Consider the following 58,519-nt stretch of genomic DNA (forward strand, 5'->3'; position numbering starts at 1 on the left):
CAAACAGCAGGACTGAAATGAATATCTTTATAAATGAATGGAATGAAAATTAAAAGCCTCTTCACTTCCCACTCAAATGATGACTAAGTTTTATTAGCAGCAGTGGTGATGTAGGGGTTTCAGCAATAGATTTGCAGAAATAAAAAAACACTTTGTAGCCTGGGGAAGACTGAATGCGTAAGTGCAATAATCCTTTTTTTCCCAAACATTTCCATTACACACTTGAGCAATAAGAACAGTCAGATTTCTCTCCAGTAGAGAATATGGCAATTGCTATTTTAATGCTAATAATTTAACAGTTTTATCCAGTGTTTTGGCAAAATGTCAAGCATAAACCAAAGGCCAAAGCTCCCTGCCCCACTGAGAAAAGAGAGAAAAAACACCTGGACACTTAAGCTTGAAACAGAAACTGGGAAAATTAAAAGTAGACTACAATATAACACACACCCATAAAAGTTAGAAATAACAAACAATAACTCCCCACTCCCCATCGAACACAAATCTCACCATTCTAGCTACAAATCACCCAAGAGAACTCAATCCCTCGAGGGACAGACCCAAGCAGAGAGAAAACTAAGAATGAACATTTACTTTCCTGTAGGTAACATAACAGTGAGGTGGTGCTGGGCCTAATCAGCAGAGCAGCACAGAGCACGTCCACCTGCACCAGTGCCACAGGGAAGGGGCAAGCTCCTCCTCCTCCACTGTATTCATATCTCAATTTGTGTCATCTGCTATGAAATATTTCTTTGGTTGCTTAAATCAGGTGACCCTTTTCCCTCCTAATCTACGTAACATTATCATGGCCTACTAAAATTAAGGCCTACATCTAGGCCTGACTAAAACTAAGGCCTAAAGTACCACATCCAGGCAGATCACTGATTCTGGAACAGGTCAGTAGATACATGGGGGAATTGTAACCACTTTCTACCTACACAGAGGTAAAGCGTAAATTCTAAAACCGTGGTGCCTCATGGACTGACACACTATTGCCAGTGGGATATGGAGGAAGAGGCTGTTGGGAAAGATCAGAGTTGCATAAAATGCTGATTGAAAGTAAATGCAAAATATAAACAGAAATTGCATGGGACCTACACCAGCATGAATGATCTAGACCAAAAACATCTTCCTTAGATGGTGAGATGTTACAGTTTGGCATAACTTCCAAATGTCTGTTACGCCCAGGCCACAAGCTTGGCCACAAACTTTACCAGGAGTTTACTCAGATTCAGACTCCCAATAGTTCCTACACAAAACTTTTGCTTTGATATGCTGAATTTTCATCCAGAGAAAACAGTGCCACACTTTCCCTAAGAGAATATCTTTTAATTTAGTAAGAAAATAGGTGTTTTGGCAAAAGAGTTACAGGAGTAACATACAACTAAGGAAAAGATTCCACAAAACCATTACACCAAATATCAGGCTACTAGGAACAAAAGAACTGCCCTGCTTCCCTCCAGACAGCATTTGGAGCTCTGCCTCTACACTCCCCAAGGGTTTTACAAGCCAACAGGCATCACTGTGGAGTAGGAACCTTCTTTGCACTCAGCAAACACCAACCCTGTACAATTTCAGTGAAATACTGTTCAATGGTTTTAAGTTACCCACAAGAGGAAGAAGAAAAGGAAGAAAAGAGAGATTAAGAGAATAAAGAATAAAGAGAGAAATAGTTACAGACAAGGGATCACATGTTGGCAGGTTCCAGGAGAGGAGGCCAGACCAGACGGAGTACTTGCGCATCCTCGTTGATTGAATTTGGCTCCCACGGCCACATCCCCCAGGTGGGACATCCTGTCCACTGACCACTCAATGCCCTCCTGGCTGAGGTGACGGCTGCCGCTGCCAATCAGAGATGTGGGGGCCTGGTCTGGGCAGGCTGTCATGTGGTCGTGCAGATGGACAGCCCAGCCCGCGGCTCCGGTCGCGTGCGCTCCCTGCAGCCACCTTGGACACAGACTGTGCAGGCTTCTGGCTCTGCCGTGGGCTCTCTGAGGGCAAGCCATGTGCCTTCAGGCCTAGGCCTACCCCTTACCCCCCTGCCACACTCACACGCAGGAGGGTTGATTTGGCCCATAAATCAAACAACCCAGTGAGATACAAATCTAGTTTATCACAATGTCACGGTTTCACCAACCATGTGCCACCAGTTACCTGTTTTGTCAGGAATTCTAAGATAGGTTACATTCCTCCACGATTTCTGGGATATCTCAGCAGCACTTCTCAAACAGAACAACTATGCAATAGATCCAGCTAGATTCCTGCTTGGAACATGGACTTTTCTTACTTTTTTTTTTTTTTTCAGAAAACCTGAATTTACAGTTGCAACATGCACATAACGAAGAATGGAGACAGAGAGGCGGAGAGAACAACATCTCCTGGATAGTGATGTCTTAGGAAGGAACACACAGAGTAGATTTAAAATCCCCTCAGCAGGGGACTTAAAATCCTGTCAGCCTGTGTTCTCTCAGCAGTTTCTAAAGCTATCATTATTTCCATTTTTCAGATAGGGAAATAGACCAGAGAGGTGAAGCAACATTCACAGACCAAGTCATTAACACTATTGGCAATAAGTACTGTTACTAATATGAGGATTTTAAATTCAGTCACTACCGTAATACTTTTTCTAATTATTCGATTTTTTACAAGTGATCAATAAACTGTTTACCCCTTTATTACAGTATTTATCTTACCTATTTTCTTGATGTGGAAAAGTTACTTGCTAGCCCAAGGGGAACAAAAACAGGATTTTTTTTTTTAATATTTATTTCTACCATTTCAATACCTATTCTTCAACAGGTAGTAACAGCAATTTCATAGAACATGCAAAGCATAAAATCTTCAATGTGACATGTTAGGAAGCAACATTTCAGCAATCTCACCTTGCATTCTGATTCAGAAAATTACTTGGCTCTTGTAGGCATCACTTAGCCTTTAGCAATTTGAGTGCAAGCTTCAAACTGAAAACAAATTTCAGATTTCCCTCACTGTGATGTAGCTATATGCAAAACAGTAATGTTAGAAACAGAATTAAGAGTTTTGCTGAAGCTAAAGGAACTGTATTGTTAAAGAAGAGAATAAGGGGAGGAGGCAAGTTACGTTTCTAATGGTTTTTCGCAGCTTTGCAGGGGTGTGAGGGGTCTTGGGCATGTAGGTGGACCAGGCCAGACTGTGAGTTCCCAGGTCTTAGCCAATAGGAATGGGGGCAGGGACTTTTCTGGCTGGGAGAGGGCATAAAAAGTTCTTTTTTTTTTTGTTCTCTGTCTGCCTCCTAGGCCAGAGGGACACACCCGATTCAGCTGAATTTGTGAAATAAAAGTTTAGTTTTGCTTCAATGACTTTGTCCCCTCTAAATTTTATCAGTAAATGTGAGCATTTCTCACAGTAGCAGGCGTTTTCTGAGCATCACTTTGATTTACAATTTTAATATAAACACATAATTACTGACAAGCATTGGTCTGCATGCTGCCCTTAATCTATGGAAAACTGCTCATGACCTGTGGCAGTCTATCTGAAGACGTGGTATATGAGAGACAGAAGAGTTGAGCAGATAGAGCAACTGGTCTGTCACCACAGTGCCCTGCTGGGCAGGCTCTGTCACCGTTTGAAGTCCCACTGAGTAGGATGTGCTGGAATGGGGGAGCAGGTGAGCGCACTGCATGGGGAGACCTTTACTTTTACTGTGCCTCTAGATATGAGGTCAGGCTGCTCGATTCTGTCCACACTGACAGCCCATACCAATCTGTTTTCCATCTTTCTTTCCGGGAAGCAAAAGAAAAGCCAAGCTTCTTTGTGGTGTACAGGGACTAAGCCTTCTACAAACTGCTCAGCAACCTCCACCTTCATCTCTTTACCCTGCTTCCCAAGTGACATACCTGTCCTCATTGACACAGCTCCCTCCATCACTCAGACACCCGCAAAAACCTCCCCCAGACAGTTCAAAGGACGTTTCTCCTACACCTCTGATTTCATGAAGTCATCTTGTCACAGCCCAGAACTCTAGCACCCATTTACAGCTTTTTGTTTCAAAGCCTGTAGCTCTTTCACAGCAAAAAGCTCCTCTGCTATGCCTAACCAGTGCTCCACAAAATAATGTCTTCCAGGAAATCATCCTACAGTGCTAAATTCAACACTTAGAAAATAATGCACCATTCCCACCTCAAGCAACAATGACTCCAATGAGAAAAAGTGATTTTGAATGCAGCTTTGACTACCGTTCCAAGTAACCATGTAAGTATCAGAAAGGCTGTATCATGAAATGCTTTCATTTTAAATTTTGTCAAATTATTTGTTAAATAATTAATTTCCTTTTCTTCTTTTTTTTTCCTACCCTCAGTTCCCCATATAGTTGCATTTTCTTTAACCAACTGATCCCTTATGCTATATTTTCAGAAATTTCAATCATCTGTCTGTGAGAGAGAAGTTAGGCAGGTGAAAGCACCTCTGTACACTAAAACAAATAACAGTAAAAAAAATCCCATTATTATTTGATACATCAGGATTACCTGTATGGCAAGAAACATTTAGGAAAGAAATAACAATATCTTTAGAAAGTGTTTCCAGGTGATGATACCCCAGTAGTAAAAAGGGCAAATTAAAAAGTGTTGGTGAACACCACATTTTGAAATCTGGCATGTCCCACAACGTTGGCCTTTAACAAAGTGATATTTTTTTCTAAAAAGTTCCTAATTTCATTCACTCTAGAGAAATACTTTAAAAAAAACAACAACAAAACGCCAAAAAATCAAACAAACAAGAACCCTCAAACCACACAATGCTCATTAAAACAGCTGAACTCTTGGCTAGGATATACAATTTTTGGAAGCCAATAGCGTGGGGACACTTACGAAAAACAGGGATGTTTGAAGTTTTAGGTGATCAAGAAAATCTGGATAATCTGAAAAAGAAAAAAGGCTGTTACACTTGCATCTAGGAGACAAATGCACAGGTCTGGCAGTGGGAGGATTCAGAATGATGAAAATGTGTTTTGTTGGAACTTCACTGTAGGTGTCCTGCTTTACTGCCCTTATAATTGCCTCATCTCTTCCTTGGCAGTCCAATATTCAGGCAATGCCCTTGGCACCTTCTCTTCATTTCTGGCTGCATTTGCTGTTTTCTGGCCCTCCTAAGTAGGAAGGTGATGGCTGCTTCATTGGCAAGGAAGAAACAGGCACCTCTGAGAGGGAGTGTGGAGCCAGTGGCAGAAAAATTATGAAGGCTGGGGAGTGAGGTACTGAATTAAGCAGTTTTTAGAAGCATATTGTGGACATGTCAGCATGCCTGAATCTCTAAGGGCTAGATATCCCTGATATCCATCCCCACTTGGCTCAGTGAAGGGAAGCAGTTTTCTGGTCTCAGACAACTGCATTGTGACAGGATGCAGATACCTCACTTGGAGAAAGCATAAGAATCTGTCCCTAATCTAAGCATTGGAAATGGATATACTCCAGCCACAGTAGCTACTTCTGCATAAGATAGCATCAGCTCTAGTTATTTTCTGCCATGTTATTTTTGCACCTGAAATTCATCTATTTGGCAAAGATAACAACGTAAAGATAACTGAACAAAGTCTGCAAACTGTAAGGACAGCTAAAGGGACATGTTAAATGATACCTGTACTAGGTATGCAAAGAGATCTATGAAACCAGCTGGTTTTGGATTATACCCAAAATAAAAGTTTACCCTCAGGAGGAATCTGTTTTCTACTTCCTAATTTTATATAATATGTTCTTAATAAAGACAAAAATAAAAAAGAAAATAACATCTCCTATGTTTTGAAATCATTAAATGATTCTGTACAAAACCCTACAATTCCTCTTTGGCAACACTTCATTTTTTTGTTTGTTTGCTTGTTCTTAATTTTTTATCCTCGTGATGAATGACACTGATGGACTCAGAACTGCTTTCATAGCAAGAGAAGGACACACAGGGCAGGCAGTTCCTAAGAAAGTTTTTTCACGCTACTACTGTGCTAAACTGCAAGACGATATTGGTGTATAGATAAATGTTCCCTGGGCACAAGAGTGCAAACTCATTTTAACTTGTGACGCGTGCCAGATTTGAATTCAAGCTGCTACCTGAATACACCGGGCTGGGGGAGCTCTTCATATGCAATTCTGCCCCACTCTTATCAGAACAGTTCATTTCAGTCCTATCGGGGAGGTCTGGTCTTACAAGCCTCGATTGCGCCTGCAAATAACTCCAAACTACTCTAAAGCTTTCTGATGCATGAGCTATATGCCCTTTAACATGGCATTTTCTTCACATCCTTTCATGCAACATTCCCCAGTATAAGGAAATAGTTGAATAAACATTTCACTATGAGAATTGAGTGGGAGAGTAAATAGCCAAAGTGGTAAAAGAAAATTAACTGAGCCATCACATTCACACAGAACTTCTTGCATAAGGATTACAACATCACTAGTCTGGTCTACTACTCCTTCTCTGAATTGTCACTTACCAGGTATCAGTTATATTAAGAAGATGGTTCTCCCCTCAGAGAAGCAATTATCTGTTAATGTGAACCTGTTGAATATGCCTGTGCAGGATCAAAACATAATTAGTAATATATATATAATAGCCTGGCTCCAATGTAAACTTATAGAACTATCCAAGCAGTTTTAGAGATGTTTCAGTGCAACACTTTCACCATCACTAGATCTACTAGATTCCTTTTACTTATTTTAAACTTTTTATATTAGATCACATGCTTTATTCTAGGGCTGACAAAGACTGAAAGTCTTAATTTTCTCATTGAAACTAGTGGAACTGTTAATGTGTTTTAAACAAGCAACTAAAATAATTTCTTTGCAACTATCTCCTCCTCCTCTTTTCTTACAGGAGCGAAGACAGACATAAACCTACAGGGTGAGATAGTGACTAAGAATACACATTCAAACACAGATGTGTCTCTTCATAATTTTGTTCATATTGTCACACAATTTAAATTGTATGCATTATGCATTTTTAAGACATTTTCCCTACAAATAGCAAATTCTGCAATCCCAAGAAGCTCAACACAGCTGCACATAGCTCAAGCCAGTACACATTTCAGAGAAAGCTCTTTATACAGAATGCAGCTCCATTAAGCAAACTCACTAGAGAACAGCCTTTAAAGCTATTCATTATACATTAGGTGGTGTATAGAATGAAAATAAAACAGATTTTATTATTTAACATCTACATAGTGTTTAAAAATGCATGCTCCTTGTTTGGACAGTTTAAATGGCACTCAGCTTCCACGCACTAAGTCAGACTGAATACTTCTGGTGACTTAAAGTCAAAACACAAAAGAAATGTTATTTAGCACTTGTCTGTGTTTAGCAGAATCTTGAGAGCTTTAAGAGGGTTTATAGCTGCTGATAAACTTACTCTCTAGCTCAGTGAAGTATATTTAAGATCCTGGAAGTAATACAGCACATTAAATTTTCAGATGTTATTTATATCTCAAACATGATTAAAGTTTTTCAGCAAGTCATAGAAAAATACATTGCACTTCCTTCATGAATTTGATTGCATTTTATGTTTCCTGTTCATTCTTGTTGCTTTACATCAATGGTGATAAGCAGACCATCTTATGTCAAACCTCTTCAGTTTGAATAATCCACTATACAGGACATAATATGATCAGCTGCCAAAGTAATTCGCTGATTATCATGGAAGATCCCTGATCAGTAAGACAGGTAAGAATCTATAGCTTCAGTGGAAGGGTTGTCAGAATTGAAGAATATTATAATTTGAAACATCGCATGCACATAGAATAAACAGCAAATTCTGTCAGAAATTTCATTACACAAGGGCAGATGGTGTCAAGGTATATGCTGAATGATGAATTTATTGTCAATTGAAAGAGGAGCTGAGTCAGCATACCAACCACTCCTGCAAGTCTTGCTCTACAACAATGTGAATATTTTTAGAGCTGCTTGACACCTGTAATTTTCATGGTTTGTAGCAGTCAATGTTTTTCTTCTAGATTTTAACTTTTATTGCCTTCAAGATACTCAATCTCAAGGTTTGCCAGCTTCCACTTTGAGTTGAAATCACATATAGTGTCTGAATTGCTATCCATTAAAGGGTCTTCCTTTAATATCTTTATAGAACCTAAATTGTGCCTTGCTTTCAAAGTAAATTCTGCTGTCATCAATACATGCATTAAATGTTAACTTCAATTTGAGCTGCATTTCCAATAACATTGATATTTTTTATCTTGAAGTCATGAATGAGAACAGCAACTTGAGGGTTTTATTTTCATGAATATAATATTTCACAAGTCTGGAATCAAAATATCTATTTTACTGTAGTAATTTGCAGCCAGATATTTATGTATAGAATACGGTTTGAACTAACCTATGTAAGAGGACAATTGCTCTGTGACAGTACAGAGAGGACTCTTCTTCCAGGAAAGCAGTTTATAATAGATGTTAACACTTCCTATATTTTTATGATAATTAAAAAGTTGGAAAAATAAGGTGAATTAAAATATATTTACCAAACATCTTTAAGACTTTGAATTTTAAAATCCCAATGAAGCTGTGTGTCATTACAAAGTATGGAATACTGGATGAAATAAATTGCTAACAAGGAACACTTTGATCTCTAGAGGAAACAACTAAAATCAAATAAAATCCTGAATATTACTGAATAAAGTAGTCTAAATCTTCAGAAAAATGTACTTTACATCACAAATCTATAACCTTTAGAGTTCACCCAGTATCTGGTGGGTAGGACTGGTGCAGGTGGGAAGAACTTAAAACAGATATTGTCTGTATTTGCACAAGTCTCAGGTTACTAAGCAGCATCTTAAATTGAGGAAACTGTTCAAAATGAAAAATGTATGCAATACAAAGAAAATATCCATTACTTGAGAATGGCATTTATAGTTATAATACTCTGTGCTACTCAGATAGCCCAATTTATTAAGCTTCAGCTCCACTATAAGACACAAATCTTGAAAAGGAAACTCTAAATCTTCTGAGTTGATGCTTCACTTAGAAGCTCTGGAAGGAAAGGACAGAAACAAAGAAACCACAGAAAACAAACTAACATTCAGAGAATGATGAAGAACAGAATAGAAATTAGAGCTGTGTCCATTTTTCTATATATTATCTATATCACCTTGTATAGCTTTACTGCACCTAAACCTTCCCCTTTCACCACACACTCCCCCATCTCCTATCTCACACCCATTTCCTCTGACTACATTCTCCTTGTAATGAAAAAATACAAGGATTTAAATAACAGAAAAGCAGGACTTCTGAACTGGCTGTTGAATTTAAAGTCCTGTTGCTAAAACTTCATCCTTGTAATGTTTACTGTCCTGTTGTTATGGTATGTGCTTCAGAAACCTGATGCGCTGCAGCAAAAATAATCTTATTTACAAACAGTATAAAGCACCGAACAGCATGAGAGTCAGCAGATTGACACACAGAATCAGAGTGAATATGACAGGTCTTCAATCCAAGTTCAAATATCCTAGGGGGTAAATGAAAGGTTTTTCCATACCAAAGAATAAACCTCAGAGAACAATTTGGCTGTCATTGAGCTTAATATCAGGCTATGGAAAGGCTGAGAAGTATCTCAGACAGAAAGGTTTTGTGAAGCTTTTGTTTGTTTACTAAACACCAGGGTTTGGGTTTTAGATATTTTTCCCACCAAATCCAGATTTAGAATTTGAACTGTAGCCTTTAAGTGAGCTTTGAAAAATTACAGCAAATGCTTGTTTTCCCACCACATTTTTACATGAGCCTAAATTTGAGATATTGCTAAGAAAGGTACTTACGCATTTTTAGATTTTATTTTGGGAGTTGTTTGTGGAAGTAAAAAGAATTTAATAGCTCCTGTTTGTGTTATCCATTCTTCCAAAGCACAATTTATACTGATGAAACTTCTCATATGCCTAAATGCAGAGGTTTCCTACATTGTTCACATGTGTGCATTGTTGGGGGAAGGAAGAAGGGACAATTTTTCCACTTGCCAAGTGGTTGTTTCTTTTCTGCATCTCTCCATCTCACTTCTTTCAGGCAAACCACAACAGGATGTTGTTAACACCAGTGTTGTTATTAATTGTCTTGAAGTCACCTAAGAGTTGATTTTTCAGCCAAATAGACTTCCTGAGTCTCAGTGTGATCATATGAATGCTCAAACCGATGGCCTGGCCATGGAGACAGGACAGCAAGTGAAGAGGCCAACATGGACAAGCACTGGCACTCAGCGCCCCAGTAAGTACAGACTAAGTCAACTGGACAAGGTTCTAGGATGAAGTCTGAAGTTGGCCCTGCTTTTGACCAAGCACTGAACTGAGTTCCACACATAACTTCCAGCCACAGTTCTATTCCAGTTGCCACAGAGCAATGTGGGTTTTTTTTACATTTTCTTGCCTGGGCAGACTCAAGGCATTGCTACCCCTGAGGCCTTTTCCTTTCTCCTTTCCCCACTCATTTCTCTTTTCCCCTACTCATTCCACCCCAGCATCATTCCACTCTCTTACACAGACACCTTATAAGAGAGCCAGCAAAGCAGGCACCTCCTTTTGGACAGTTACTGAAGAAGGTATCATGGGGCACATGACACTAAGAAAATAGGCACAGTATCTGTTAACAGTTGAAATGTTTTGGAAATGTGAAGGACACCAAAGAAGGTTTAAAGCACCACTTCCATTTCTGGCTACTAGAAGTGGGTTCAAGAGAGAAAGGAAGACAGCCACAGGATACTGTTGCTGCAAGCTTCTAGTTCTGAAGTGGTTTCAGCACACTTTTAAATAGTGTAAAGAGTAAGTGAAGGCAGAAGGATTCTCCAACTAAAGACTGAAAAGATAAACATGGTTTTTAAACTTAATATAAAAAGAATATGATTCCAGAAAATTGGATGTGGGACAAAATGACCCAGAACCTTTAAGGAAAATAAATTTCCCATTCAAATGTCACTTAACTAGACATGAAGTTTCTGATGTACAGAGCAACCTACAGCACTGCAAACATATCAAAATGCCAGAGCAAAAGAGGTGAGAAGAAGGACTTGCAGAGGCTAACACTGGTTAAGACAAAAAGCTGCACAGAACATTAAATTATCTGGCAGATTCACAAACCAATAATATGCACATGACTTAAAAATAAAACAATAAAGAGACTCCATGATTTTTCAAGCAAACATTAGGAGAGTACAAACAGCATGAGCAGGGTTGGAAACAGCATTATTAACATACTGGAAGGAATGAACATTGCAGTAAAAAGTGAATGGGCTATCAATTTTAAAGAAAGCAGAACGCTAACGTCAAATTGGACACAGGTGAACAATCTGGTGTTATCAGGACATGGTAATTGTTGCTTTTCAGAGAAAAGCTGCAGAAAAACAAATGAAACTCAAATAAAGATTTTATTCCCAACCAAAGAAGTTTATGAAATAAATGAACAGAAAACTAAAGACAAGGGAAAAGGTACAATCTACACACAGTATTACCAAAGGGAGTAAAAAAAGACTCAAATAGAGTAAAAGATGTGTCATGGTCTGTGTTTCTTCACTGTGAAGCCCATAAGAGGGGCATCAAGTCCAAAACAGCTGGACTGTTCCTCAGGGAGAGAGGGCCTGAGAGAGCCCATCTACTCCGTGTTCCTCAGGCACAGAGAGCAGATGAAGCTTTTCTCATGTGTGGGACTCACCAGCTGAACCTGAACATCTGAAACAAAACCAAGGAAGAACCCTGCCTACTGGTTTCTGAACCAGTGGGCTGACCTTTTACCAATTCCCTGTTTGGTTCAGCACTGCCTGTTTTGGCCCACATACATTTTACTTCATCAGGATTGCATCCATGATAGAAATAGGGCTTATAGGGATGCCCAAATACAAACATGGTACAGAAACCTTTAACTACTCCATTTATCACAATACCATTTTACAGTCATTGGTTTTTTAAACAAGCAAGCCACATAAATTCCATTATAAGATTCTACCCAACCAGAAGCAATGATAGATATGTAACTACTCCTTGAAAGTGAAGTCCACAGGATCAGTATTATTTCTGCACACTACTCCTGTGGAATTTTCTTCAATGTCTGCTTTTTAAAAAATAGTTAATAGGAATTTTATTTAAAAATAAACGTTTTTCTGCTCTCAAAAGTATTATTTCACAATTTTTGGATGTGTTTGGAATGCCAGTACCACCTGAAGAGGACACAGTGAGAGGATAATTGACCTTGTCAGCTAGAAACAGTCTTTTCTTTTCCTTGGAACATTTAACTCATTGATGCAGTCAATTACCTTCAGGCAATGCCTGCTTCAGGGGTTTTATTGCTGTTTCTTTGAAATGGATTTAATACACAAGTTAGATATATCTTGCCTGTAGTTCCAATAGCACTTTAGCATAATTTTAGCAATATTAAAATTCTCTCTGATTCTAGTACTAGGCTTTAAAAACAAAGCCACTGACTTCTGTGTTTGAAAGCAATCAAATATTTATGAATCTTGCAAGTATTTTTGTCCATAACCCTGAATTCACTAGTATGTATATTAAAGGATATTTATAGATTCAGTAACTAATTTTTACTTGCCACATTATAAGTGTACTGGACAACTTTTAATCTAAAATTTTCTTTATACCTCATAAATGGTTGGGAGAGTCTGAGGATCTTTGTCTTACACCAGAAACCTCGGCAGGCAGAGTCAAAACAGAGCCCAGCAGTGTGCCATGGTTTATGATGCTGTCACCGAAACAGTCTCTGTCCAGGAATCTTAGGGAGTTTGTGTTCAGTGCTGAGAAATCCCAGCTGACAAGTCGTCAATAGAACATGAAAGAGAACAGTTGGAATGTAAAGCCCATGGCACACGCATGGGGCCCTTGTCTAGTATTTGCTCAGCACAATTAAAAAACTGAAATTCTTTTCTTTCCAAAAGAAGTACAGCACAAGGCAGACAGAGATTCATGAAGCGAAAACGGCTTGACCTTAGATGACAGTACTTTTGCCCCTTCTTTATTTAAAATCATAACAGGCAACATTTTCTTTTTCCTTCTTTTTTTCATTCAGTAAGAAAAAAGATATATTCTACACATAGACTAGAAGAAATTCTTGATTCCACAGAAGATTGAATGAAACAGCAACTGAATTAAGAAGGTACTGAATTTAATTGCTTACTATCCAGACATAAACAATTCATGTTAATGTAAGATTCCACTTTCATTGCAGCTAAAAAACAAAGCAAAAAAAGATTCAGAGGAAGCAAAAGAAACTTTCTACAACACTTGCAGATAATCACTGTATAGAATTGCAAGCAGTTCAATACTTTGTTCATTAACTTCTAATTAGATAGTTCTATAAAGAAGAATGAGTACTGTTGGATTATGTGTCCTACTGCAAGTCCCCAGACACTTCCTATATTATTTATTTTCACAGAAGCAATAGGATTTAATTCTGCAGTAATTACTTCCCAATTTTCCTCCAGAACAAAAGTATATTACATTTCCTACTAAACTGAAAATGGATTCTATCAAGTAGCTGCCGTCTTGCAACTTACTGATAAAAGAGGAAAGGGAAAATATTTTAAGAGTTTGTATTAATCCTTGAAAGGTGCTGAATACAACAGCAACTGTTGGATGGGAAAAGTAGATCTAATAACTGAGTGTTTGAGCCTTTGTAGGATCAATACTAATCTTGTTCAAATACTCAGTGGAGAGACTACAGCATGTATCTGCATCAACTTCTATTACATATAGAATAAATTTATTTATATTTATACCTTTTGAAAAAATCATTCATAATTTCCCAGAAGTTTGAACATTCATCTTTCAATTGGCTTCTTCAGCTTCTAACTGTAGTGTACTCAGCTGAAATCTACACCGAATATGTAACAAGGCCCTTTCTAAAAAATGCATTCAAAGTTATTCCCAACACTGGAGTATTGGTGGTGGTTGAAGATAGATTGTTGTTGAACTTTCAAGCTTGACCCAAGAGTCCTTTTCTCAACACGAGATTAGAATAACAAATCTCTAAGCCTAAACTAGTGAAGTAGTCTACAATATGGGATAAGACCTCAAAGGGGATGTGGAAGAAGCTGACGGAAAAATGAAAAGCACTCAAATGATTCAGTGAAAACACTGTATTAAAAGTACAGTCTTTAAAAATGAGGGACCAGAAACCAGAGCTTTGTTTTGTAGGGAAAAGGCCATATTTTTCTTAGAACTGTCAAAAATTTTCAACATTAGCCAGTTAACACGATCTTAAGTCACTAACAGTTTTAGCAGCACTATTTTTGAAACATGTTTTCTGAGGTTCCTTGAGAGAACTCAGCAGAAATTTTCCCAACCAACAGTACCTTTTTATAAATTTAATTCCAAAAGGTCAGTGGTTAGATCTGAAAATTTCAATCAATACTTTCACTACATTTTATCTTTGTACCTTTCATTTCAGTTTCCTGTGTCTTTACTTGTTATCACAGCCACTTCTGGAGAACAGTGCACTGAGACCAAAGTCATCTTTGGAGACAGATCCACCTCATTCTTTGTTGATGCAGCAAGTGCATTGTGTGCCATTGTACAGCACCAAAGCCTCTGCACAGGGCTGTGGAGACAGCTCCTGTGGGCTGGACAGCCTAGCCACAGAAAAGATGTGCCCACGCAGTCAGGGGGTGGGGATCTACAGGTCAGCTTTCTTAAGAAAGCATGTTAAAATCTTGACGTGTGTATAGTTTTGACACAACTCTGTGCTAGTACATCTATCCAAGCAGCTTTGGGAACAGAATGGGATCTCACCCTAGACTCAGAGCACAGCTGTGTCATGACTGCTCCTATCCATTCCACTAGATGTCTAAAGATTTTTCCGATACAACTTGTACATAAAAGTTAACTTTTGCTACTAGCTGTAAAAGATGCACTGCCAAAACAGATAGAAAATGAGTTTCAAGATGTTCTTGCTCATCACTGCATTAAACAATATATTTAGAAAAGACCTGAGATTATGGTCTTGCAGACTTAATTCCCTTCTGAGACACTGTGACATTTTGTCCCACTTCTTTGCTTGTTCTATACAGAGGATGAGCCCTTTGAGACCATACAATTCAATTCCACATGTAATGAAGATTGGCTTGCAGTAACTTTCAATGTGGACATAAAAATAAAGTACTAATTATTAGACAATACTCTTGCCAATAGTAATAATGTAAATAGATTTTTACAACACTGCATAAAGAGAAATACACAAAACATAAGACCATGAAATATAAAGAATCACAGTTTCCCACTTGCATTTCTATAAGACTGCATTTTCCCCTTGTGCATATTTCAAAGTATTTTACAGAAAATCATTTCCAATTCTGTTCACATGCTGCCCAGATGAAGACTGAATATTCTTCCATGAGTAAATAGGATGATACTGGTCTTTGCAAAGTCAAAAAGAAAGCCTTAGCAGGGCCAAGGAGGAGACCTCTTTTGCTGTTTCCCCCAAATTAACATTGTTTCTACCTGTGAACAGAGCACAGCCTCTCATGCAGATGCTGAAGTACATAAGTAAAAGCAGCTTTGGCACTGTTAAATCGATCCTTTCCTGCCATCTAGGGGACACAAACTGGTGTGCAGAGGACTATCTTCAGTTACATACAGGATAACTTTCTATATGAAATGCTCATCTCTACCCAGCAAAAGAAACATCAACTTAATTGAAGAGTAAGACACCTACCAAGAAACCACCCTATAATTCTGGCATAACCCTCAAATTTTCTACAGTAAATTTCGTTAAATGACCAGCAAAAATCTTGAGATGGTAATTTAAGCCTCACTTTTATCACATACACCCATGTCTTCTGAGATACAAAGCCACAAGAAAAGCATTTTGATTTTCCTGGACTCCTCAAGAAAACAGCATGTCACTGTCAACAGCTGACAGAGAAGGGAAAAAGGATTGAGTTTGTCTGTCCTAAGTGTGGAAGTCAGAAAAGGCCTAACTGTTTCACAGCTGGTATTATGAAAATTTAGCTTAGAAACTCAGAACTTGATTTCCAGTACATCATTACTGTGAAGCCTCAGTCTCTTACGCATGGTCGGCACATACACTGTTTAGACCGCATGCACCTTCCTAGCGCACTACCCACTAAGTAGCAAAATACTGAAACATTCAATCTCAAAAGATCAAGATAATTTTAGAGAAAGTTAAAGGCTGCTCCAAGATGCAAGTTGCTATTGCTAGTGTTGGCATTGTGGCCAGGTTTCTCAGTTGCTCTCCTCTCTGTTGCCTTCTGGACACTTTCACAAGGCAGACTCTACAAAAGAGCAAACTCAGCTAAATGCTAAGCATAATCAAATGCACAGACAAAAATCCACAGAAGTTTTTTTCCCACTCTTTTGTTTGGATTTGTTTTGTTCTTACTTTGAAAGAGAACAGTGCACTAAAACAAATTCCCTTCTCTAAAACAAACAAAGACCTATGCTTCCCATGGCTGAAACAATGTGGCAGTCTCTTTAGGATCAAGCTGGAGCTTCTCCTGAGATGAAAGGAAGCAGGTGTCCAGCCAAGATGTTTTGTGATCTGGCTACAGCTGCACATGATGCAGGGCCCAATTCTGCCCCAGTGAACAGACTGGAGATGAAATTAAAATGACAACGTTACCCTTCTGAGATATCTCTTCACCAAAGAGCACTCACAAAGAGCACAAGAAAAAATTCATCAAATTTAACAGAACAACTCAATTTTATTTTGACAACAAATATTTTGAGCAGCTGTGCCCAAGTCCTCTTCCCCTTTCTGCATTCACTGAGCGTAAACAGCTGGAAAGAATTGCTGGCTTGGGGATACTGAAGCTCTTTACCACCTACACAAGAAAGTAAAAAAACAAATAAAAAGCCATATGCCAATACGTTTACAGCAGTACAATATAAATCCGCATAAGACATCTTAATTTCTAGAACCTAAACTGTTTAACATTGTTCTTTGTGAACAGCACCTTAAATGTAGAATATTTTCAAATTGCAAAACCACTTACAATATATTTACTGAATTCAAATTACCAAACATAATGCAGTATTTGGCAGTGGCAAAGACATTTGCAGCATTCTAAGGCACACCTCTAACAGTTGTTTTAATCAAATTACTTAGTTTAACAGGCTCTGAAGTTATTTAAAACAGATGCCCTCCCAAATTCCACACCAAGCCTTTTTTAACAAAAAAAAAAAAAAATCCAAAACAAATTACAGTAACAGTGTTGTGAACAAACTGGTATTATTAAAGGAAAACTGTTGTAGAAAATTAAGTTCTTAGGTCATCAAAATCAAAGCAATTGCTAAGAATGTTTCATTCTGCAGTCAAAAGTTTTAAGTGCTATGAAATGAAAAAACCTTCCATTATTCTGATATTTTAAGGTCTAAAATCTGAAAATTTCCTCCTAATCAGGTGAGACTAGATTTAGTAATCAAACAGTACATTTACAAATGGTTTTAGCTAGAAAGCGTTAAATATAAAATCATGCACATTTTTTTTAAACAATCAAAGGGCTAACATCCAGATAGTGCCTTTTATGTAAGTATTCAGGACTACATTCTGAATCATATCAACTTGAAAAAAAATCTAAATTGCCAACTGAAATTTAGTCATCAAACAAGAAGCATCATTCATACTATCATTTTTTCATTTATAATTTCCTTCTCTAAGAAAAACAACAAAAAAATCTTATTTTCACACGTTAGAACAGTTGAACATCAGATCAAGCAGCTTAAATATCAGATTTTAACCTTGCCTCATATTCATCTTCTCTTATGCACTTTTCACTAATTTTAATTATTTTCTGAGCATTTGACTTGACATTGAACATAGACTTTCTCCCAAACGTGACTTTTGCCAACCAGCAATTATGTACAGCTTCATTCAACCAATCACTGTTTCCACATGTATTCAAAATCTTTTTAACGTTTATGACAACATATATTGCCAATACTTTTAGATTTCATCAACATTTGTTAAAATAAAAATGGAAGCAAACTGAAATTTACAAAGCTTAAAATTTTATTAAAGAAAAATCAGTGTGCTTGAATTATCAAAACAAGATTTAATAAAAAACATTTTGTATTAAAGGCCTACAGTCAATTTGCAAAATGGTTCTGGTAACCAGACTGCATGTGGCTTTCAGGCATGCAAAAGTACAGAAAGGTGTTTTGGAACGCCTGCCAAGCACTTATGTAGGTCAGGTACCTGACTGCTGCTGGGACTTGGCTACCAGTTGGGCATCCACTATTGTTTTTATCCTCACAGGGTTTTTTGGGGCAATTAGTGGTTAGGTTTTTTTGATGCCTAATGTTCTGAATTAACTCCATATCTTTAGATTATCTTTATAGATCTAACTCCATTCCCTTCAAATTGAATTAAGAGTTACTAGTCCAACTTTTCACCATCTGTTTTTCAAATTCCAGGTGAAGGAATCTAACTCAAACACTGTCAAAAGCTCTCTGTTTGTGCAAATATGACTAAAAACAAAAATTAAGGCAAAATAATTTCTCTGCAACAGAATCTGAAAACACGTGATAGTAGGTAAATAAATGACAAGATTAGCTTCACTCTGAAGTCTACAGATACAGCACCATGGTTTTGTTTATAAATCTGGTTTCCCTTTTGATTTTGCATTCAGTTAGAAAACAGCACCCTCACTAAGGTTTGAGGAAGGCTCATGTATACAGAATTTAAAACTTTATCAGAATACAGCAAGTTTACACATAACACTGGCTGCTGTGATTCCAAATTTAATTATTGAGAGATTTCCTTTTAAAAAGGTATTCAAGTTCTAAATGACTATACCAGCACTTAGTAACAAAATTTTTATCCACTGTATAGCAATGTATTTTCTAGTAAAAGAATCATATCCTAGAACAACATACCAGAGATACTGAGACTGAAACAGGTTTTTTTTAAGGCAGAAGTTCCACTGTATACAAGGTTAAAAGCCACCACAATATTAAATATAGCTAACTCAATAAGGATTTAAAAATTTGCATTCATAACTATTAATTCCCATGCTGGCTAGAACACTACTGATGTTCTGGGAAGACCAGCTGGAGATATGGTTGTCTTAGAGGTTAAAGCTATGTCAGAGTAAAGTTAATCTAACCACTACTTTTAATTATTAACTAAACTGTGCCCATTTATGTTAGCAAGTTATACAAACTATTTAGAAAGAGGAAGTATGAAATATTGACAATGACAAAACAGATTTTAAAAGGCTATCATTGAAAAAGTTAGAATACATATTCAGAGGCGTTTCAATGCCTAAAACCAGATTCACATATGTCATCCAGTTGAAGATTAGTGTATTAAAAAAAGTTAAGAAAATACTTTTGTGTTTCAGTTCAACTGCGCTTGATTCAAGCACAGCTTAGCGGTTGGCTGATATAAATTAATATCATGGTCACTGCCTTAGCAGCCAAAAGTACAGAAAAATGTACACATTCACAGGATAAATAGAAGTCTCTTCTTTTGGAGGAATGAAAAAAAAAGCTATCTCACTCCAATACGGGATGTCATCCACTCCAAGCCTTGGCATAATCTGAAAGATAAGAGATGTTATATTGGTACTAGTTCTATCTCAACATCTTGAAAGTATTTTTCAGTTGTTTTATGTATAAAAGCATCTGCTTAAAATAAATTAAATCAACTGGAAATGGGACTGAAAGTTGAACGAAGCAAGCAGTGTTTTAAACTAAGTCTATAGGCTTTAGCCACAAGAAAATGATCATGCGTTCTAATTTGCTGAAGCTTAGCAGTATTTCAGTTTTTTTCTCCTTGTAAATCTAAAAGACACTATTCCTAAATGCTTACTCAAATGCACATGGAACCAAGTAAGTTTTTATTTTTCTACAGATTGCCTATGAAGGACTGCTTACATGAAAGTTAGACCTTTACATACTAATATTAAAAGACAAAGGGCAGGTTATCCAGACTGAATTGTTTCAATAAAACTCAGTATAGCAAGAATTCCAAGATCACGTTACAAAATCAGACGTATGTTTCTATCTAATATTCAAACTGCAGGGGATCTAATCTGCTCACTCACTCAATTTGCATCTCCATTTAAAAGTTTTCCATCATAGAACACAGGCTTTCCCTTTCTAGGGATCTAGTTATCTAGTCTGTGCCCCCTGAGCTTCACCCTTTGAAAAGTAAATATTGACTTACCTATCCAAGAATGGGGTAGGGCTCATCTCCTCAAACTCCTGTCACATCTTTCCAAGACAAGTCAGCTCAGAGATCTAACTCTGGGATTTTTTTTGTAAGTTGGTCTCGCTACTGTCATAGCTTAAAGTATTCAAAATATTCACCTTTTTTCTTTAAATAAGAAAGAAGCAGCCTAGGATGGCCACTGTTTCTAAACTGAAGTTTGTGTTTATTAATTACTACTTTTCTGCGAATGTCAACTTGGTTGATGATCTTACTTAGTACATAAACTGAGTATTCAAAAGTGACTCTAGCAAAACTGATAGAGAAAAGCAGATTTAACTCTTAGAATGAAACAATACAATCCAAAGACTCAATTAAAAAACCCAGTTTGTTCTCATTAACACATCTCACCGTAAGAAGTTAATGCCACCATTATCTCTTAATGATATCTCCGTTACATTAGAAAATACTTCATGCTAGAAAGTGAAGAAGATGCTCTCACTTCCCAGATACTCAGTTGGATTCACTATTTTGATGTCACAAGACTCCATTACTGCAAAGGTTGTAAAACACAGCTAAAGAATTCCTCTACTACACATTGTAAGTGTGCTTTAGAAATCAAGATGAGAAGTTCGCACATTTCACACCATGCAAGCAAGACATTATCCAACTTGTTAAAAGGCACACAAAAATGTTCTTTGATCTTTAGACACAAAGGATCTAAGGCAAGTTCACCTTTCTATTTCAGTAATTGCTGGCATAAGGTATTCAAATTTCAAAATTAGCTATAATGCCAGATATAAATAATAGGTTTAATATTGATAACAATTTTGGTTTATGACTGATCTATGCACCTTTTCATCAAAACTATGTTTCAATGCTTATCAAAAAACCCAACCAACCAAAAAAACCCACTCCAACCCACCAACTTAAATACTTCCTTTAGATTAGAATGTAAAGGAAGAAAAGAGTAGCTTATTTCTTAAAATACAAAAAGACACACAGAATAAGAGAGTAGTGCACAGAGAGTAGACAGTTATGCCAACAGCAAACTATTTGGGTCAAGGAGTGTTGTTTGGCTTTTGTTTTGAGTTTTGAGCAGTAAACTGAAAGACTTTCATATGATTTTGGAGTTTGATCTATGAAAAAACCCACAAAGTTAAAAAAAATAATTTCAAAATGCCCTTCCTGACAGCAAAGAGAAGAAAATACATTCTTTCAGAAAATCCACACTGGCATCAATAGGATTCTAAATGAGTATTCTCATTTAGCACAAACTACACCAAGCAGTAAGCATTTACCCTTCTCCTGTCAAAGCACAACAGGACTGAATGTGCCACGGGTGATCCTTTATGGAGCTGAGGGTGAGGTACGTGGATATCTCGGCAGCCGTCATGCAGCCTTTCATGTCCTGCTTGTTGGCAAAGATGAGAACTGCAGCCTTCCGTAAATCCTGGAAGGGATTTAGAGTACTCAAAATAGTTACTGTAAAAAACTAAAATGCTACTGTGTTAATTTTTAAAAAGAACTGTATTATTATAAAAAACTAAAATGCTATTGTGTTAATTTTTTAAAAGAACTGTATTTGAGCTAATCTACAATTACACAGGACTGTGGAGTTTTTTAACTGACACACTGCACTAAAAATTCATTACATTAAGACTGAAGAAATTAGTTCACTCAGTTCTTCACCACAGAGAATCAAACTGTAACATATTATATGACCATCCTTTTGGTGTTGACCACATATTCATATATAACTAACAGAAGTCTTCTTAAAATATATTTCATAATGCTCCAATCCAGCCAGCCAGCAGAACTATTACACACATTCCAATCTCTACAACATTCAAATGGAAAAGTCTCCTACATATCACTCCCTTGAAATTGCTTTCAACTTCATTAAACAAGTTCAGTAGTGATTAAAACACTAATTAATTAAAAAAGCTGTCTGAATTCTTGTCAGTTTAATCTCAGTATTCCAAAAAGGGAGTTGTAACAATGCTGCAGTAGCTTCAGTACCTAGTAAAAAGTTGCTCTGTTTCAATGTGGAATTCAGGATTCCAAACAGCACTGAGGCAAGAACTGAGGCAGAAGGGGAAACGAATGCAACACTCCGGAAGCTGACCACTGCAACTAGAGGTGTTCATTACATTTCAATGTATAGTGCATTTTGAGACTATTTCTCCATCAAGAGGAAAGAAAAAAACAACAAAGAAGTTTTATGATCAGAAGCTGAAAATTCACTCCTACAAGTAGTCCAGTCTAAGCCTACTGACTGTTTTCAGGAGATGGTAGATCACAATTTCATAAAAGTTTAAGACTGGAAACCCAGGAGGTCATCTTTCTATGTTTTTAGTAGTTGTTCCTTACTACCAGTCCCGAACTACAATAATATAGAACTGTAAAGCAAAAACTCACTTATTTGAAACAAAGCAAGTCTCTCAGAGAAATTAACTCAACAGAATTACTTACTAAATCCTTTCCTTTAAAAAACGAGAACATTTATATTTAAAAAAACTGTGATTTCGCTCAAGAGTGATCACAGAAGGTTTCAATGTACCTTAGCTAATCCAACGTACATGTTCATTTAGTATGTTTCAGGGAGTTGACCCAATGTTGAACAGCCCTCAATACAACATATAATACTAATAATAGTACAAAGAAAATAATTCATAAGGAAAATGAACTGAAATTAATTTATCCATAGTATTACATATGCTCCTTAATTTTAAGGAACAAAATCAAAACAAACAAGAAAAAGTAGCCAATTCCACTTCTCTAAAATATAAACAAAAAAAAAAAAAGTTTCTTGAAATTTTAACCATTTAACTGAAATGAGACAGTGGTGGAGGACAATAATACCTGGTTACAGTACTCTGAAGCATAAGATATTTTACAAGTTCAGCATTTGTAAAGTAAAGACTGATTTGTTTGCAACCAAGCAAGCCCTATTAGAGAGTAATTCATAATATTTTTTCTGCTTATTTATAATTTATGTGGTTTGACAATCAGATCAATATGCATACACGTTTATTCTCTGAATTTTGGGGGGGACAGTATAATTTTTGTTAACATAGGAAGCATGTAATGTTATTTGCCTGCTCTCAACAAAACTATTATCCCAACTCCCCACCATACCTCATGAGCCAGCATTCTATAAAGTTCTTCCTTTGTAATAGAAAGTCGCTCTCTATCAATGCTGTCAACAACCAGAATGATGAACTAGGGAAAAAACCCAATGGTATAGTATGTAAGTACAAAGTATAAAATACATAAAGCACATTTTCAAGAGATCACTACTACAAGTCATCCTCTAGAAGAGCCATACACTTTAAGAGGACACTAGAACATAGAAAATAGCTTTATTGTAAGTCTTTTGCTAGAGGTGCGGGAATCATACATGAAGATTACAGCCAAAAAAAAAAATCTAACACTGTCATGTTTGCACATTTCAGCACTATTATTAAGATCTACTTTCACGTACTGTGGCTAAATCTTCTTAATGGATTTTCAGGCCACACATCATAATCAAAATAGCGACAGAGGTACCAAAAAGCACCTTCAGATAGTGGATTACACTTAAAATGTAAATGGTGGTAAATGTGCTACGCATGTCATGAATGAAAACAGCTGCTACTGTCCACTACTAGTTGCACACTCAGGAAACCATAAAACTGAAATTGAAATTATATATTTTTAAAGAAGCATATTTTATTTACAGTTCAGCATCATCTTAAAAGGCTTGAGAAAGATTATTTCAAGTAGTACATCAGATGTCAGAAAGCTATGTACCTGTAGGGCTTAGCATTATGTTGTTCCACATTTTACTTTTACATAGGACCAGTGCAGTTGGCCTCTCACAACTTAGAACCCTTCCACCTAAGCTGTTGGAGGTGACTATAGCAGTGATTTTACCCTTACTGCTACTGCCAGGCACATTATTCTTATGGCCATGCCATTGTGGATCCTGAGATACTGCTAGGTCTGGCCCATCAAATCTCCCACAGGAAGCAATTGTCACTGGTATGAAAATTACTGTCTCTTTCTGCTCCTTGTTTTGTACCTTCTATTTTATAGCCTTGCACTACAGAGGAAAAAGGCACAGCACTATGTAGTAGGTAACACTCAAGTAAATGCTCAGAAGCATTACACAGTAGTATTTGTACACAAACTGTAACAACTGATCAACACTTAAAAAGTTGCCCAGCCCAGAGTGTGGTCTGAGCAGTGCTAAGAGCATCATGGGGGGACAATGAGTAGGGAGACCAAGCACATTGTGATGAAAATTATGCAGATACTATAATAACAATAAAATACAGGGAACATATACTACACTGGAAAGGAAACTAGGAAGATTACATTCATCTGAGAGACTCCATAACTTCTCTGCCTAGATGACAACACTTTTCCATCCCTTTTCTCTTTTACTGTAACTCTGTTCACCCACAAACCCAGTAACTTAACCATGAAAGCTCCCTCTGCTTTCCTTTGCTCCCATATTTGTATCTTTAAGCCTGTCTCAACATCTTCTCTGTAAGAATATGATCTGACACTTCAAACAGAATTGCAGAATTAGCCATATTAAGTTGAAACTAATTAGGGCAGATATGCACTAAAAAGCTTATTTGTGGAACTTTTACGGTGCTCCAAAATTTTGTGTAGATTGCTACGTTTTGCATACAAGGAAAGAGAGAAAAGAGACAGCAACAAAAAAGGAGAATTAGAAATCACTGCTGTAATTCTCCAGCATATGCTCCAAATCACTCTGCCTTATAAAATTAAATAGATTCATTAGCCATTAAAAATGACCACAAAGTATGAAAAAACTAAGGCAATTTAATGCTGCTGTGACTTTGAGATGCCTAGCAGATGAGGAGGAACAGTAAAGGAATTATTCATATCAGGGAGGCTATGATTGGCATACTAAACAGATCTCTTTTTCAACTGTTTCCAGCAGACAAAGCTTCTAAGTAAAGTTCTTCTTTCCAAGTATTAAAAGGCATTTCAGACACTTAATAGCCAGAATATGATGAAGAATACCCTCAAAGTATCAGAAAAAGAAGTAATACATGCATGTCTCCAAATTCCAAAATCAAAGATACTCAAGGGACAAATGCCAAGAACTTATTGCTCTGTAGTCCAGATAATGCTGGCAGAAGTGTCTTCACCCCAATGTGTCTTAGATGTAACTGCACTTTTCCAGATAAAATTAAAATTTCGTTTGAAATACAAGAGATGAATATTGAGATGTCATCACTAGGCTTTCAGCAGATTTAGGATGGATTGTTAATCTCACCTTCCTCCAAGAGGAGCACAGGACAGAAAGTGTCATTTTACGTAATAGGCCGTATCTACAAGAGATCTCTGCTTTTAGTAGAAATTTTAAGAAATTAAGTCTAAAATAGTTTACATCTACGTAGGTGTCTCACAATGAGTCCTCAGAGATTATATGTGCATTTTGTATTGAAAACCTTTTGGTATCAAAAAGGCTGGCACAAAAAACAAACCCTCAAAAAACAACTGACCCTGAATTCTACTCCAACCTTTCCAGCAATGGCAGCTTTGCCAGCACCTCATGAGTACAGCACAGCTAAGACTTTATCCTTGGACAGAACCCACAAACTGATGAGCTTTTCAAATACTGAGCCTAGAGAAAGTTTAATTCTTCATCCTTAATTATCATTATCTCAAAAGCATTTCAGCCTAGAAGTCAGGTTGACCATTGCAAATCCTCATGAAATTTGCAAATGATAGTGCAAAAATTTAATTTACTTTAAAAAAACACACAAAAAATCTGATTTGAAATGTATATACATATTGTTTATTGCTGAGGAAAAAGTCTAACTTCACAGTTGAACCATAGATCAAACACCATTACTGTATAAAGGAAAAATATTTTAAATATTACCAGAAAATTGGCTGTGTATCAGAGATACCTCACACTTGGGTTTTTTCTTCCTCAATAAGATTTAAAAAGCAATACAGCTGCAATCTTCATTAAAAATCTACCAATATTCCTAATAAATTAATATAATTTCTAACAAACTTATTCAATTTGTAGATTTCAAAGCAGCTTCTCATACCTCTGTGTTTGAATAATAGGTATTCCATGATGACCGTAATGATTCTTGTCCTCCAATATCCCACATTAAGAAATGAGTGTTTTTCACCACTATTTCTTCTACATTGCTTCCTATGGTTGGAGAAGTATGAACCACCTCATTCATTAAGCTAAAGGACACAATATCACACCAAGGACCAATCAGTAAAATCCACATAGCTTGTTACAGCTCAGTTTTAATAAATTTGCAGTAGAAAAAGTAAATATGTGTAATTGATAAAAAATATTAAAACCCAGGCATATTTTAAAAAAGCTATACATTTGAACTTTTATAGATAGCAGAGACTGTAGACATGCTTAAAGACACACACAATAAAAATAAGCACATAAAAGACATAACAAATGGATAAGGATTTCCGGAGGATTCTCTTTTTAAAGACATTAACAGATACTTAAAATGCATTTGTCTTAAAGAAGAAACTGCTATTCTAAAGATCCCAAATAGTGAACACTGAACTGTGCAAAATAGAAATTAGAATACAGATTTATCAGAGCACTCTACTCAGTAACTCAATATTACAACAAATACCAAAGGACTGTTTGGTTACATAGTTGAAAATTTCTCAGTTCTACCTTGAAACTTTCTCAAATATGCTTATGAGAAAAAAGTGTTTTTGTAAAACATACTCTGTTGCTTTTGTATCCAAATATATGGATAGTAATTTCGCTACATCCTCCTTTTCTACAGTTAGAATAGTAATTATGGTCCCGCCATAATTCTTGAATTTATCATGGATATTCTTGTAAAGCTGGCAAGATCTGGGTGCAATGATGCTATTGGAAACCCTTAAGGTAGAACTTGGGCAAGATGAAATATTATTTTAAGGAATTCTCCATCACAAATTTTAAACAAAGGAATTGGGAAACATTTGGAAACATTTATGGATTTTTGCAGAGTGGCTAGAATTTCCATTAATTTAAAAATCACTTTCTTCTCTGCAGTTACTGGCAATAGGATTATTTCTATGCTTAGAAATTGAGACACGCTTAATGGCAAAGAATTTGCACTTCACTGTGTGCTTGTATGTATAATTTTGTTATTCAATTTACAGATCAGTTTTAAAGCATGGCAGTTTCTTCTCTTACCCTTTAAATATTACTCTGTTTAGAACAACTAATAACATTAATGGACAAACTCTGATCTAGAATCCTAGAGATTTCACCATGTTACAAAGCTGAATTTTCAATGATTAAACAGTGACAAATGCTAAAATGCAAACAGGAAAACAAAGTAGTTTGTATACTTACAACTGGTAAAGAATAGTAGTCTTTCCAGCATTATCAAGTCCCACTATGATTACTTTGTGCTCTGCATATACAAAGAAAAAAGACAAAAATAAATCACTGGAAACAGCAACAATCGTAACTCTGGTTAATCACTTCTCCTTATTGAAGCAAATGCTTGTCTGTCTTATTTCAATAGCTTACATAGAATAGTGGTGACTTCAGGACAGAAAAAAAAGCCAAACAAAAGCACAAAGCCTCATCTTCTCTTGAGACTACAGTCTCAGGAAAAGTCAGCAGTGGAGATCTTCATAAAGGAATGGTTACTTTATAAAAATAAATTTAGTTTTAGAAAGAAAAGTATAATGAAAAAATGTAACTCACAGCAGCGTATCATCTTAAGAAAATCACCAAATATCCAAAGACTGCAAAAAATATTAGCCTCATGTTCAAGGCTCAGTAATAAGCCCTTGTTAAAGGACCACCATCACTCATAGAGTAAAATCTAAGAGGAAGCTGCATTTTCAATAGACTGCAAATGCCAACTCTGCAACTTCTAAACTGACAAGTCACAGAGTAACAGAATGGTCAAGGCTTAAAGACACTTCTGCAGGTCACCTGATTCAACCCCCTCGCTCAACCAGGGCCACCTAGAGCCAATGGCCTAGGACCATGGCCAGATGGGTTTTGAATGTATCCAAGGATGGCAACTCCACACTGCCCCTGCACAACCTGTGCCAGTGCTCCATGTTTCCTGACATTCAGAGGGAACCTCCTGCGTTTCAGTTTGTGCCCACTGCCTGGTCCTGTCAATGGGCACCACTGAGACAGGTCGGGCTCTGTCCTCTTGGCATTTTTTCTCATATGTGAGATGTTCAGTCCCTTAATCATCCTTGTGGCCCATCACTGGACTCTCTCCCCTATGTCCATGTCTCTCTTGCAGCAAGGAGCCCAGAACTGGGCACACAACTCCAGGTTAGGCCTCACCAGTGCTGAGCAGAAAGGAATGATCACCTCCCTCAAGCTGCTGGGAAGTCCAGCTTATAGAATAGTGATCTTTCAATTGATGCAAAGTTATTTTTTTCCAGGTACAAGGGAAACAAAACAGAAAACAAACTAAGAAACAAAAAGCCCTTCAGAATTTATATGCTTCGCTGTAACTAATCCTTCTTAGAATTTAAAATCCTGCAGTACAACCAATTAGAAAGGTGGTTCTTTTGCTATATGTGTGAAGTCAGAAGATACCAATCCACTTACTTACAAAAAAACAAATCACTTGAAAGCAGAAAATTTGGAAATCGATACTAGAAGTAAAACTTACATAAAAAGTCTGTGAACAAACCCACTTTGGAAAATATTTACAATTATAGTACACGTACTCTAGAGCAAAACAAGATTCACAGCTTGAAGATTTCCTGTAAAATACCACAACTGATCTACAAGATTTATAGTAAGTTACTAGAAAATCTGAAGTTCTATCATAAATATCAAATTGGCGAGGTTTCGTCCAAAAGTGGGTGGTTAAGGAAGAATTTAAGTATTTTGTTTTCTAGGTTTTGTTTTGGTTTAAAATCTATTTATATATAGTAACCTTGGTCTTTTCATACAGAAAGTGACTGAAATGAAACATTCTCTTGTTTGGGAATTTTAGAAGATTTGCTATGCAATTCTGTCATAACAAATGCTGAAATAAATCTTCTTGTGTCAGTTCCCCTGGTATTGCATCACATCAACATATTCTAAGGAAAGAACTTTTCCTTGACTTAAATCCAGTAGTACTTCTAGCCCACCCATAAACAGCAGCCTCAGTAATTTATAATCTTTCCCAATACACAAACACTATGAAATCCTCTCTGCTTTCAATGCTGATAAAACTGCCTTGTAGCATGACTATCCATCTCTTCTCCAAATTTGGTTAAAGACCTTTCAAAGTTCAAACACAGAAATATTCTTTGATTGTTTCAAACTAGACATTGTCAACTATTGCCTGGAAGATGACTCTACTTTTGCAACATTCAGTTTGTGTTATTTTCAAGGAAAAAAAAGGAATTCCAGTCAGACAATACATTGCTTTTTCTCATCTTCATGTTGCAATACAACATCATAGGTATGAATTATTGGACTGTTGGATGAAATTAAATTCCACTACTTAAAGTTATGGAAAAAAAAAAATCTCCATTGATACCACTGTTTTTGAAAGCCACTGAAGTCCGAATAGCTCAACATTAACTGGAAAAAAAGGTACAGCTTATCTGTGTTACTCCATAGTCAAATGGTATTTCATACAGTAACTGAATAAGCACAAACAACAAGAAACAGTCACAAGTTAACAGGTGTTAATTAGAGTAACCCTAACCCTAATGGTGATATGAGGATGAAAACAATAAGATGAAAGCATTGGTATCTCAGAAATAGCAGTTTCCACCTTTTATTAATGTCAGTTGCTTCCAGAACTACAGGAATGGAACACTTTTCACTTAAAAACATCTTCAAAAGTTGAATTTCTGTCTAGTCTGGTTAAAATACAGAACATTCTCGCATAGATGTGCATTAGAGGAAAATCATGTGAACTTAAAAACTGCCAAACTAAGAGAGAACAGAATTTTAGCAAGACAAGTACTTGTTTACAAGAGCAACTATAGATCGATGCTACATTTAGAAGAATGGACAGTTATGGGGTAAACCAGAGGCAGTGATTTATTTGTGTTCTGTACTTACAGACTAACCCAAGTTTCTCCCTTTCACTGGCTGGTATTCAAACTCAGTTTGGGTTGTATTCATGAATATCTTCCCAGTTCACCATGTTCTTGGCAAAAGAAGAAGAAAATCCATAACAAAGTTGACAGAGCAGAAGAGAAGAGTCTTTATTAATAAGGTAGGAAGAGGGGTGGGGAGGAATGTAGAAAAAGTAGGCATATGTAGAGGGAAAAAAAGACAGTATTAGACTACTCTTTAAAAGAATCCAAAAACTTCTGTTATATCAACCATTCCTAGCACACTGTCAAAAACTAAAAAAAAAAAAAAAAAGTAGTATTGTTAAAAAAACTTCTAGCAGTTTATTACGAAACCACAGGACAGTGAGAATCATCTTCTTCTTGCAGATGTTAAAAGAAAGACATAATATGCTCTTTTCTTCACTTACTCATCTATATTTCTCTGTTGTAAAAGGGCCCCAAACTGAAGATTCAATTCCCACAACTTTCCCCTCTCCTCTGTTTTGCAAAAATTAAAAATAAAATGAAAAAATTCTAAATACTTTAATGATGAGGCTCTTCCAACATATTTGAAAGAAGAAACGGATATTGGAAAGGGTACCAATACTTTCCAGACAAAACAAACACATCTAGTTCCAAGCAGTAACAATCTTGGAGGCTTCAAAGTTGAAGATGGAATGCAGATAGATGTTTGCTGAAGTGGAGGCAGGAAAAATAGAGTATTTCTAAAGGTCAGGGGGTTTTCGATACAAATACACAGTCTGCACACTAAAAACTACCTTAGAGAAACCGTCAATAGCATTTAGTAGTCAGTGGAACCAAAATTCATTTGGTTTTACAAATAATGGTCTCTTCCAACCTTACTGTACAGTCTGGGTACTGTCAGCAAACCTAAGTGAAGTAAACTGTGGAGTTCCAATCCAACTGCCTTGAATTGCAGCTTGCCATTATTTTCCTTAAAGCAAATTTTAGAATGGTAGCAATTATTCAGAGCAACTTGGAAGACTCTGAACAACAATGATTCTAAAAATAATTAAAAAACAGACTTGTGAGCTTCTTAATGAACTCTATCAGACACACATGAAAAAATAAGGTGTTGACAACTGTCAGTTACCTTTATCGGGGTTGCTGACATTCACTTCCAGCTTTTTCCTTATAGATTCATTACAAGCAACCTTGATAATATTGATGGATTACATCACACAAGTTTTACTCAGCCATGTGTTAAGACAGGTAGTAACTTGGTTGCTCCAATTATTCAAATTACTACGTGTTGCTTAGAAGACTGTGCCACTGAGTATGGCATCATCGCTTCAGCAGGTCACTTCAGAAGTGATTTTTTTCTTTAAACTTTGAAAAGTAAGTTATTTCTATAGTAAGTTCAATCTTATGTCACTTAATAATTAAATGGCTGTGGGGCATGGTATTTTAAACGAAAACAATACTTGAGGCAATGTTTTTTGTCAATGTCAAGAATAAGGACAAAAGAATCAGGAAGCCATTAGAAAGTCACCTAGAAAAAAGTCTGGTTTAGAGCCAATTGTTTCTCCTACGAGTAGAAATATCTCTATTTCAATTTATATCACTGAATTACTACTTGACTATGATACAATATATATTAAGAGCTGAAGGACACAGAAATGCTTATAGAACTCCCTCCTTCAGGCTTTAACCTCTACTGAAAAGGCCCAAAGACCTGAAAACAGAATTAGAGCCATATTAAATATGCCACCACCATCCAAACAAAACCAGCCACTGTTTAAAAGGCTACTGCCAAACTCGGTCTGGAAATTAACCCTTCCAAATGTACCTATAGAGATAAATAGATATCCTTGACAGACTCTGCTCAAGGCAGAGACTGTTAACCTTCCTCTCTTTTCATTAGTCATTGACTTCTGGATCTGCACAGGCAACACCCAGTTTCCTTAACTGCCTTGTACTGCAGCTTTTCTTGTTTCATAATCCCACACACCAGATTTGGAAGAGCAGATTGTGCACTGACCACATAACATTATTTTAATAGTTGCATTGTCTTACCATGAGCCACTTTGGTTTGACAAAATGAAGTAACCCCAATCAAAACAGGCTCAACCAACTGGACCAACTTCTGCTGCATGTACAGCAAGTTGAAACAGGACACATTCAACTCCCACGTAAGAACAGTCAGATGATAGCCAAGACATAGGGCTAAAACAGCTGAATACAAGCAATAAATGCTGTGGGAATAGGTCAGTACCTACACTAGTCAACAGATACTTAGCACAGAACCTCTTTAGAGACACATTAGGTCCAGTCTCTTGACCTTGCTTGTAGTATCTTACTCCTACCATTGGAAAGGAAGGAAAGAGAATCAAATTGCAAAAGTAGTAAAGAAGTGTAAATTAATAAGAAGACATTCAATGCTTTAGTAGGATCTAAGGTACCTTCATTACAAGGTTTTCCTGCCAGGCAGAAGTCACTATGAATGAACTCAACTTTATGCATATCACGTTGTTGCTGTGACTGCACTAAACCCTAAGGCACAAAAATGCAGGGGGCTTATCTTAAGATATTTGACTAAGATGTGTATTTTTTCAGAAAGCTACACATGTACTTTCTTCTGGCAAGTTGACAGCTTTAGGTCACCAGGAGGTATTTAAATTTGTCCAGACATCATTGATCAAGTACCTTTTGGATTTGTCATCTTCAGCTCAGCTATTATTCACATTTATGTAAGGCAAAACTGCAGTGCATAATTAATACTCAAATGAATTGCCAATGATTCCCTGTTCTGTATCCTCTAGCACTTACACGTCTTCCCCATGCTCTACCTGATGGAAGCCAAATCTTGCCAAATCTTTGCTTTGTTTTATCTTTCAGTTTGCCAGTATCAGGTGCTGCAGACTATCTGCACAACTCACACTAGCCATGATGAACTGCAACTGTGCTCCTCCCACACTGGAGTCTCTTTGCATCTTTAGAATACTCCGCTATACAGTAAAGGTCAATGTCTAATCTACTGTGCTAGTCTGCTCAACAAGCAGCTTCACAGGACTATGAATTCTCCAAGGAATTGTCTAGATTTGATTTAATTAGAAGATCAACCAAAATCAACTCATAAATTACTATCCTTCATTATTAGCAATGGTATTATTTAGAGAAAAATACGTTGTGTAATTAGAGCATAATTTCCCATTAGAAATTTTTGTTTGAAGCAAGATTTCTAGAATGGAATTTCAATTTTGGCCATGAAAAGAAACTCACTTTCTTTTCTATGGTCACCACAAGAAGGAAAAACAATGAACCAAATCAATAAAAAGCAATCCAAAAGTAACTCCAGCAACAACGAAGGATCAGAACACACCCCAGAAGCTTCTCACTGGGATAAAAGCCAAAGAGTAAATATTTCACTGTATCATCTCATCTGTCTTAACCGGGAGACAAATTTTCCTTAACATTTTAAATACATGAATGTATTGGGTTTGTAAGGTGAGGTTTTGATAGCAGGGAGGACTACAGGGGTGTTTTCTGTGAGAAGCTACTGGAAGCTTCTCCTGTCTATAGGAGCCAATGTCAGTCAGCTCCAAGGCCAAGCAAGAGGAGGAATGCCTCTGGGATAACATATCTAAGATGGGGAAAAAGTTATTGCACTGATCCAATTGTGGCCAGAGAAAAAAAGGAGTGAGAACTCAGGGGACATCAGGGTCAGTGCAGAGTAAGGGGGAGGAGGTGCTGCAGGTGCCAGAGCAGAGATCCCCCTGCAGCCTGTGGGGAAGACCGTGCTGAGGGCAGCTGTGCCACTGCAGCCCATGGAGGATCATAAGCGAGCAGATACCCACCCACGGCATGTGGAGGTCCCCATGTCAGAGCAGGTGGATGCCCAAAGAAGGCTGTGACCCCATGGAATGCCTGTGTTGGGTAAGGCTCCTTGCAATACCTATGGACTCAAGGAGAGAAGAGTCCAGAAGAAACAGGTTTGCTGTCAGTACCTGTGACCCTGTGGGGGATGGACGCTGGAGCAGCCTGTTCCTAAAGGACTGCACCTCATGGAAGAGACCCATTCTGGAGCAGATAGTGAAGAACTGTAGACTGTGGGAAGCCTGTGGAGAACTGTCTCCCATGGGAGACACCCCACACTGAAGCAGGGGAAGGAGTCCTCCCTTTGAGGAGGAAGGAGTGGCAGAGACACTATGTGATGAACTGACCTCAGCCCTCATTCCCTATTGCTGCTGCAGAGAAGGGGCAGAAAACTGGAAATTAAGTCAGTCCTGGGAAAAAAAGGAGGGACAGAGATAAGGTATTCAGATTGGGTTTTATTTCTCATTACCCAATTCTGATTTGATTGGTAATAAATTAATTTCACAAGCTGAGTCTGTTTTGCCCATGATGGTGACTGGTGAGTGATCTCTCCTTATCCTTATCCTGACCCAGAAGCCTTTTGTTGTATTTTCTCTCCTCCATCCAGCTGAGGAGGGGAGCAATAAAGATGGTGGGCATCTGGCACCCAACCAGGGTCAAACCACCACAATGAAGAATAACTTTTCTTCCAGGAAATAATATGCAATATCAAAGACAATGTGTTTTCCTGAAGATAAATATTGACATACTGAGGTACCATAATATAGACCAATACTGAAAGCCACCAGCTATCTCCTGAACAGTTCTTTGCATATAGATCTCTTTGGAGTATTTTGAGTTCTTCATGGAAAGAAAGGAGCTGCAAATTGCATTACTCAATGAAAACCAAAACAGTACTTAATATTTTTTCTGGAGAATAGGGGAAACCTGCAATCTTACCAAATAGATTTGACAGTTCAGAAAAATGAGGAATCAACAGAAACAAATTTAGAAGACCGTTAGAAGACTTAAGGAATGATATGGTAGGATAGTCTATACAGGAGAAAGATAAATGATCTTGGATTAGGATCCCTCCCAATCCCATCCCATGATACACAGATGTCAGTGTGTACAGACACTTAGGCTATGTTCTGCTATTCATGGAATTAGAATGGGTTATGTGCAAACACAGTGACAAGACTGTATTAAAGGGACACCAGGTGTATATGCCTCCAAAAACTTGCAACAGAGCACAGCAAAAAAGTTTATCTGTATTTTTAGTAACTTTAAACTGGAAATGAAATGTGCATGTCAAAACTTGATGAGAAAACTATTAACATTAGTTTGCCTGCTCCAAGCTCAGATCTTCAAGGAAAGTGATACAAGTGACAAATTCCTTGACTTTATTTTCTAACAAAGAAAGCTAAGCAAACAAAATTCTTTAAAACAAATAAATTAACAGATAAACCCTGATTTTCTATTTTTATGATAACCATCTGAGGTAAAGGTGGTGGCAGCCACAAGTTCTGAGCTCTGGACTAGAACATGAGCCATGACTGTGGACCTGTGTGAACCTGAGGAGAGCATGGAAAGTGATCCTATCCCCTTACGACCTTTTTATTCTTGGCTGGAGAAGTGATTTTCTTGGGTCGCTAGCTGTATTTAACTAGCATATTTGCCAAAACACAAACAGATCTTTACCATGAACGCCCCAAAACGTTTGATGGGTTTTTTTCCCTTTAAACTAAAGACCAAAATAATGTGATTTTCATAGCAGATCCCGACATAAAAAAGGAGGGTCTGCAAAGACAAGATCGTAATCGTTCACCCAAGCTTCAGCCGCGACAGCGGTGAAAAAACCCCGTCCGAGAGGCCGGAGCGCTGCCCGCGGTGCAATCCCGGCGACGTAGCGCCCGAGGGGCTGCCCGGGGCACACGGACGTTTAACGCGGCCGGGGCGGAGGGACCATCTCGGGAACTGAAACAAAGCGACCCCGATCACGAGGCGCTGCGGGACCAGCGCTCACGGCGCTGCACAAAGAAAAGCCCAACTTTTGGCTGGGCGGGCCCCAGGGGAAGACTGGCGAGCGGAGCCTACCCCGAGCCCCCCCGGCTGCCCGCGGCCCTCGCCGCCCGTGCCCTGGCCCGCAGCCGGCCCGGGTCCGCGCGCCCACCTTGGCTACCGAAGAGGCTCCACAGCTTGGCGAAGATCAGGCCCATGCCTGGCCCCCGCTGCCCGGTGAGCGCCCTGAGCACCCCGGGCTCAGCCAGGTGGCGGCGGTGGCGGTGGCGGTGGTGGCGGCGGTGGCGGTGGCGGCGGTGGAGGTGGCGGCGGTGCTGGTGGAGGTGGCGGTGGTGGCGTCGGCGGCGGCAGCAGCTCCGCCGGGTCCCTCCGGGAGCAGCCCCGGGACAGCGGCGATGGGCGGGCAGCAGGGTGGGGCGGCCGCGCGGCCCCGCCCCGGCCAACGGCCACTCGGTGCCGCCCTCGCGCCGGCGCGGCGCGCGCGTCACGGTGGCGTCACCGGGGTGGGCGGTGCGACTGCCCGGGCAGGGGCAGGGGCAGGGACGGGGGCGGGGCTGGCGCTGGCGTCGGGCACGGCGGGGAGGAGGGGGCGCCCCACCTGTGGGGCCTGTGCCGCGGAGCCCCGCGTTGCAGGGAAATCTTCCCGTCCCCCTGTCCTCCTGCCGTTGAGAAGGGTTGTGGGTTTCGGGGCTCCCAGTTCTCTCGTGTATATTAAGGCGTGTAAGAACAGCTGGACTCGCTCTCGGTGCTGCACTGCGGGTTCCTGCACAGTGAGCCCTTGCGTGGGTACCCGGGTTTTCTCACTCGGCAGCATCGTGGGGAAGGTCAGGAGGGCCAGCACGAACCCTGCTCCCGTCAGAGGGAACCCGCAGGCACTTAGATGCAGGAAGAGTGGAAGTGCAAAAGCTGTTATTTTAATCCACTCATTTCAGCTTTATGAGAGGGAAAACATAAAAAAAAATAAAAAAAAATAGCGCTCTCAGCCACGTTTTGCCCAATAATCTCGGGTGCTCCCCGGGCTCTGGGCCCACCCTGTTGCCGCCCTCCCCGTTCCCTGCTGCAGTCGGGGCTTCGCGGCCGCACCGCCCCCGCCCCGGCGTTCGCGACTCCTCCGGCGACAGCGGCGGGGGCCGCGCAGGCGGCACTTCCTGCGGCCGCCCCGGAGGAGGCGGGACCACCCCGTCCCGGCGGTAGGTGGGGGCTGGCGGCGTGTCGGGGGCTGGGCCGCCGCGGGAGGGGCGAGCGCGGTCTGGCACCGGCACCTGCGTGCTCCGCCTTTCCCGTGGTGTCCCGGTCTGCAACGGGCTCGGTGTCCGCCGAGGCTGAGCGGGCGGTGGCGGGTCCCGCTTCGATTCGCCGCCTCTCGCGCACCCCCGGGCTGAGGTGGCGCTGGGGGCGTCGGGGAGGCTCCTCCGCACCCGCCCCGCGGTGCTTTCACTAATGGGCGGATGGGGAGATAAAGGAGGGCGCCCCAAATTCCGCTCCCCACGGCAGTGAGCCAACTTTTTTCTCGTATGAGAAAGGGTGGGGAAGGGGGTTTTGGAAGAGTCGGCATCTCTGGTGCTGGCTGCGTTTGACGGCTCGCGTGTGCGTACTCTGATCAAAGCGCTGGTCCGGCCTCGCGTTCCCCACCGCACTTCCCCTCTGAGAGGCACAGAGAAAGCCGCGAGGAGGCGGTGAATGGGGAAGGGAAACTTCCTCAAGGTTTTTCTTCTGAAGTCCGGCAAGGCTTTCCTGTGTATGGCAGAGCAGCTCTGGGGACAATACCTCTCGCAGGTATGGAACCTGCCGCCTGCTGAACGCTTGCAGTCTGCCTCTTGTACCTGAAGAAGCTCGAGGCTGTCTCCTCACCCGCCTGGCTTCCTGCCGTGTCGGATTTTGTAAGCTAGTAGCCTATCCCCTCTCTCTGTTCCTCAGCCTTGACTGTAAATTATTTAGTCTTTTAAATAAGCAATTCCCTACATACTGTAATCACCTTTTTTTCTAAGCTACATTGCATGTTTTCTGAGATAATGACCATGGAAAGGGCATACGTACTCCTGAAGTGGAAGGCTTATATGGGTGTGCCCTGAGCCTCCAGTTCTGTGGTTTTACATTTCCAGGCAGCTTACAATGGTTTTATTCTTTTGATGGATCTTTTTAACTGGCTTTTCACTTATATATTGTTCCCCTCCCCGGAATAAGCACATCTGGTATTTGTCATTCAAATTCATGTCTTGAGTCCACATACCTTGTAGTTCCTGTGACAGAGGAGCTGTTCTGCAGTCACGTTTCATAGCAGGTCTTATGAACCAGTTATACCTGGTAAAGCCCTAACTTTCCTGTTAGGCGTTCCGTGACTTCCTAAATTGTTCATTAACAGTGCTTAAAAGCACAGGTGTGGCATCATGCTTCTGTGTGAGACTACCTGTCTGTACTGGGAGAAGTGAAATCCCCTTGGTAGTTTAACACACTGCCCCATGCCAGTCCCCCCTTCCCAAAACCTTTCTGGGTAACTCCCCCCATGTTATATACTGGGCATGACATTCTGTTGTGTAGAATATCCCTTTAGTTATTTTGGGTCGCCTGTCCCCGCTATGTCCCCTCCTGCTTTCTTTTGCATACCTCCTCACTCACAGAGCGCGACACAGAAAAAAGTCCTTGACTTAAGATAAAAACAACTTCGCAAAAATCCTAAACATCAGTGTGTTGTCAACACCATTCTCATTTCAAATCCAAACCACAACACTGTAACAGATAATAAGAAGATACTAACTCTAGCTTGAAACCTGGACTGCAGGACAGGATTTAGAGGTGGTAATGCTTCCTTCACATTTCAAATGCTGATACAGTAGCCTTGGAAGGAATGGCTTGGAAAGAATGTGACAGCAAGGAAACCAGTAACCTCACTGTAAGGTGATTGCAAGTACAAAACATATAAATGAATGCATTCTGGAATGTAATTAAGAGTAGTGTTGAGTGCAGTAAAAGTGCATTATTAAAACAGAAGAATCGGAAACCAGGGATTAGTTTTTGAGTACATATTACATTTGTAGAGAATATGATAAGAATCACTAAGAAAATATTTTACTTATTTCAGTTTTTTACGAGCAGATTTTAAAAACTAAATGAAGATGTCCTTTTTCCCCCAAATCTCCTTCCACTGTGAAGTTGAAGAGTATCTCACCAAGGTGTTCAGAAATAATGAGGTATGTGACATGGACACTACAAATCATGAACAAATTCTTTGTGTAACTTTAATACCTTACAATTTTCCTCACATTAGACACAGAGTTTTTAATATAAAATATTTTTTATATTTAAAATATAAAATTAGTATTTATGCCCATTGGCTCAAAGTAACATAAATATTTAAAAATAAATGTAACATGAATCAGAGAATTCAGTTTTGGATCCCACTGAAGAGAGATCATAGATAATTAACCACTTATTAACTACATAATACTGACAAGAATTACTCTCTTATTCAAGGATTGAACCAAAAATACCATAGACAATCTATTAATTCCTAATGCTAAAGGATACAAAGATTACATTTTTATATATCAGAATGAAAGTTACCAATTCATAGTCATGAATCTACCCTTCCGTTTCCCTAGGACTGTTCTTTGTAAAGTATCACAGAGCTCTATCCCAGAGCAGTTACTTTTGATACTTGCTGCAGACTGTTTACAATCTTTCTGCTAATACAACTTCCTTCCAATGAGTACTTTTCAAGAAAATTATGAGGCTTCTAGTGGAACTGGGCTTCCAGACACAGACATTTCCCATTATTGCACACCACACAACCCTATTTCTCTGTACTAAGGATTTTTTATTCAATGATGTTCTTTTGCACTGAGCAAGAAGTTGCTGTGTGAATCTCTTTGAAATAAAATCTCTTCTTTCAGCTTATCACCGCTTTAGGTCCACAGGAGGCAGAGAATAAATATCAATCTCTGTTAAGTCATCTATCTCATCCACCAAGTTTTACAACTGTAAGAGTTAATACCCACTTGGCCTCAGTGAAACATGTGAAAAAACTGCTGTTTGAGGAGATCCAGAAGGTTTGTGCAATTTCTTCGTTACAGCAGAAATAATAGGATATTTCATCTTTTGCCTGATTATGAGAGCTTTACATTACTAGAAACTTTACATTAATGTGTGTCCAATATTAACATTATGCAATCATATAGATTTCCTGTCAACATTAAATGTTAAATGAAAATTCATTGCTTAGCAGTATTCCTCATCTAATCCATCCAAGAAAGGCAATAATAGAGGGAAAAGGCAGCCAGCTCTTTTCAATATGGCAGATCCAAATCTTAGATAAGATTGAAGTACTACTGTAGTAAATACTGTAAAGGTGTCATAAGTCTATAGAGAAGACAGTAGATAAAAACTAGTTTGGTGGTCTGTCTTCAGCATGTTTAGGAACATGCGTTATTTAAGAATAAAGGAGAATGTCTGTATATCTGATTGCAGAAACTGTTTAGGGAAGTGAGAAAATCTGTGTGTTTTAGAAACTGGAGCCAGTGATGCTCTGCAGCTCCTGTAGTTTTTTTAACCTGTTTTTAATATTTATATAATTTTGTGGATTTTTACTTACTTTACTTAAACATTTATTTATCTGATAATATGCAAGCCATTATGTTTAAGAAATTTATCATTTTGAATCTGTCCTACATCTACTCTGTGTAAAAAGATCCAGTTCTTCTTTAAGTAAATTATTAATGCTAGTGGGTGTACAGGGAGCTTTTGCATGACAGGAGCCAAGACGTTTCTGTGGTGCACAGGCAGTTGACAGTGTTCTGCTGGCTGGAATGGTAATGAGCTATGCTAATTTTAGCTTGATTGTAGAAATCTGGAAATGGGTATTGCAGTATGATATTCTGCTTCAAGGGAAAAGACTGCTGAAAACTGAGTTAAGACTGGCTTTTCACAAACTTTTTGTATTTTGAAGCGTGATTAGAAAAGGAAACCACATAACCATTTTGAACAAAAGTATGGTCATGGATTGTTTTCTTTCTTAAGGGAAAATATTTATTAGATGCAAACTCATTTATGCCTTTACATGCTTTAGGGTTATAATTTAGAGGGCTTAGGAGAGAAGACTTTTTTTTTTAAATCCAGTAACCTTTATAAAACAGCAAGCTGTCATTTTTTTCAACTGTCTGCACAACTCAGTTCTCAGTATCCAAAGTTAAGGTGACAAGAAAAAAGTATTGCCAACCTGTCATGTTAAGTAAGACAATACAAAAGTAGAGTTAAACAGTGGTTTTAAACTAATAACATAAAAAAGATAACACGGATTAGACCCAAGCTTCTGTGGTGGTGTTATTGTGTTCTAATAACAACTTGGCTCAACCTTCTTGCAGAAAAAAGAAAAAGCCAGTAGTAGGGTTATGAGTGTCAAAGTACTCTCCCACTCCCTGAAGTCAGTTCTCAGTCAATCCCTTTGTGACCTTGTTATTTCTCAGTTTATTACACGTTTAGTGTTTTACACTAATATTTTTAATAGTGTCCCATTTCACACTATTACCCATCCACTTTTAACTGTTTTCACTCCCTTTGTTTTTTGTGCTCTATAGCTATAAATTATGATTAGAAAAGTAGTTTTCAGTCTAGTTAAGTATTTATTTAAATATTATGTTTTTTAGTAGTGCTTAATAATTAAGGGATATTTTTAACTAAACAGCAATTTAAAGGACTACGTGTTCCTGTTCTTGAGCACCCGAAACTCCAGGACATCTTATTAATTCCTGTCATCGGACCCAGGTTTGAAATTTTCAGTCTTTAGCCTTAATATATTGTAACACATTTCACTTTCTGGTTAAACAGTGATGATCACTGTAACTGAAGCACAACTTCATTTATGTTATGGCCTAGTGGACAGTCCATATACTATCAAGTTTGGAGTTGTAGTAATTAAAAGATGTACAAAAACATAGAATGCATTCTCTCCTTTTTTATGAGACTGATGTTTTGTAGGCAAAATGTAAGATGAGTGCATCCTCCCTGGAAAGCCAGGTAGGTGACAGACAGAAGAATGGGACTTTTATGGGGAATGTGGAACTCTTAGCTAAACACAGGCAGGGTTTTCTTCCACTGGAAGAAATCAAGTGAAATCAAGTACTCATACATTTTTAAACATAAAAAATAACTTCACAATCATCTGGCCCAGAGAGGGATAGAGGCTTATTTCTCCATCCCAGTATAATTTTTTCGTATTCCTGTGTTAGGGTCACAATAGTGGCAGAATGTGCCAGAATCTGCATTGTTTTGAGAATTGTTTTTCTTCTTGGCTCTTTCCTGTGATTTCTCTGGGACTAAAATAAATCTTTTGCATGTAATACATGATATTGTACTACTTTTTCTATTATATTCTGACAAAAATCAGTATTTATGAACTAGAGTTTACTTGGGGATATTTGGCTTTTTTCAGTATACTTTTTATTATTTTTACACTGAACGACATTTTGTATTTCTAGGCGAGACTTACAGAAACATGAGTCTGAAGTAGTTGTTGGAGCCCAGTGTGGGTATGCAGTGCTTCGAGGAGCTCACGTTTATGTCCCTGGAATCATATCTACCTCAAGATGTAAGAATTCTCTTCCCAGTTAAGTTGTAAAGACAGCAGAAAAAATGCCACCCTTTGATGACAATTTCCAGTTGTTAATAGTAACATGAAATTTTTTTGTATTCACAGCTGAAATTAATCTTACAGATGTAATTCATGCCAATCACATTTTTAAGGTTTTGATGTTTTTTTTCTGAGATTTTCACTACTGTTCATTATACCTGTAATAAATTATATGTAATTATTTCTCACCTAGCCTGTTTTAAATTCCTTTTTCCTTATGTAATTCCTACCTGAAGTATTAGTTCTCAAGGATTTCACTTTCTTGTTGTCATTTCAAAACATTTTTAAAGAGCATTTTCAAAGTAAAACATAACTTTTTAAGACTTTTTTTTACAACTGAATACCGTAACTTTTATTATGGATGTTCAGTTGAATAAATGTACAGAAGTTAGCTGCTTTCCAGTCTTGTAGAAGAAAAAATAAACAGGATGCCACATCTGGATGGTGCCTGGATGTATCTTGATTATTTAATAGATACTATTTCCAGATATGTTATTTCTTCATTCAATGACAAAGCTACTTGCCTTCCTCCTCCTGTCAGATTTTAAGTTACAGATCTAAAAAACCCTAATTTTCTTTTTTTTAATGCATTGAAAGTTCAGTTGATACCATTTGTGTATAAGAGATCTAGTAAAAACCTTTTTTCATTGATGAGAAAAATCTTCAATTTTAATGTCAGATTCTTAAGAAATGGAAATTATGTTTCAATGCCTATGAGACAAGATAAAAAAATCTACATATACAAGCTTTGTGTTCAGCGGCCTATTTATTTTCTTTTTAAAGGTCAAATTAACTTTATGTAAAACCAGTATAATTTTGGGTGATTTACGCTATTATTCTATTGTGATGAGAGGTACTAATCATCATGGTTCTTATTATTAAACAAAATGAGTCAGGAGAGCATTTATCTAGTCACTTTAATTCCCTTTCAGAAAAAAATCTTCAGGAAGTTTTGAGCGTATGCTGAAGTCCAATTCACTGAACAGAAATGTTTTTCAGTCTACGACTCAATAATGAAATAAGTATATTGTCCTAGCAGTTGTTGAAACTGCTTATTTAGACAACCTCATAAATATTCAAATTCTTCTTTGAGTCAGCTAGTGATTTATCATAATTGCTTCATGTAATTATGCATGCAACATCAATTCAAAGAAAAGAAAAAAGTACTATAGAACTTCAGGAACACTTCAGGGGAATTGCAGATAAGAAAATAAAATTAACGGGCATGCTACCCACTTGACGCCAAATATAATAAGGCTGTATTAAGCACAGATGGTCTAACTAGGCAAAAAAAAAAATAGTACAGCAAGAACACATTTAATCACTGAACTTCCAAGCCAAATGTGGGTAAACTAATGATTGAGGGATTTTGAGTTCATTTTAACTAATCAAACCCTAAGCTTTATGTATATGGAATGCCAGTATAAGCTACAAAAAGCTTAAGAACTATATTCCATACTAATGCTTTTGAAAGGATCATTGTCAGCAGAGGGTGAAATAAAATGATTTATGTTTGAATACTGCAAAAAATCATTGGCAGATATGCTTGATGGGAGAGTTAAATTGCTGCAGGTTTTACTTCAGCGCAGTTTAAGCAAACAATAGCGGTGAGCTACCACATAATGTTTTATGTCACATTGTGTGAAAAGAAGCTGTGTAAAGGAAAAATTTTCAGTGGCTACTCAAGAAATACTACCCTTTAAGAATTTCAGGGCATTTGTGCATAATCAGAAGGCCACTTGAAAATGGAAAAAAGGATTCCCAAGTATAATTCAAAGATTTCTTGGGAAGCTGAACTGTCCTTAGTCTTACTTGTTATACCTTTGGTTCCTCCAGCCTGTCACTCACATAAGAAATGTAATTTTGGAGAATTGTTTATTGCTATCAGAAGAGGGCTTTATTTTTAAGTGTATTTGTCAACTACTCACTGCATAGAGCTTGCTCAGTATTCTACATCACCTAAACCATCCCTCTTTTTGATTTTTTTTTAAAGTCTGCAGGATTACACTTCTAGAGTTTGGTGTATATTTACATACATTACTGATCTGGTGGCTCTTAACTGGGGATATAAAACTGTCTAAGAGGATTATTGAGAACAGCAGTTGCTCTAGAGGGAAGACAACCAGACAAGAACAAGAATGTATAATCCTTTGAGACAAAGCAATAGTTAGAGAAAAGCAGCTGTAACTATGATCTACCTAGATATTGAGAGGTCATTAGACAAATACAACTTTACTGTCTGTGTTCAGTAAGTGTGAACCAGTGTTTTTTGATGTACTTGTGTGCTTGGAGGACACTCAGGGGACTGAATCCTGATGGGTGTGCTGAAAACTTAGGGTCACCCTGACATCATGAAACAAATAAAGTGCAGATTTGTGTAGCCTCTTAGAAAACACAGCATACTGTGTGACCCTCACAACTTGGTGTCTCAGTAGCTCTAGTCATTTGGTAGCCATCATTTACCACCTAACACTTTCAAGCTTTGTATCAATTGATCTTTGTCTTTGATTACATTAAGGAAGTTTAAAGTTTGGTATGATCCAGGAGTTGAAGTAAGTAGTCTACTAAAAATCGCAAATTTTTTGGTTGGTAATGTTCTGTAAAGTGTCATGTTGATCTCAAACTTTCTGTACTTTGTTCTGTTCTTCTGCAGTTGTGAAAGCTGGGGATCTGGTCTCAGTGTATTCAGATATTGAAGGGAAATGTAAAAGAGGAGCCAAAGAATTTGAAGGAGTCAAAGTTTTCCTTGGAAATGGTATTTCAGAACTGAGTCGCAGCGAAATCTTCAGTTCAAGTGGCCCGTTGAAGTCAGTCCATAGTAACTTGCAATCTGCACCTACAAATTTGCAAAGGGAAGAAGAAGATGGAAAAAGATGTTCTAGACCCTATGTGAAAGCATAAGATGGCCTTGACTGAGACCTGTGTTGGGGTTTCCAGTATTTCTGGGGAGGCATTTAGTTTCATAGTGGTATGCAGATACCAGTTTAGGAGGAAATAAGTGGGAGCCTTTTCATCATTTATGTATAGCATATGACTTAAATAATATAGAACCAACAGAACTGGGAAATTTTCTCACTGTGGCAGAATTACATTTTGCTAAGTTGTTCTGTGCCACATCCCTGTTTCGATGGAACAGAAGTGCAGCCTTGCCAGTTTCTCCATCTTTTAAAAATACCTATAGAGGCCTTTGTTTTGGTGGGACAGGGAATGGAAGACAAGGTCAGATATCTTAAAAAAATTAATGGCATTTGCCATGGTAGTTATCTTTTTCAAGATTACTTGCTTTCCTATTTTCTTGCTGAAGCATACAGTTTATTCCTCTCCTGTCATCTAAAACACATATAAAAACGAATGTAGAAGAGCACGGCCATCAAATGGACTGAGGCTTTACATCCTAAGAACAAACTACAAAAGATCTAGAAAGAAAGATTACGTTTTCAGAGGATTTCTGATTTATAAGAGCTTAAATATAGTAGACATAGTGGTAGGATATGCCTTTAGAGTTGGCGACATGGAATAGCAGTATGTAACGCTAAATTTGGTGCCTGCAAGTCTGCTTCTTTTCGTTGGACTATCCAGTACATATGCAAAATGTAATCTCTTGTTTTCAGGCTCAGTATTGCTTTTTCTTGGTTTTGTTTTTATTGTTGTCAATTTCAAGATACATTTGTTTTAACAATTAAATTTGTGTCAGGATTTCATCCATATTTAAAACCTTCAGGTTACTTCTAAGTTCAAACCTTTGTTTTGCAGGCAAATCAGTGTTCTTGCAAGGCTTTTCATACAGGATTTCTGTAGTTATTTGGGGAAATATCAGACAGTTTGGAAAATGGAGGAAAATATAAGTAGGAAATCATGTGCCAATGCACTGGTGCATACATGGCTAGCAAAAGCAGTTATGGATTGAAGCTAACATATTTAGAGCTGGTTTTATGCATTTTTTGCAGTATCGAGGCTTGGATTAGATCTTGTTTTGTCCTGTGTACAAAAACATACATTTGCTTTATGCAATTTTACAGATGATTCCAATTTATAGTGTAGTGCATCTTTTATCATAGTTGGTTCAACTTAATGATGTCATTTTAAAGAATATCAGATTACAAAATTGTAAAAGTATTTTTATTTGTTCATTTATAAATTCTTTTATTTTTGTAAGATTGTTGTTTCAAGCTGCTGTTTGTAAGCATAACAATTTTAATTGGATACTATTTAAATTTTTAAAACTGAGTAGTTGATTTTTTTTTTCATGTTTTTCAGAGGACTGGGCATAAGAATGATAGAGCCAGTCTACCTTAGTCCTTCATTTGACAATGTGCTTCCTAGTCATTTGTTTTTACAGGTATGTTTGTTACAAAAATAAAAGTCTGTACTATTTACAGAATGATGAATATTCTCTTAGCACACATTAATGCTTTATGTATTCATTATTCAGAGTAGCACCTAATTCAGTCTTTGGATTTAAGGAAAACAAAGCATTTAGAATGAAGTCAGTATCTACATGTAGGTGGTTTAATCATACTGTGTCTGAGATATGATAAGGGACGTCAGGGTGACTTAAGAGATACTTGAAACATAGAAAGTCTTTTTGCACAGATACTCTGCACAGAACAATTAGTTTTTGGAATCTGCCTTTGAACTCAGGAATATGAACCTCTTCCAGTGTACATCATTCTGTGGATAATCAGGAAAATCTCCAAATACAAGGTTGACATTAAGTTGTTATTTAAGTACTAAAGACATCTTTACAAGGTTTTTATACCTTTGTGTTGAACTAAGAAGAGAATATTTCCATATTGTCTAAGATCCAATATTGCACACAATTATTGCATATTACTTCTCTTCAAAGCACCTATTCTGTTTCTACAATTAATAGTGCAGTTCAGCTTCTTGCTACTTTATTCAGCAAGTTTAAACTTCTGCCTATGGAATTTAACTGTTTGTTAGTGTACTCCATAATTATGTTAATATGGTAAATATTCCAATAAACAGGAATATTAATATAAAATATTTTTAACAGACAGAGCTGCTCTGTGTCTGAGACAGAATCAGCTTATTTTATTTTTACTTTTAGCACTGTAGTCTATGTATTGTAAATTCTTGAACTTCAGTCATAGATAACTCATTTATAGCTTTAAATAAAAAACTAGCCATTTGAGACTTCTGACTTACCCTGTCCCTTTTATATTATGCAAAGAGTTTGTTTTCTGTTAAGCAACTAAGAGCAATATCATAGTATCTTCACTGCTGAATGAAGTATTTTTTTCAGTGAGTTTGTCATTCCTTAATAAAGGAATTGATGCAGAGTATCCCATATTTGTTTTTATGATAGAATTTGCCTTCTGTAGTTGTGAGCCATATTTTAAACCCTCAACCAGGAGAGAAAATTTTGGATATGTGTGCTGCACCTGGAGGAAAAACAACCCATATTGCAGCATTAATGCATGACCAGGTAAGAGAAGTCACTGGGAATTTTCTCACTAAGGAAGAAAGTCTGACCATTGTTCATTTGTACAGTTCCCTTCCCTTAGCTGTCAGAATCCACAGATACGTACAACAGCAAACAATATTCTCACATTCTGCTTACCAATATATTTTCCTATACATTAGAGTTACTGAAATGGGCACAGGCAGCCTTTATCAAATAGTCACCATCACATTTAAAATCTTATTTGCTACAGATTGACTTGTTGAAATATGTTTAATTTCACTTTTTAAATGTTATTGATTTATTTTTAATCAAACAATTTGTAATGTTCAAGGCAACGTTATGCAGGAATATGCTGGATTCATGAAACTGAGATAAATAAAAATATGTAGAGAAAATAGAAAATACCACACACTCAAATAAGAATGTAGGAATAAAATTTTGCATATATTAAATTGCTATATGCACATTGAAATACAAAAATGCAGGCTACTCTTTTCTAGCAGAGAGGGAAAAAACATGTAATGTTGCCTTGAAGAATTTTGTAAGGTTGTTATTATTTTTGTTGGAATAGGTTTATTAGAATATATCGGATCATTCAGGAGTCTTGCAGTTACATTAGGCAGTACTTCAACAGTTGCCTGTGCATTAATGGAAAGGTACAGTCTGTAATGGTATGAAAAAAGAAAAACCATGTATTCAGTTCTGTGATGGTTTCCCTACTGAAGTGTTTTCTTCCCTCAGTAGGGAATGTGTGCAAAAGGCCTTGAACATGCATTAGACATTTATTACAAACATTTATAAAGCTACCAGTAAAGAGTTTTCAGTGTGATACGTCTGTAAATCATGTTTCTGTCATAGATTGATTTACATCTATAGTTTTTCCATCTGTGTATGTACCTTTGGTATAACTTTTTTCCCTTAGTCACTTTACATATTTTCATTGTGCTTACTTCCAGCTGAAGTGGTAAAAAGTAAGAATACAGATGCTGGATATTTATCTGAATTGATTTGTTTTTTGAGTATATAATTTTAATTTTATACATGGAAATATAAAGATATAGAAAAAAGCACTGCTTTTTGTTTTCAAGTTACAATCACAGATTTTCTATACTAATGCAGGTATGATGGAAACTATGGGCAAACAAGCACTGCAGGAGTGTGGATTTAAGAATAAAATGATTCTGTAGGGAAAACTATGCTTTATTCATTACACTGCTCATGGCTGGGAGGGAGTGGGGGAAGGAAATCAGAAAATGCACATCCATTTAATCCCTATGCTTTTGGTGAAAACTGGGTGTTTTTCAGGGTGAAGTAATAGCCATGGACAGGATAGCTAACAAGGTCAAAAAAATCAAGCAGAATGCTGAATTGCTACAGTTGAATTGCGTTAAGGCCTTTTGCTATGATGGAACAAAGGCCCTGTCAGTTGAGAAGAGAGAGGACGATCAAGGTAAAATAAACAATTTGGATGGTAGTAGCTTTTGAAGAAAATGGTAATGTTTTGCACTAATAGTATTAAACCTACTACAGGTGTGCAAGTCCTTGAAAGCTTGGCAGATACCTAAGTTGCTTAGCACTGTAAAAGGCACTTTTATTTTCTAGTCTTTTGCGATTATCAGCTTCTCCATGAAGAAAAAACAAAAGTGAAATTATCCGCCCTTATCACAACCTAATATGATCAGAGGAAATCCATTCCTTTCCCAGATAATATCAAAGAAAGAAGCCTTAAAGTGTCTTTCATGATCACATTTAACCCTGTACTCTGAATTGTCTGACCTAGTCTGAGAAAAAAAAATATTTTTGTACACTTGCTTGACTTTTCTGCCTCATAATCCTCATCAGTAAAATGGAGTTATTAATACCTAACTCCCAGGAGTGCTGCAAGGTTTAGTTCATTGATGTTTGTTCAGCTGTTCAGGGCAAAGTTATATAGGAGCACAGTGTATTATTTTAAGTTCATTTCATTTGCTTTCCTGAAGTGCTGCAGTTATACTGGTTCTGTTCCCATGATGGAATGATTTAAACGGTATCTGCTGTCTTGATTATTTTTAGTTTGTTGTGCAAAGTGTGCTGTTCTTTCTCGCTCTATTTTATCTCACTCACTGGTTACCCTAAGTAGGAATCAGATTACATAATTCACCTTCTTTGTCCCTATGCCTTGCAGTTATTCTTTCTTTGGAGGAGCAAGGATACTTTTTTAATAGTCTTTTTATGAACATTGAATATTGTAGGTGGTATGTAGCAATTACACAGATGAACAAGAGCAAGATGTACTACTCAGAGATCATGAAGGCTTTTCTGTACATCCCTGCAAGCAAGACATGACATATTTTGAACATTTTAGTAATGGATCAGAGGTAGATAAATCAGATAAGACTCATTTTGTAGTGCAGGAACAAGCTAGTTAGCAGTAGCATAATACAAGTATGGTAGCAGCAGTACCTGGAGATGCTGAGCTGGACAGTCTCTTTAGAACTGAGGAGGTAAAAACTTTGGGCTGTTGATCCAGTGGGGTTCAGATTAAAGCATAGGCTCTGCATACAGAAGATACATATTCCCTTATCATCCAGGTAATAGTCAGAAATCATTCTTGTTTTCAAAACCAGCATGTCACACATTAGAACTTGTAATAGTTCGTGTTATTATGAAGTGCTTTTTTTCTACAGATGTGTGCATCACAAGAAATAGTTATTATATAGACAGTGCGTTATTATTATTTAAAGCAGTCTTAACAACTGACTACAGGTTTCTCTCAGTAAAGGTTTGTTTCAGTTATAAGCTGTGGTTTGTTACAGCCTGTATGTACAACTCTGTACCCAGCACCTCTGACCAATCATATTTCAACTTTTTTATTTGATTACTGTTAGATTTTACTTTCAAATTAAATTACTAAATTAAGTTTAAAAAATATTACTGCCTAAAGGGATAATTTTTGAGCTCACAGAACCTAAATTGTTTCAGTTTTTGGGAGATGAAAACTACCACCAGCAGTGCTGAGACTTGTCCCGAGCTGAGACTACTTCTGCAGACACTGTCTATAGCACATACATGTCTTATGTCAAGGAAGCAGTAACACCTTGTCCTTATCTATGGTGAAGTCTCAAGGAAAGAAACAGCCAAATTTTACATTACTCTCTGCTTTTCACAGAAGGACCTCCATTTTTACCAGAATCATTTGATCGAATTCTTCTTGATGCTCCATGTAGTGGGATGGGACAGAGACCAAACATGGCTTATTCCTCAACTTTAAAGGAAGTGACTTCTTACCAGCCACTACAGCGCAAGCTTTTCACTGTGGTATGTATTAAACATTGAGTAGATGAGCTAAATTGAATACAAAAACTTTTATGCCTTATTTCCCCTACCAGTTTAGCTAAGAAGTATTAGGGTCCAGTTAACCTCAGCTCCACCATATCTGTTACTAGGTGAAGTCAATTCATTGCAGCATGGGAAAGGTATATGTAATCCATAGTAAATAAACCCTTTGTTTGTGGGTTTTTTAATACCTCAGTTTCATCACTTCATTACTTAGTTTATAACAATTGCAAGGGTCTAAGTCAGAGAGGGTGACTTAGGAACATGCTAAGGAGTGTGATGCTAAGGCTGATGCTGAAAGGTAAGGTTTAATGCAACCTAAATATGAATGATACATATTCAAAGTGAACAACAGCTTGAAAAGCAGTATAGGTACAGCTTCCATGCCAAATATGTGGAAACAGTTGACATATAATATAACTGATAAAAGTATTGTGTATCCATGGTTGGCAGCAGGTGGTGAAAACAGACCTAATCTGTCTGGGATATGCAGAGCTGTAAAAATAACAAATCTTACAAGGTGAATCATCTCCATGGCATTAATAAACTGCATGAGCTATAATGCCTATTTGGAAAGAACAATCTTTCTAATCCATGGGATCCTTTACTGCATTCCCTGAGAAGAATTAGTATCCTAAATGCCTATCTTAGAAAGATTTGAGTTAATTAAGTGCTAAATTTTATTATTATAGCTTAATGGATTCTTGGTTCATTTTGCTTAATATGGAAGTTTTTACATTTAAAAATAAGCTGAACTATTTTTTATTTCTCCCTGCAGGCAGTGAAGTTGCTAAAGCCAGGAGGTGTTTTAGTATATAGTACATGTACAATTACACTTTCTGAAAATGAGGAGCAAGTTGCTTGGGCCCTGAAAAGGTTTCCATGCATCCAGCTTCATCCACAGGTAATAGTATTTTCAGGGTACTTCATACAATCTAGTGAGCTTGTTTTGGAACTGTAAACCTATATGCTATATTTACTATCAATAAATCTGTTTTTCACTGCTGACAAATTTAACTGCTGTGAGTAGAACTAACACAAGGATTTCTGAGGCTTTTTAAAAATCTGGTTTTGTGCTTAATTTAGCTTCATTTAGGGATCATTAAGTAGTTTTCCACTATGTATTGTTATTTTGATTTGCGTAATAGTCTTCTAAAACACAAGGACAAAAGGTAGTTCAGACAGGTTAAAATTTCTCTTGCAGTTGTTCTTTAATATGTATATTTTATTCTCTTCTTTTGCACAGTCACAGAAGAGGTGACAATTTTTTTATTAATGCCACTGAAGTTGTGAAGACATGCATAAAGGATGGCACATAAATGAAAATAAACTTGTGTTTTGAGGAAGGAGGATTTTATATGTATGAGTGCTATTTTTGCTTTATTTAAAGGAATGCTTTATTTAAAGGAACTGTATGAACATACAGTTCATACAGTTCAAAAATATCTGTTACCTTTATTAGTACTTTGAGGGAGTCTGTCATCAGACCATATGCATCCCTCTTCCTCTCTGATGATGTGATGAGCTGGGTGGGGTAGTTGCTTATCATCATGGCTTTGAGGGCAATTCTAACTCTGATACTTGTTTAGCTTACTTATACATTTTGTGATGCCTTATACCTGTCTTAAGAAGTTTAGATGAATCTTTTAACTGAAGTTAAAAACATATATACAATAGGTATACAATGAGAAATTATGTGAAGGCTGATAAATATTTAACAGAACTGAAGCTCTTCTTCAAGGATTTTTTTTGTTCTCTTCCTCTGTCTGCTTTCTCATCATCCATTTACTAGGATTTTTTCAGTTCCAGCCATTTCAACTAAGATTATACATTTTATGTAACAGCATAAAAAATTCTCCTTAACAGAACGACAAAGCAAAACACAAGGCCTATTAACTCAAATGCAGGATTCGTTCTGGTTTAATAGACTTTTTCTCACTAGTAATATCAGTCTTAAATACAGCACTGCTTTGCACACACAAATGCCATATCTGTAAGACTTAATCTTTTGTGAATAGTGTATTTTAAATGAGATGACACTGAATTGTTTACCCATAGATAGTTTAGAATACTTATAACCAGTTAGTCAGTAGTATAAACTACAGTGATCTTTTCCAATGAACACGAAACTGGAGTCTAAGGTCTACTTACCTCATATTCCTTTATGTACTATTTTCCATGTTCTTGGGTCTCTTATTGGACACCTTATTTTACACCCACTCCACTGTTTTCCACTTTCTCAGTTTGGCAACAGATCCTGGAATCACGTTGGGTAAGGCGAGTAAGGAAAGAACAGGAGATGGAGCCATAGGCATTGTTCTCGTAGGTGTAAGTTACCGCATGGCAGCTGATCCTTTGTGCAGACTTACTTCCTCTTAGAGATTTACACAGGAGATACTGTAGATCAGCTTAAATGCAATAACTTAACTGGAAGGAAAAATTAAATGGTATAGGAAGATGCTGGTCTGTCTTTGAACCTCTGCAATACAGTTTTCCCAAGACTTCTACCTTTCCATTCTTCTATTACTTCAAGTCTCTACCCTTCTCTCCCTTTGTTATATTATTTTTATCTCGATTTGCAATAGACACCTCTTTTCATCTTTTACCTAAAAAGCACTGAAATCCTGCTGAGGGAAAGGAAAAGAAGAATCAGGCTGCAACCTCTTGGCTGCCCAGCTTTACAGCACACCATAAAGCAATTAACTCACATCATGTGCTGACTGGGTTAGATCATGTGTTAGCAAAGCGTGATGGCTGAAATAACGTAGACTGACAAAGGAGATCTACTTTTAATATTACAGTGCCAGCTTTTGCACATTATGTTCTATTCCTTACTGAATGCATTGAAAGAAAATCCAGCTAAGAATTAGATTTCTTCCAGGTATGTATTAAATAAAAAGCAGTCAATGCTAATCAGAAGAAATGCTGAGAAAAGGGCTGTGATTTTAAGCCCTTCTCCTCTCCAGGATTTGGATGCCAAATGTCATCTCCTGAATTCAGATATCTAAACATTGCTTTCTTTTTTTTTCTCAATGTCATAGACATACACCTGCAACAGTAGTCCCATTTACCAGTTAGTCTTATTACATGACATAGAAAATCTGAAGTTCAGATTTTTTTCCTGTATCATCTGCCAAAGTGATGCCTCCTGAGACAGTAAAGTATTCTGGAATTGGGCTTTCAGTCTCTCCAGTTGAAGTTTTTAATGTGAAGAATGCAAGTATTTCTACTACCATTACTGAGTTTATTAGTAATGAGCTGAGGCATGACTATTTTGACTGAAGTAACTCATAGCTATTAATCACTAAACAGAAGTGCTGCATCATTTAGAAATGGCAGCCTAAAACCGTTAGACCAGCTGTCTGGTGATAACAGCTTTCTTGTGATGTTTCAGTCCTTTGAGTAATGAATTGACTTAGATCTGTGCACCCATCATCAAGTGCTCTAAACTACAGGATAAAGTGGATGAGGGACACCACCATTTCCTCAAAGTAGGTTGAATGAATCTTGTATACTTGTTTGTGTAATATTGGCCAGAAAAAGGCAAGAAAAGGCCACATTACTTCTGAATCCCCCCGAGTGTCAATGATACAAACCTAGCTTTTCCACCTTACCAGTTAGGTAACTCTTCACATACTCAGAATACATTCAGGGCATTTAAGAACTTTACAAATGCAAAAATTTGCTTTTCTTTGTTACTTGAACAGGAACCTCACATTGGAGGAGAAGGCATGAAGGGAGCTGGACTGTCAGTTGATCAGTTGAAGCTGCTGCAGAGGTTTGATCCATCTGCTGTGACGTTGCAAGGAATGGATATTAATTCTTTGCAAGATTCCAGAGAAGATGACCTGATTTCATTGGCAAATAAGGACTGTATAGGATTTTTCATTGCAAAATTTATTAAATCAAATAGTATATAAGGATTTGGGAATGCAACGTGAAAAAATACTTCTGCTAGTCCAAGAACAGTTCAGACATGAAGTGTGTTTCTTCCTGCTGCAATGTTACCAAGCCAACCAACTGATGGCAGGGTTGCCATGGCAGCACTGAAATCTGCCAGCTGTTCTGATGGGAGAGCCACAGGTTGCAGCAAGAAAGTCATGGTTGGGGGAAGGGTAGTATCATTTTTAAGTCTCCCTTTGCTTTTGTATTTACAGCAGGTCAGTGCCTGAATGACAAGTATGTTAGTCATACTGCTGCTGCTTATCTGGTGCAGCAAGTGTAGGAAGGGGATGTAATATACTTTATGAAATGCAACATAAATAAAATATATGGGAACTATTATAATGAATTTTTGAAAACAAATTTTCTATGGAGGTTTACTGATAGTTAATATTTCATTGACTAGTGCTTCACAAAACACTGCAACATGTTACAAAGAACTGTTTTATAAATTGATACTTAGAACCTCATTTCTCTTTTATTTTAATACAAGCAAGATTCTCTGTACACATAGTATATACACAAAATACGATTAGGCTTTGTAGCATGTCTTATAGCAGCATGAATATATTAAACCATCTCACTCTGGGAATGTAAATAAATATTGTTTTAACATCAAACTTCCCATGCATAAATTGTATTGGTTCTGAAATAGCCTATTGGACTGGCTGACAAGTGACAATTTTAAAATCAAAGGGGCTACAGTTGTGATTAAATATATGAAAAGACAGAAAACAATGCGTAATACCATCTGAAATGTTGCAAATCACCTTTCAAACAACTAAGATTATTAACTCTTTATTGGTTAGAAAGCATCACCAGCTAAAATCATACAAAAACTGAAACTGGGGAAGCATGCTAATGAGAACTGCTTTAGTATATTGCTCAAAGTTTTAATAGTCTAAATTTCTTAAAGATATTAGATGTATTTGAAAAATCTGCTTCAGTTCCAGTTTAAACAGTATTTTCTTTTCTCAGTCCTGCTGGAATTGACATTAGCACTAAAATTAGAAGGAAAGGTAAGTACAATTCAGAAATGTAAACTACATCTGTGTGTTTGGCTTTTTCCTCTCATCAATTTCCAGTTTTAAAAAGCATTATCTGAAAAATGTCTGTCTTTTCACACGTAAAGACTTGGTTGGATTAAAAAGAGCGACAGTTCTTTTATAATTTGTCTTTCTACTGTCAAAAGTACTTTTGAATTTGCTTGCAGTCAAAACAATCTATGCAATTGTTTCTCAGTAGTCTGGTTGTTTACTTGTATTTTCTATAAATGTTTTGATACCAGGTTTTCTACTGTTCTTAAATAAAAAACAAATGTCTCTTCTTCCTTTCTGCCAAGGTTGACTAGTACATCCTCTGTAAGTCCTATCCTAAAAGGACAGGAGGATGGAATTCTTGACTACTACTTCTCTACTTATGTGGGTCACTCCTTGCCATTAAATGCAACATGTTTAAAGAAGACTAAAAGTAATTTTGTTTCATCAGTAGTAGATAAGATATCCTATTTAGAATCATGAAAGCTCATACTATAAATGATACTCTTTTTGATCTTCACATGGCTAAAATAATTACCTGGTAACAAAAGAAATTAGTCTTTTATTGTAAGTACATGTTGAAATCTTTAACTCAGTGCTAGTAAAAAAGCATTTTCTTTTTTGCAGAATATATAAATTCTGTAAATATTAATCAGCACACATAGACTGGATAGTGAAGTTTGTGTATTCATATAATGTAAGGACCTTTACCTCCAGTTTCAGTAGCAGGATTTGTGTGATGCAGAATTTGAAAGAATTAAGATTGCTGAATTTTTAATGGAAGATTTGTTGAGACTTTCCCAGATTTCTTTAGTTTTAGATGATAAACAGGCCTTTCAAGGTGACCTTACCTGATTTTATATGATAAGCTTTGTGGGGGTGAGGAGTGGGAAGAAGAAGCAACTAACTTGTATTTGATTCCAGTGTAATTGCAGACCAGACTTCACCTGAAAAAAATTACTGATAGATGAACTTTAAGTACCAGGTTTGTTTTTGCAAAAGCCAACTGCTAGACTTAAAAGAGCACGCAGCATATTGAAGGGTAAGCCTCAGCTCTTTCCCCATGTCTCTGTTGTAACTGGGAGTGGGGAGCCGTGGGGGAGAGACTTCTTCAGGCATTTCAGAACAGAAACTCAATGAAGATGCTGCAAATCATCCCTTGAAGAGCCAGTATCCTTTCTCTGACTACAGGTGTGGCTAAGTTGGATGACTAAAGTCGGAAGGATGCCCTTCTTTTTCTCTTCTTTTGCAATCTTACTGTGACTTTAACTACAAGTGTAGGAATGCTTTCTCATTGATACAATTCTGATGGATAGTGTATACATGTTTTAAATACATAATAGGATTACTTTCCTGATAAAAATCTTTACACACTGAATCATTATACTTCAGTGGTTGGTGCTGAAGCACAACTGAAAAAATACATATATACACATATATATATATGCTTTTACATATATATAAGATATTTATATATTAAATTTAAAAAGTTACTGTTATTGTCATTGTAATGAAAGAGTAACCCTACAAAATAGATTAGGCGTGCAATCAGATCCTGTCTGTAAGAAAGTCTGAAAAGTAGTTTTCTCTATTTGCGGAAATAGTGATTGGTAATAGTGCCAAATCTAAATTTTATCTTGGTCAATATAAACATACTAAAATAGGCAGCCTTATATATTATGAAATTATTATACAGCTTTTTCCTGTTTCAGTGTCATGGAATACACCATTTTTTAGATCACAGGATTTGATATGTTAAGGAAAAGGGAGTATTTTAGTAAGAAATAGGCTGGTGATGGTGATCAAGAAATTACTTTGGAGTGGGTAGCTTAAAATATAAAGAACCTTCTTTTTACATTTGACTGTTCATGGCTAAAAAGTTTATGAGCAAATCCAATTTTGTACTGCCTGAATTCATTGCAGAGAGGCATGATAGATGAAAGTGGCAAGAATAAAGTAAGAAATGAGAACATGCATGAGTTAGAAGAACCAGCTTAATCTCTATTATATCTGATACAGATCTTTTTTGGGGCTGCGTAGGAACATATTTCTAGGGTGGAAAGTTATAAAAAGAAACCGTCTATAAAACTACTGTAGGCTCATATGTAACAGTTTGTTATATAAAAGTGGGGAAATAAATTACAAACAAATTGCTAAACAA

The 58,519-nt window shown here is 37.4% G+C and overlaps 2 protein-coding genes across 11 annotated transcripts; one reads left to right on the top strand and one right to left on the bottom strand.

Annotated features, from left to right (window-relative positions):
• Window positions 1-11,348: 11,348 nt before the first annotated feature.
• Window positions 11,349-36,432, bottom strand: ARL5B (ARF like GTPase 5B). 3 transcript variants are annotated; one of them, XM_071560209.1, is made up of 7 exons: window positions 36,166-36,432; window positions 27,487-27,547; window positions 26,201-26,348; window positions 23,256-23,339; window positions 21,416-21,567; window positions 19,464-19,503; window positions 11,349-16,785 (listed from the first exon to the last, which is right to left on the bottom strand). In XM_071560209.1, exons 1-7 carry the CDS (start codon window positions 36,209-36,211, stop codon window positions 16,666-16,668), a joined length of 651 nt encoding a protein of 216 aa, XP_071416310.1. In that variant the 5' UTR covers window positions 36,212-36,432; the 3' UTR covers window positions 11,349-16,665. The 3 variants fall into 3 exon arrangements, with proteins under 3 accessions (XP_071416310.1, XP_071416313.1, XP_071416311.1); XM_071560212.1 differs by lacking the exon at window positions 36,166-36,432 and adding an exon at window positions 30,181-30,248; XM_071560210.1 differs by lacking the exon at window positions 23,256-23,339.
• A 686-nt stretch (window positions 36,433-37,118) lies between these two features.
• NSUN6 (NOP2/Sun RNA methyltransferase 6) lies at window positions 37,119-56,648 on the top strand. 8 transcript variants are annotated; one of them, XM_071560231.1, is made up of 12 exons: window positions 37,119-37,204; window positions 39,094-39,202; window positions 39,905-40,060; window positions 41,692-41,771; window positions 42,485-42,594; window positions 45,290-45,443; window positions 46,894-46,975; window positions 47,966-48,085; window positions 49,370-49,514; window positions 51,213-51,361; window positions 52,158-52,283; window positions 55,087-56,648. In XM_071560231.1, exons 2-12 carry the CDS (start codon window positions 39,122-39,124, stop codon window positions 55,297-55,299), a joined length of 1,416 nt encoding a protein of 471 aa, XP_071416332.1. In that variant the 5' UTR covers window positions 37,119-37,204; window positions 39,094-39,121; the 3' UTR covers window positions 55,300-56,648. The 8 variants fall into 8 exon arrangements, with proteins under 8 accessions (XP_071416332.1, XP_071416335.1, XP_071416331.1 ...); XM_071560234.1 differs by having other exon boundaries at window positions 37,192-37,204; window positions 39,108-39,202; XM_071560230.1 differs by lacking the exon at window positions 37,119-37,204 and adding an exon at window positions 37,701-37,790.
• Window positions 56,649-58,519: the final 1,871 nt, after the last annotated feature.

This window comes from Pithys albifrons, chromosome 7, assembly GCF_047495875.1.
Source record: "Pithys albifrons albifrons isolate INPA30051 chromosome 7, PitAlb_v1, whole genome shotgun sequence".
NCBI classification, from domain to species: Eukaryota; Metazoa; Chordata; class Aves; order Passeriformes; family Thamnophilidae; genus Pithys; species Pithys albifrons.

Bases quoted from the DNA above. Each gene is read 5' to 3' on its own strand.
- ARL5B (XM_071560209.1), bottom strand. From the start codon at position 36,211: ATGGGCCTGATCTTCGCCAAGCTGTGGAGCCTCTTCGGTAGCCAAG. The intron at 26,349-27,486 runs GTAAGTATACAA...TGTGTCCTTTAG, and splicing joins ACTACTATTCTTTACCAGTT to CTTAATGAATGAGGTGGTTC. The intron at 19,504-21,415 runs GTAAATGCTTAC...CTTATCTTTCAG, and splicing joins TGTGCTTTGACAGGAGAAGG to ATTATGCCAAGGCTTGGAGT.
- NSUN6 (XM_071560231.1), top strand. From the start codon at position 39,122: ATGAAGATGTCCTTTTTCCCCCAAATCTCCTTCCACTGTGAAGTTGAA. The intron at 48,086-49,369 runs GTAAGAGAAGTC...GGTGTTTTTCAG, and splicing joins CAGCATTAATGCATGACCAG to GGTGAAGTAATAGCCATGGA. The intron at 52,284-55,086 runs GTAATAGTATTT...TTACTTGAACAG, and splicing joins GCATCCAGCTTCATCCACAG to GAACCTCACATTGGAGGAGA.